This window comes from Triticum aestivum, chromosome 5B (assembly GCF_018294505.1).
Source record: "Triticum aestivum cultivar Chinese Spring chromosome 5B, IWGSC CS RefSeq v2.1, whole genome shotgun sequence".
Lineage (NCBI taxonomy): Eukaryota > Viridiplantae > Streptophyta > Magnoliopsida > Poales > Poaceae > Triticum > Triticum aestivum.
In genome coordinates, this window is record NC_057807.1 from 7,555,848 (window position 1) to 7,627,936 (window position 72,089).

General features: G+C 42.9%; 1 protein-coding gene across 2 annotated transcripts; it reads right to left on the bottom strand.

Annotated features, from left to right (window-relative positions):
• Window positions 1-36,402: 36,402 nt before the first annotated feature.
• LOC123110076 (BEL1-like homeodomain protein 7) lies at window positions 36,403-41,418 on the bottom strand. Of its 2 annotated transcripts, none has more exons than XM_044530510.1 (6): window positions 41,029-41,418; window positions 40,208-40,284; window positions 38,533-39,485; window positions 37,878-38,254; window positions 37,708-37,768; window positions 36,403-37,425 (listed from the first exon to the last, which is right to left on the bottom strand). In XM_044530510.1, the coding sequence occupies exons 3-6, from the start codon at window positions 39,397-39,399 to the stop codon at window positions 36,778-36,780; spliced, it is 1,953 nt and encodes a 650-aa protein (XP_044386445.1). In that variant the 5' UTR covers window positions 39,400-39,485; window positions 40,208-40,284; window positions 41,029-41,418; the 3' UTR covers window positions 36,403-36,777. The 2 variants fall into 2 exon arrangements, with proteins under 2 accessions (XP_044386445.1, XP_044386444.1); XM_044530509.1 differs by having other exon boundaries at window positions 41,129-41,414.
• Between the last annotated feature and the right edge of the window lie 30,671 nt (window positions 41,419-72,089).

A 72,089-nucleotide genomic window follows, 5' to 3' on the forward strand; every position in this document is an offset into this window, starting at 1 on the left:
TTCTCCGATTACTTAATGCTTTGCCTGATCATCCTCTTAAGGAAAATGAAATACTTGATATCTTTTATAATGGACTAACCGATGCTTCCAAGAACCACTTGGATAGTTGTGCTGGTTGTGTTTTCAGGGAAAGAACAGTCGACGAAGCTAAATCACTATTGAATAATATGTTGACTAATGAAAATAATTGGACTCTTCCTGAGCCAGTTCCTGAGTCAATTCTTGAACCAATTGAGCCAACTCCTGAGCCTATTCCTAAACCCACTCCGAAGAAGAGAGGTGTCTTATTTCTCAATCCTGAAGATATGCAAGAGGCAAAGAAATCAATGAAAGAAAAAGGTATTAAAGCTGAAGATGTTAAGAATTTACCTCCTATTGAAGAAATACATGGTCCTAATATAACGCATGTTGAAGAACCACATTGTCTTGATAACCCGACACAGGTAGTAAAGGTAAATTCTCTCTATAGATATGATAAAGTTGAAATCCCCTCTACTAAATTTCATAGCCCTTGCTTAGATGAATTTGATGACTTTATGGCTAGACAACAAAGTTTTAATGCTTATGTTGTTAGAGAGTTCAAGAATAATGCTTTCAAGATAGGACGTGTGAGCGATAATATGGCTAGAGTTAAAGGTGAACTCAGACTCATTAGCAAATATACTTCTATCGTTGCTACTCAAGATGAGCAAGTACTTAAAGCTCAAAATGATTTGCTTGATGAATTAAATAATAAAAATGACTTTGCTATTAGAGTGGCTACTAGAACTGGTAGAATGACTCAGGAACCTTTGTATCCTGAAGGCAACCCTAAGAGAATCGAGCAAGATTCTCAGAGAAATAATTTAGAGGCACCTAGTTCTTCTAAAAAGAAGAAAAAGAAAAATGATAGAACTTTGCATGCTTCTAGTGAACCTACTGTAGACACACCTGAGAATCCCAATGATATTTCTATCTCTGATGCTGAAACACAATCAGGTGATGAACATGAACCTAGTGATAATGTCAATGCTAATGTTCATGTGGATAATCAACCTAGCAAAAATAATGATGTAGAGATTGAACCTGTTGTTGATCTTGATAACCCACAATCAAAGAATCAACGTTATGATAAGAGAGATTTTGTTGCTAGGAAACACGGTAGAGAAAGAGAACCATGGGTTCAGAAACCCATGCCCTTTCCTCCTAAACCATCCAAGACAAGGATGATGAGGATTATTTGAGCGCTTTGCTGAAATGATTAGACCTATCTTCTTACGTATGCGCTTAATTGATATGCTCAAAGTAAATCCTTATGCTAAGTATATGAAGGATATCATTACAAATAAAAGAAAGATGCCGGAAGCTGAAATTTCCACCATGCTTTCTATTTACACTTTTATGGGTGGAATACCAAAGAAACTTGGAGATCTGGGTGTACCAACTATACCATGCTCCATTAAAAGAAATTATGTTAGAACTGCTTTATGTGATCTTGGAGCCGGTGTTAGTGTTATGCCTATCTCTTTATATCGTAGACTTGAATTGAATAAGTTGACACCTACTGAAATATCTTTGCAAATGGCTGATAAATCAACTGCTATACCTGTCGGTATTTGTGAGGACGTGCCTGTTGTGGTTGCAAATGTCACTATCTTAACGGACTTTGTTATTCTTGATATTCCCGAGGACGATAGTATGTCGATTATCCTTGGTAGACCCTTTTTGAATATTGCATGGGCTGTTATGAATGCAACAAAGGCAATGTCACTTTTCATGTTAATGGTAATGAGCATACGGTACACTTTCCAAGGAAACAATCTCAAGTTCATAGCATCAATTCTATTGGAAAAGTTCCAACTATCATTTTTGGAGGTTTTAAATTTCCTCTCCCTACTGTCAAGAAAAAGTATGATATTCTTATTGTTGGGGATTTTCATATCTCCGTTGAGGTAACTTAGTGTTATTCGAAATTTCTTCGGTTCTGTGTTATTTAGAATGACTCTGTTGACAAGACTTGATCAACCTTGTTAGTGGATTCATTTTGATGATCACGAGATGGATGATACTAGTAGGCACAATCTTCTGTACCCTCTTTTTACTTTCTGTTACATAGAATAAATAAAGCAAAAATAGTATTATTTGTTTATTTTCTGAATTATTTGTGCATTAAAAAATATCCCGAAAATAAAAGTGCTCCAAATGCCCTGCAAATTTAGTATGATTTTTTATGAAATATTTGAGGATTTTAGGCACTGAAAACACTGCAGGAGGGGCAAGCACCAGGCCACGAGAGTGGAGGGCGCGCCCACCCCCCTGGGTGCGCCCCCTGTCTCATGGGCCCCTGGTGGCCCCCCTCTACTCATGCCAGCACCCACACACTCCATCTTCTACCCAAAAAATCCCCATCCAGCTCAATCACGAGTTCTAGCTCATTTCGTTGCGATTTTCGATCTCCTTGCTCAAAGCTCCATTCACAAAACTGCTTTGGGAGATTGTTGCTTGGTATGTGACTCCTCCATTGGTCCAATTAGTTTTTGTTCTAGTGCTATATTCATTGCAAATTTTTGCTGCATAGGTGACCATGTTCTTGAGCTTGCATGTTAAATTTATGAGGTCCCAAGCAATTCTAATGCATGATATAGGCTCTAGGCACTTGTAGGAGTAGTTGCTATCAATCTTGTTTAGTTTTATTCACTTTTATTTTGAAGTTACTAAAATTTCAGGAATTTTTCAAAAAAAGAATTATGTCTAGGAGAATGTACCAAGGTGGTTCCTCGGTGAAGAAAGGCCCAGGATTGCTATACGTGAGCAAGATGTTGAATTGCCGAGGGACGCGGACGTACGAGCTTGTGAGTGGACATCCGATGATTTTATGGTCAGAGCAGGCTTAAGGAGGAATTTGACGTGTATGTGCATAATGCTGAGTTGGAGGACTTCTTACAAGATAAGTGTCCTCAATACTATCAATTGATTGATTCCTTTGTTACCGAGGTTTAAATATAACTGTACACGTAATTCTCCTAGTGTCCTATTTGATATCTGTGATACATCTTATACCATGGACTTAGAGGATTTTACAACTGCTTGCAAACTCCCGCAGTGGGGTAATATTAATGATCCTCACAAATCTGAATTTAGAGACTTCCTTGCTAGTATTACTACGGGAGAATCCAGGGATATAGCACAAGCTACCATAGGGAGCATTCATTTTCCTGTTATACATTATTTTGCTCTCTTCATTGGTAGATGCATTAACGGTAAAGATGAAGCATGTCACATGTGTGTCCCTGATCTGTGTGTCCTCCAGAGTGCTGTGTTAGGATATAAATGTTATAACTTGGGGGCAATAGTTGCACGTAGGTTGCAGAATAATAGTAGAAAGGGAAATTTATTTGGAGGAATTTATGTGACCCGTGTGGCTAATTATCTTGGTATAGCCCCACGATAGGGGGATATGATGATACCTCCTGCTTATTTAGATTATGATGCTATGGTCAATCATCAATTTCTTAGGAGGAATGAACAATTCCTCCATTATCGACTAATCTATGACAGACGCACATCGTCCATGTTACTCTTCCTCCTCCCCGCCTTTTTGATTATCAGGCAAAAGGAAGATATGTTGTCACCAGGGAGGAAGCAGCTGAACATGAGGGGAGAGCGGAGGCAGCTCGGCAACACGCCGCAGCTCAGGAGGCGGTTGCCGCTGCATCCCAGTACGACCCCAGTTACAACTATGGATACCAGCCAGGCGGTCCTTGGTATTAGACCAACTTAGGCCAAAAGCCTAAGCTTGGGGGAGTACGTATTTCTCACCGACTTTACATTCATGTTCACACACTAGTCGTCGGTGCTCATACTCTTTCATTGTATTATCCATGTTAGTTTAATTTTCTTTTTCTAGTTTTCTTCTTGTGTGTTTGATAAACCTTGAGAAAAACCAAAAAAAATTAGTTAGTTTAATTTCCATGCTTGTAGTAGTAATTAAAATGAAAACCCAAAAAGATTTCTAGTTCTTCTTCTTACTTGTTGGGAGCTTTCCCGTGTAAATAGTTTTATTTTCTTTTCTTTCCTTTGGGGGTCGAGAAGACCATATTGAAAATGTTTAGTGGCTCTCATATGCATGATTGTTTATTTAACTTAGAGCCCATATTACTTGTCTTCTCTCTTGAGTTGAATGCTTGCAGATACCAGCTTAGTCCAATGCACGTGCACTTATTATTATACACATCGTTCGGTCGTGCAAGTGAAAGGCAATAATGACGATATATGATGGACTTATTGAGATGAGGAAAGCTAGTATGAACTCAACCTCTCTTGCTTTTGTAAATATGATGAGTTCATCATTTCTGATTCAGCTTATTATGAAGTAAACATATTTGAAATGACATTTAGAGATTATAGTTGCTTGTGACATGCTTGATTAGCTATGAGTTATAATGGTTTACCTTGCGTGCCAACATGCTATTAGAATGATTATGATGTGGTATGATGGGATGGTATCCTCCTTTGAATGAATTGAGTGACTCGACTTGGCACATGTCCACACATATAGTTGAAACAAATCAACATAGCCTTCATGATATTTATGTTCATGGAAGATTATATCCTACTCATCCTTGTACTCGGTGTAAATTAATTTTAATGCATATTTACGACTGTTGTCGCTCTCTTAGTTGGTCGCTTCCCAGTCTTTTGCTAGCCTTCACCTGTATTAAGCGGGAATACTGCTTGTGCATCCAAACTCCTTAAACCCCAAAGTTATTCCATATGAGTCCACCATACCTTCCTATATGCGGTATTTACCTGTCGTTCCAAGTAAATTTGTATGTGCCAAACTCCAAACCTTCAAATGAAATTCTATTCTGTATGCTCGAGCAGCTCATGTTTCAATTAGGTCTGCCTATATCTTCCATGCTAGGTGGGTTATTCTGAAGAGTGGACTCCGCTCCTCATTCACGAGAAAGGGCCGGTAACAGGGATGCCCAGTCCCATGATCCAAAAAGATCAAAGCAAATCAAAATAATTAAACAAAACTCCCCCAGGGCTGTTGTTAGTTGGAGGCACTCGTTGTTTCGAGCAAGCCATCGATTGATGCTTGGTTGTGGTTGGGGGTATATAAACCTTTACCATTCTATTTGGGAACTGCCTACAATGCATGTAGTATGGAAGATACAGCCATCTCATAGTTGTTGCATTGATAGTGAAAGTATGTCGCTCAAAATGTTATTCATTCTCTATTTTAAAATCGAGCTCTGGCACCTCTACAAATCCCTGCTTCCCTCTGCGAAGGGCCTATCTATTTACTTTTATGTTGAGTCATCACCCTTCTTATTAAAAAGCACCCGCTGGAGAGCACACTGTCATTTGCATTCATTACTATTGGTTTATATTGGGTATGACTTGACTGGATCTCTTTTACCATGAATTACAATATTTAGTCAGTCCTTGTTCTTTAAAGGTGCTCTGCATTTATGTTTTGCGGTCTTAGAAAGGGCTAGCGAGATACCATTTTGTTATATCATGTTATGATTGTTTTGAGAAAGTGTTGTCATCCGAGTTTTTTTTATTATGGCTCGCTAGCTGATTATGCTATTGATATAAGTAATTGTGAGACCTAAGTGTTACTGTGAGTGTGGTTAGTTCATAGTATTTGCTGAAACCTGAATGCTGGTTTTTCGTGTTTACAACAACAAGAGCAAATAGAGTTTGTAAAAGTTTTTCTTTATCACTTTCAGTTTATCAACTGAATTGCTTAAGGACAAACAAAGGTTTAAGCTTGGGGGAGTTGATACGTCTCCAATGTATCTACTTTTCCAAACACTTTTGCCCTTGTTTTGGACTCTAACTTGCATGATTTGAATGAAACTAACCCGGACTGACGTTGTTTTCAGCAGAACTGCCATGATGTTGTTTTATGTGTAGAAAACAAAAGTTCTCGGAATGTCCTGAAAATCCACGGAGGGACGTTTTGGAAAATATAAAAAATACTGGCGAAAGAATCAAGACCAGGGGGCCCACACCCTGTCCACGAGGGTGGAGGGGCGCGCCCTCTCCCCCTGGGCGCGCCCCCTGTCTCGTGGGCCCCCTGGACCTCCACCGACCTCAACTCCAACTCCATATATTCATGTTCTTGGAGAAAAAATCGGAGAGAAAGTTTCATCGCGTTTTATGATACGGAGCCGCCGCCAAGCCCTAATCTCTCTCAGGGGGGCTGATCCGGAGTCCATTCGGGGCTCCAGAGAGGGGGATTCATCGATGTCGTCATCATCAACCATCCTCCATCACCAATTTCATGATGCTCATTGCTGTGCGTGAGTAATTCCATCGTAGGCTTGCTGGACGGTGATGGGTTGGATGAGATTTACCATGTAATGAAGTTAGTTTTGTTAGGGTTTGATCCCTAGTATCCACTATGTTCTGAGATTGATGTTGCTATGACTTTGCTACGCTTAATGCTTGTCACTAGGGCCCGAGTGCCATGATTTCAGATCTGGACCTATTATGTTTTCATGAATATATGTGTGTTCTTGATCCTATCTTGCAAGTCTATAGTCACCTATTATGTGTTATGATCCGACAACCCCGAAGTGACAATAATCGGGATACTTCTCGGTGATGACCATAGTTTGAGGAGTTCATGTATTCACTATGTGCTAATGCTTTGTTCCGGTTCTCTATTAAAAGGAGGCCTTAATATCCCTTAGTTTCCGCTAGGACCCCGTTGCCACGGGAGGGTAGGACAAAAGATGTCATGCAAGTTCTTTTCCATAAGCACGTATGACTATTTATGGAATACATGCCTACATTACATTGATGAACTGGAGCTAGTTCTGTGTCACCCTATGTTATAGCTATTACATGAGGAATCGCATCCGACATAATTATCCATCACTGATCCATTGCCTATGAGCTTTTCATATATTGTTCTTCGCTTATTTGCTTTTCCGTTGCTACTGTTATAACTACTACAAAACCCACAAACATTACTTTTGCTACCGTTACCTTTATTATCATACCACTTTTGCTACTAAATACTTTGCTGCAGATACTAAGTTATCCAGGTGTAGTTGAATTGACAACTCAACTGCTAATACTCAAGAATATTCTTTGGCTCCCCTTGTGTCGAATCAATAAATTTGGATTGAATGCTTTACCCTCGAAAGCTGTTACGATCCCCTACACTTGTGGGTTATCAACGGGATACTATTCATCTGCACCGTCGACCTCCCTCCAGCCTCCACGGGCTACTTTTCATCCACCGTCGACCTCCTCCAGCCTCCACCTACAACTGTTCATCCACGGTCTCCTGTTCATCCAGCCTCCACCGCGCGCTCCTTGACTGGCTACTATTCAACCAGCCCTCTCCACGGGGTCCTGTTCAACCACTCCTCCACGGGATACTGTTCATCCAGCCCTCCACCGGCTACTGTTCAACCAGCCCTCCACGGGGTCGTCCTGTTCATCCATCCCTCCACGGGGTCCTGTTCATCCACCCCCAAGAGGCTCGATCGTGGTCTTGTTCATCCAGAGGCAACACCATGGGGTCCTGTTCATCCACCAGCACCGGGAACTGTTCATCCAAACCCCCCAACAACGCTCACTGTTCATCAAGGGGAGGAGGCAGCAGGTTTCGATCGGCTTTAGTTAGCAGCAGTAGCGAAGGAATCACTCGGGGTCAGTTAACAGCAAGGGATCGATAGCTCCGGTTTAGTAACGTAGCTAGTGCAATCGCTCAGGTTCAGTTAGATCCCAACACCTCTCGCACCCACACGCGTACATGTACGAGATAAACGCGCATCGCTCGGCCACCAATGACCCACCGTAACAGGGAACTCCCTGATATTTTCCTCGACCTTGCTTCTACCATGGTTTTTTCCATCATGCACGGCCCAAACAATGTCATACATCTACATCTCCGGCCCGCCCAGGACGAAAAGCCCATTTTCTGTCATGATTATTTGTCACAGAAGTAGGAGCCCACCACATCTATGATAATACTGAGTTTTGTCACAATTATCGTCATAGAAGCGTCGTAAGTATGACAGGAAAAAAATTTGTTCGGCCCAAAATGTCACGGATGTGTCTTTTTTTGTAGTGCAAGTCTCTTTGAATTATCGGTTTAGTTTGGCCTACTAGATTGGTTTTTCTTTCAATGGGATAAGTGCTTAGCTTTGGGTTCAATCTTTTTGTGTCCTTTCCCAGTGACAGTAGGGGAAGCAAGGCACGTACTGTATTGTTGCCATCGAGGATAAAAAGATTGGGTTTTCATCATATTGCTTGAGTTAATTCCTCTACATCATGTCATCTTACTTAATGCGTTACTCCGTTCTTTATGAACTTAATACTCTAGATGCATGCTGGATAGTGGTTGATGTGTGGAGTAATAGTAGTAGATGCAGAATCATTTCGGTCTACTTGACACGGACGTGATGCCTATATTCATGATCATTGCTTTAGATGTCGTCATAATTATGCGCTCTTCTATCAATTGCTCGGTAGTAATTTGCTCACCCACCGTAATATTTACTATCTTGAGAGAAGCCACTAGTGAAACCTATGGCCCCCGGGTCTATTCTACATCATATTAGTTCCCCGTCAAATTGTTAATTTTTGTCGCCATTCTTTTATTTTGCAATCTTTACTTTCCATCTATAAACCAAAAATACCAAAAATATTTATTTTACTGTTTATCTATCTCTATCAGATCTCAATTTTGCAAGTAACCATGAAGGGATATACAACCCCTTTATCGCGTTGGGTGCAAGTTTGTTGACTTTTTGTGCAGGTATTCAATGACTTGTGCGTAATCTCCTACTAGATTGATACCTTGGTTCTCAAACTGAGGGAAATACTTACTCTACTTTGTTGTATCACCCTTTCCTCTTCAAGGGAAAAACCAATGCAAGCTCAAGAGGTAGCAGGAAGAATTTCTGGCGCCGTTGCCGAGGAGATCTATGTCAAGTCAAGACATACCAAGTACCCATCATAAACTCTCATCTCTTGCATTATATTATTTTCCATTGGCCTCTCGTTTTCCTCTCCGCCACCTCTAAAACGATTTTCGAAAAGATTTGCCTTTTCTTCACCTCTCTTCCGTTCGACTTCTCTCGCTTGCTTTTGTGTGCTCGTTTATTAGTTTGGTTTGTTGCCACCATGTCTGAAATTGGGGAGATTATTGTCAAAAAAGATAGTAGTAAAGATGGGGGGTACTTTGATGCTTTTGCTAATACTAATCCTCATGAAGAACCTACTATTTTGCACACTAAAAAGTTTCGTATTGGTAGCGGCAATATTATTGGAAGAGGGGTTATTCAATATTTCTTAACTTGTGCTTGTGCTTTAGCCACTATGGGTGGATCTATTCTTCATAAAACTAGTAGTCTTGCAGATGATATATCTTTGCTCGTAGTTCAACTTGAAAGACAATTTATTCACATGCATCCATCCATACAAAGGATTTTTATAGAGTTTTCTAATATTGAGCAATCTTCGGCTAAGCGCGCAGCTACCATCTTTCTAGCACATGAGTTCAGATTTATAATAGAAGAGGCTAGTGAAAATTTTGCGCATTATAGGGTAGATGTTGGTCGTCCTCCCATAGACGCAATTCTCTTTAACCAAGAAGACATAATGCGTTTATGATCCTTAGATCATGTTGCTTATAATGAAAATTTAAGAAAAAAGGGTTCCTATCGATGTTCTAGTTGATAGGATTTCTGAGCTTAATGATGATTTGGCTATTCAGAACAACGGGTTGGCTTTTTCACTTGAACAAAAGCTCGTGACTTTTTGCCAAAAGAATGCTTATAATGATGAGTTGGTTGTACAATATGAAGGGCCAAAGGAGGAACCAATACCTCCCGAGCTTAATCTTGGGGATTTTTGTCCCATTACATTTATCCATTTTGATTACTTTTGCTTGCCACAAAGAAAACTTGCTGCTGAACGTAGAGAGTATGAGATGAGTTTTAAGCTAGATAATTTTGCTCTAGTGCTTCACTTATATCTTTTAGAGAACGACGGTGGCTTTGTTTTGTAGAAATTGTTGATCTCTCATGCTTCACTTATATTATTTTGAGAGTCTTTTAGAACAGCATGGTAATTTGCTTTGGTTATAAATTTAGTCCTAATATGATAGGCATCCAAGATGGATATAATAAAAACTTTCATATAAAGTGCATTGAATACTATGAGAAGTTTGATTCTTTACGATTATTTTGAGATATGAAGATGGTGATATTAGAGTCATGCTAGTGAGTAGTTGTGAATTTGAGAGATACTTGTGTTAAAGTTGTTATTCCCGTAGCATGCACGTAAGGTGAACCGTTATGTGATGAAGTCGGAGCATGATTTATTTCTTGATTGTCTTCCTTATGAGTGGAGGTTGGGGACGAGCGATGGTCTTTTCCTATCAATCTATCCCCCTAGGAGCATGCGTGTAGTTCTTCGTTTCGATAACTAATAGATTTTTGCAATAAGTATGTGAGTTCTTTATGACTAATGTTGAGTCCATGGATTATACATACTCTCACCCTTCCACCATTGCTAGCCTCTCTTATGCCGTGCAAATTTTGCTGGTACCATACACCCACCATATACCTTCCTCAAAACAGCCACCATACCTACCTATTATGGCATTTCCATAGTCATTCCTAGATATATTGCCATGCAACTTTCCAGTGTTCCGTTTATTATGACACACTTCGTCATTGTCATATTGCTTTGCATGATCATGTAGTTGATGTCGTATTTGTGGCAAAGCCACCTTTCATAATTCTTTCATACATGTCACTCTTGATTCATTGCACATCCCGGTACACTGCCGGAGGCATTCATATAGAGTCATATTTTGTTCTAAGCATTGAGTTGTAATTCTTGAGTTGTAAGTAAATAAAAGTGTGATGATCTTCATTATTAGAGCATTGTCCCATGTGAGGAAAGGATGATGGAGGCTCTGATTCCCCCACAAGTAGGGGATGAGAATCCGGACGAAAAAAAGAAAAAAACGAAGAGAAAAAAAGGGAAAAAGAAAAAGAACAGAAAAAAGAAAAAGAAAAAGAAAAAATGAGAGAGAAAGAGAGAAGGGGCAATGTTACTATCCTTTTTCCACACTTGTGCTTCAAAGTAGCACCATGATCTTCATGATAGAGAGTCTCCTATTTTGTCACTTTCATATACTAGTGGGAATTTTTCATTATAGAACTTGGCTTGTGTATTCCAATGATGGGCTTCCTCAAAATTTCCTAGGTCTTCATGAGCAAGCAAGTCGGATGCACACCCACTTAGTTTCTTTTTGAGCTTTCATACACTTATAGCTCTAGTGCATCCATTGCATGGCAATCCCTACTCACTCACATTGATATCTATTGATGGGCATCTCCATTGCCCATTGATATGCCTAGTTGATGTGAGACTATCTTCCTATTTTTGTCTTCGCCACAAGCACCATATTCTCTTCCACCATAGTGCTATGTCCATGGCTCACGCTCATGTATTGCGTGAAGGTTGAAAAAGTTTTAGAACACCAAAAGTATGAAACAATTGCTTGGCTTGTCATCGGGGTTGTGCATGATTTAAATATTTTGTGTGATGAAGATAGAGCATAGCCAGACTATAAGATTTTGTAGGGATAACTTTCTTTGGCCATGTTATTTTGAGAAGACATGATTGTGTTATTAGTATGCTTGAAGTATTATTGTTTTTATGTCAATATTAAACTTTTGTTTTGAATCTTTCGGATCTGAACATTCATGCCACTATAAAGAAAATTACATGGATAAATATGTTAGGTAGCATTCCACATCAAAAAATCTGTTTTTATCATTTATTTACTTGAGGACGAGCAGGAATTAATCTTGGTGATGCTTGATACGTGTCCAACGTATCTATAATTTTTGATTGTTCCATGCTATTATATTGTCTTTTTTGGATGTTTAATATGCATTTATATGCTATTTTATATTATTTTCGGGATTAACCTATTAACCGAGGTCCTAGTGCCTGTTTCTGTTTTTTTTTGCCTATTTTAGAGTTTCGTAGAAAAGGAATACCAAACTGAGTCCAAGCGGAATGAAACTTTTGCGATGATCTTTCTGGGACCAGAAGCAAACCAGGAGACTTGGATATGAAGTCGGAGACGCAACGAGGCGGCCACGAGGGTGGAGGGCGCGCCCAGGGGGTAGGGCGTGCCCCCTACCTCGTCGGCCCCTCGTGGGTCTCCTGGCCTAGTTCTTTCGCCTATGTATTCTCTTATACCCCAAAAACATCAGGGGGAGCCACGAAAATACTTTTCCACCGCCGCAACCTTCTGTACCCGTGAGATCCCATATAGGGGCCTTTTTCGGTGTCTTGCCAAAGGGGGATTCGATCATGGAGGGCTTCTACATCAACACCATTACCCTTCCGATGAAGCGTGAGTAGTTTGCCACAGACCTACGGGTCCATAGCTAGTAGCTAGATGGCTTCTTCTCTCTTTTTGATTCTCAATACCATGTTCTCCTCGATGTTCTTGGATATCTATTCGATGTAATACTCTTTTGCGGTGTGTTTGATGAGATCCAATGAATTGTGGATTGATGATCAGATTATCTATGAATATTATTTGAGTCTTCTCTGAATTCTTATATGCATGATTTGATATCTTTGCAACTCTCTTCGAATTATCGGTTTAGTTTGGCCTACTAGATTGATTTTTCTTGCAATGGAAGAAGTGCTTAGCTTTGGGTTCAATCTTGCGGTGTCCTTTCCCAGTGACAGTAGGGGAAGCAAGTCACGTATTGTATTGTTGCCATCAAGGATAAAAAGATGGGGGTTTCATCATATTGCTTGAGTTAATTCCTCTACATCGTGTCATCTTACTTAATCCATTACTCCATTCTTTATGAACTTAATACTCTAGATACATGCTGGATAGCGGTCGATGTGTGGAGTAATAGTAGTAGATGCAGAATTGTTTCGGTCTACTTGACACGGATGTGATGCCTATATTCATGACCATTTCTTTAGATGTCGTCATAATTATGCGTTGTTCTATCAACTGATCGGCAGTAATTTGTTCATCCACCATAATATTTACTATCTTGAGAGAAGCCACTAGTGAAACATATGGCCCTCGGGTCTATTTTACATCATATTAGTTTCCCCTCAACTTGCCAATTTCTGTCGCTGTTCTTTTATTTTGCAATCTTTACTTTCCAATGTATAAACCAAAAATACCAAAAATATTTATTTTACCGTTTATCTATCTCTATCAGAACTCACTTTTGCAAGTAACCGTCAAGGGATTGACAACCCCTTTATCATGATGGGTGCAAGTTTGTTGATTGTTTGTGCAGGTATTCGGTTACTTGTGTGTATTCTCCTATTGGATTGATACCTTGGTTCTCAAACTGAGGGAAATACTTACTCTACTTTGTTGTATCACCCTTTCTTCTTCAAGGGAAAAACAAACGCAAGCTCAAGAGGTAGCAGCGACCCTATTTCACTACTAGGGAAAAGCCTATACACAGAATCTTAGCAGCAGCACGGCTCAAAAAGAAGCGCTGCTGCTAATTAGTAGTAGCGCGTGTGCGGGAAACTCGCTGCTGATAAGTTTTTAGCAGTAGCGCGCTCGGTGTAAACCGTGCTGCTACAAATATCGACCGACGGTGTCCACCTAACTCCATTTAGCAGTAGTGTGGTGGCGCGAACCACGCTACTGCTACGGATGTAGTAGTAGCGCGCTTTTTCTGAGATCGCTGCTGCTAAATTTCAAATTGGCACACTTTTTTGTCCCTGATAGCAGTAGCGTCGTCGCCCAAAGCGCGATGCTGCTAATTCCTTAGCAGCAACGTGTTTTAGCTCCCGTGCTACTGCTAACCCGCACCAACCCACCACCTTTTCCCCACCTGTCCCTCCCATCCCCCTCCTCTCTTCCCTTTCCCCTACCTCCCCCACATGCTCCCACTCTCACTCTTCTTCTTCCTCAGTACTTCTCCCCCATTACTCTCTCTCTCTTCTATCCACCTTTCTCTCTCTTCATTACTCCTACCTAACTACACCACCTCCATTAATGCATCTCCTTTCTCTTTTTCCTTTCCCCTCCACTAGTTGAAAAGTTGTCTCCTCCCAAATTAGGTAGCTAGGTAGATGTAGGATTTAGTTAAGTGACCTATTTGCCCCTAACTAGATCTATCTTTGTCAAGAAGAGCTTTGTGCACTTTTTATCTCCCTACAACATCATCTCCACCGTGTGCTCGATCTCGAGATAGAGGTGATGAAAATTTCATGCTTTTGCAAAATGGAAATATGTTTATGTGTGTGTGATATGTTTGTGGAAATTGTGTGTGTGGCATGAGTTGACGCCAAATTGTGCTTTTGAGTTGCCTATGTTTTGCCAAAATGTCGATTTATTTCCGTTTCGGTGAATTCCGGGCAAACTCTAGATCCATATATGTCCTATTTTTAGGGAAGGTCATGCCAAATTTTTGTATGACTTTGATGCATGCATGCATTTTTATAATCAATTTGTTTATTATTACCGTGCAGAGTTGATGATGGTCAGTGGAACGATGGTGGACAGGTGGTTGCGGTCGGCGGTGCAGGACATGAAAGAAAATAACCGGACAAAGGTTTTATGTCCGTGTCGAAAATGCAAAGGAATAGTTTGGCTCGACCCCCATGATGATGGTCGTGTCGAAGCGCACCTGCTCATGACTGGTTTCATGGATGGCTATACTCGGTGGATAATTGAAGATGAGGATGACGATGTTGAGGATGCCGACGGGGCAGGCAATGATGACACGGGGCAAGACGAAGAGATGATCGATAATGGCGGCGAGGAAGAGGCCAGACATGGCGGCGGAGAAGGGGCCGGACATGGCGGAGGAGAAGGGGCCGGACATGGCGGCGGAGAGAACGACATGGACTCCACGCAGCAGAGTTCGTCGGTACTAAGTTCAATCGTGCGGGACCCTCATGTTCAAGCATTGCTTCGCAAGGAGACGAGTACTGAGAGAGCTGCTTCTAGAGAGGAGGCTAAGCTGGAGCAACTGGTGGTAGACTCGAACACTCCATTGTATGATGGTTGCAATCCTGAGGTGACCCGCTTGAGTTTCACGCTCCAACTCCTGAAGACGAAGGCTAAAAACAAATGGACCGACACTAGCCTCGATGAGCATCTCAAGTACCTAAAGGATGTTCTTCCCGCGGGTAATCTATGTCCTACTAGTGTTGATGAGGCCAAGAAGATCGTGTGCCCTCTTGATCTGCCACACGTTAGATACCATGCATGCATCAACGATTGCATAATTTATCGGAAGGAGCACGCGGAAAAAACAAGCTGTCCGGTGTGCAATGCTTCTCGATACAAGAAGGCCGGGAAGAAATGTCCCCAGAAAGTTGTATGGTACTTACCGATCACTCCCCGTCTCCAGAGGTATTTTGTAGATCCCAAGGAAGCAAAGCTAATGCGCTGGCACGCGGAGAGGAAGAAGCCCGACGATGGAGATGATCCGAAGCTGAGACACGTGAAGGATGGAAGCCAGTGGAGAGCGTTGAACAGCTTCTATCGGTATTTTGAATGTGATGCAAGGAACATCGTGCTCGGCGCGTGTACCGATGGCATGAATCCGTTTGGCAACCAGAACACCAACCATAGCACATGGCCCGTGTTTGTATGGATGTACAACCTCCCCCCTGGTTGTGCATGAAATCGAAGTACATTCACATGAGCATGCTTATTCAAGGGCCGAAACAACCAGGAAATAATATTAATTTGTATCTGGGGCTACTTCAAGAGGAGTTAGACACGTTATGGAAAACACCGGCCAAGACATGGGACGCCAGCAAAGGTGAGTATTTCAACATGAGAGCCGCGCTGATCACGACAGTGCAGGACTATCTCGGTTACAGATATGTGGCAGGCTAGGTGTGCCATGGATACTGCGGATGCACGCGGTGCATGGATGATACGATGTCTCAGCAGCTAACGTCAAGGAAAGATGGCGGGTCTGGGGAAATCGTGTACATGGGGCATCGAAGATGGCTTGAACAGGACGACCCGTGGAGAAACCGTGGAGATCTATTCAATGGTCACGCTGAGCATCGAGGACCTCCACGTAAGCGGAGCGGTGCCGAAATCGATGAGTTGTTGAAAAACTGGAAGGAGTGCCCCGCGCCGGGAAAGACGATGAGAAAGGTGCCGGAGCCGCTGCTGAAGGTATGGAAGACGAGGTCTGTGTTCTGGGACTTGGAGTACTGGCACAAACTCGATACACCTCATTGCCTTGATCAAATGCATATCTGTAAGAATGTCCTTGAGAGCTTGCTCGCAACACTGATGAACATGCCGGATAAGACCAAGGATGGGCTGAAGGCAAGAAAAGACTTGCAAGATTTGAAAATCAAGGAAGATCTGCACATGCCGCCCCGTAAAATGTCAGACGAGACAGAGACAGAGACAGAGGCACGGGAGAAGAAGGGCAAGAAAATAAAGAAAGAGGATTATTGCCCCCCTTCTTGCTTCACCTTAAGTCAGGCTGAGATCAATCAATTCTTTAAGTGCCTTACCGGAGTCAAAGTTAGTTCCGGTTACTGTGGCAAGATAAGCATATATCTAGACACGGACAAGAAAAGGTTCAGCGGGATGAAGTCTCATGACTGTCATGTGATGATGACGCAGATACTATCTGTTGCCCTTAGAGGGATAATGGACAAGCACGTCCGTGACATGCTTATTGGTCTGTGCAACTTTTTCAACGTCGTCTCTCGAAAGTTGATCAGTGTGAAGCAGCTCCAAAGGCTACAGGAAGAGATCGTTGTGATACTGAATGAGCTTGAGATGTACTTCCCGCCCGCGTTCTTTGACGTGATGGTGCATCTGTGTTTCCATATTGTGGATGACATAATAGACCTGGGGCCATCATTCCTGCACAACATGATGTCGTTTGAGAGGATGAATGGGATCATCAAAGGATTCGTTCGTAACATGTCCCGTCCGGATGGAAGCATCGTCCAGGGCTATTTGGCACAAGAGTGCATCCCTTTCTGTGAGAATTTTCTATATGGCGCAGACCAGCCGCCTGGTGTTAGTGTTGGTTTGCCCGTTGACAAGCACGATGGGAGGCTCGAAGGAGATGATCACTGCAACGGTCACAGGGAACTGCACGTGGCATACTCAGATTGACGCAGCGACTTTGACAGAGCAAACTTGGCAGTGCTACAACACCTAGACGAGGTAGATCCTTTCGTGGCACTGCACAAAGAAATTATCGCAAAGAAGTATCGTGACCGGGGGGTATGCAGGACGGACGCCGAAGTTACTAGAGAGCACAACTCCACTTTCCTGCATTGGTTCAAAGAGCATATTATTGCTAATCCCCCGGAGGAGGGCTCTAAGGACGGATTGCTCATATACGCCTTAGCACATGGCCCCTCGCCCAACCTCGTAACCTATCAGGCATATGATATCAACGGATACACGTTCTACACGGAGGCCAAAGATATGGACAGTGATGATCAGAACTCAGGGGTGACGATGGAATGCATGACCGGCAGCGACAACGGCGCAACTGAACGATTTTAAGGAAGGGTCGAGGAGATCTGGGAGCTTGACTACTCTGGACTGCACAACACGACGATGTTCCGTGTCAAATGGGCTAAGAATGTCGAAAGAGAAAGCCAGATTTTCACTACCATGACTATACCCGATGCCAAGAGCGCTACCGTGAATGCTATCGCAAAAAACGAGCCATGGGTACACGCTAAGCACGTGACACAATGCTTCTTCATAACTGACCCGCGCAATCCCAGCCATGTTGTTGTGAGGAGAGGCAAAAGGAACATCATTGGAATGGATGGAGTCGCCAACGAGGAACACTATGATCAGTACGGCAACCCAATGAGGGAAGATGACGATGATGATGAAGTATACGTCAAAAGAAGAATCAATACTACATTACCTAAGAAAAATCATACTCCATGGAAAAGACAAAGTCACAATGAGGGGCTCAATTATTCTTCGACGAACAAGAAGGGAAAGAAGCTGACTCAAAAATGAAAACGTCAGCACTGAGGAAACATATGTTATCGGTCAAATGATGTAATATATATATATATGTTCCTATTTTGTATACACACTTCGCCATTAATATGCATGGGTCCAATGATGTGTAATATATATGTTCCTATTTTGCATACATATTTAACCGTCAAATGATGCAATATATATCGCCCTCCCTTCGTTCACTGCCCTCGGGAAATAAAAGTGGGATAAAATAAAGGAAAAGAAAAAGGAAAACTGGCAGTAGCGAAGGTAGTAGCAGCGCGTTTTGCCTCAAACCTCGCAAGTTTGAGCCATTAGAGCCAGAAGAACCTTGCAAGTGCTATGGGAACCAAGTAGGATGCATCCTACAGGAATGCGCGAGCATCAACGATGATGACTTAAGGAGTAAAGAACATTTGACGTAGTTGCTCATAACGAAGTTGCACAAGAGATTCAAGTTCCCCGACCGGGATGATAACATATACCGTGGGATGATCTGAAGATGAAAAAGATTAACAATCACGCCATGGGCATGTTCAGCAATGATTTGGCCTCCTGGAAAGGGAGGGTGAAACGAGCTATTGAGGCTGATGAACCCATGTCCAAGATTCTGGAGGAAAATCCGACACTTACGGAAGAGGAGTTCGAAAAGTTCAAGGACACTTGCGCTACCGAGGCAGCCAAGGCTAAGGCTGCGAAATTCAAGAGCCTTCAGCAAAGGAACACGGGGAAGCATCGCCTCGGAAGCCGTGGCTACCTCGGTAAAAGGCCCATATGGGATAAGGAGGACGCGGAACATGAAGCCGCGGGTCTCCCAGACCCCTTCGCGAAGTTCACCAACCCCTTGGAGTGTGACTTCATCAGGGCCCGCTACAAGTGGGACAAGGAGAAAAAGGTTTTTTACAAGGACAAGATCACAAGGAAATTGATTAGACTACTGGGGAAGCAACACCAGCTTGCAGCCAAAAGCCCTACTTCTCCAATGAGGCCCAAGTGGGACACCCCTCTCAACCGGGCCTTGAATGAACTTAAGGGACTCCCTCTGGACCAGCGGCCGCAATATGGTCGTGTGCACGGCGCTGGAGACGGCGCCACGTGGAAGGTGTTTTACAACAAGGGCCCGGAGGCCAAGAAGCAGAAAAGAAGTTTAGTCAGGCGGACATCAACGCGAAGGTGAAGCTTGCGGTCGAGAAAAAAGCAGCTGAGGACGCGAAAAAAGCAGCCGAGGACAAATATGAGTTGCTATAGCAGGCAGTCAATGTAGCTATAAGTGCCTGCAGAAATGATTTCGCTACTAACTTGGTTCCAGTTATCATCAACTAGGCGAAGGACAATCCAGACAAGACGGTACATGATTTCCCGTTGCCCAGTTTCGTCGGGAGCAACTCCATGAACAACAACACCATCGCACCATCACTTTCTCATGCAACCAGGCCTCCTCTCGCAGCCGCTCCCGATCATAGCAGCCCGTCCTCAGTCTCAGGCACGCTAGGTGAGCCTTCGTCTTTGGCTGAGCTCGACGCCGTCACGGTAATTACATGTCGCACCAACATATATATATATAATATTCCATTTTTGTTGCCTTTCGGTTGTTTTACGCCATAGGCATATGTGTTTGCAGGCGAAAGAAACCCCGTGCACCATACTCTACTTGATCAAAGGCCAGAAGGTGGACGTGGGAAAGGGGATGATAATGGACCCCTCTCAACGCATGTTCCACAACCAGCCGATCCCCGCTGGGCACTTTAGGGGTAGCTTGACCAGTATGAAATCGGGGCACGAGGATTTGCCTCCTCCAGTACAGCATGTGGGAGCGGACGACAAGACCCCGCCGCGGATTGGAAGCTGCAAGAATTGGGTGCTGCTATGGCCGAAGAATCTTATTCATCTGGAGCCGGCCGACAGCACACCAATAACTACCACACATCAACAAGCATGTGCGGAGACCACCACCCCGCCTACGCAATTACTAGCTCCTATAGTGTCGGGTGAGAGCGGCGGACGACATGATGAAGGGGGTGCAATAGTACTAGCTGATGTAATTTCTCCTGTAGAACAGAGAATGGATGATGAGACGGAGGTCGACCCTATGGATTTCCTCAATACAAAGACGTATGACTGTGACATAGATATGATGAGTCAACCATATGACGAATCGGGCTATCAGCTTGCTAATGAGGATATGGATGATATGCCCGGGCAGGGTCGTAGTAGGGATTGCAAAAAGTCTCTCTTCATGAAATCCTCACAGGACACGCCTGAAGATGTCGCCTCAACACAGGCTCAACTAGCCGGGCGCGAGGGTCGTACAGTACTTAGCCCGAGAACACTAGGGCAGGGGTTAAGGAAGGGTGTGGAAGGTGTGCCCAAGAAAAAGGAGAGGAAGAGATCGGGGAAGGTAACTGCCTCCAAACAAGCCAGAGCACATAGCAGCCAGACGATGCATTCTGAAGAGCGTGTACCCGTGAAAGGTGCGGTCATGTTCCATCTCACGGGCGAGCCGATGCTACCATCGAAACCGCTGGAGGCACTATCAGGGGATCTGAGGAGACCACACGACCATGTGTTGTCGACTGAGAAAAGCCTACTAGCCTCAAAGGATCCAGGATATCCGACATACGCGGCTCGTGTGCCTGAGGGGAAGTGCTACGTCGACACACGGCCCGCGGAGGTGTTCTTCCTGCGGTTTGACCATATCTTTGATATGTTTCTAACAAGGCGGATTGATTTTACTATCATCCGCCTTTTTGCGCTACATATGAGCTCTGTCGGGAAGAGTGAAGAAGTCTCGCAAATCTGTGTGGCGGATCCGTACTACATGCACGAGTCTTTCTTGAGTCTCGGCGACTTTGAGCGTGAAACTACTAGGGAGTACCTCCAAAACTTCATGGTACAGAATAAGGACCGGGAAATTGTCCTCGTGCCTTATCCTCCAAAGTAAGTCAGTTCTGGACAACCCTTTCGTACATTTCAATCATTCCTTCTCTCTCATATGGGGAATAATTTGAGGTGTCTTTTCCCTGCAGCAACGGGCACGCCGTCCTTATCGTTCTTTACCCGCAAGTCTCCCACGCCATGTATTTTGACCCTTCCGGAGACTACGAGAAAAAAGACTACACCCACATAATGAATATTCTAGATGATGCTCTCCAAGGCTTCAGCTTTAGAGGTGGCCACGTGCAGATCAAGAAACAAAGGAACAAGAAGATGGGTTTCGCGCATAAAACTAACTTCTCCTGCATCCATGTCCCAAAACCAAGCAAGAAGGATGGATTCTACATCGTCCATCTCATGATTCAGTTCAACACGGATCACCAAAAGCTTCGCATTAATAGCAGAAATGATGATCATATCCACAAGTGGCTAGAATCTCATGGAGAAGCGGATTATAAACTTAGAGATGACTTCTTTCGCATCCAAAGTGACATTGCGTCGATCATCATGAAAGAAGTCGTTGATGAGAAGGCGATGTTCCACCACGGCCCTATATCGCGAGCTGACGTCCGAACTCGCATAGGCATGCAACGTCTAGACCTCACGCCGTTCAAGAAGCTAGGGTTCATCCTCGATGATATGGAAGGATGGAACTTCTAGTGATTTATGATGCTGATGATATGTGTCGGTTGAACTTGTATAGTTTTTGTAGCGATGAAACTTTGTGATGTCCATGGTCCCTGCCGAACTTGCGTAACGCTACTTTGTTAGTCTATGTACGATGACCTGCGTACCTCTAGTTAATTAATTTGCATACTGTATGTTGCATCTAGTTACTAACCCTTTCTTTTTCGGTGTTGCTCTAGTATATTTTGTTGCATATATATGATTGTACATCCTCTTCATGAACATGCATCTCTAACAGGTACCTAGTTTCTTCATGGCGAGATGGAATTGCTATGTAGTATACAAAGGGAAGGTTCCGGGGGTGTACAACGAGTGGCATGAGTGTCAGGCGCAAGTGAATGGGTTCACGGGCGCCAGCTATAAAGGCTTCAAAAGCATACAAGAAGGAGAAGCTAGTTACTTGTGGTTCACGCTAGCGCGAGAGAGGACTCGTAACCGCCACCTCATGTACTTCATAGTTCCGCTCTCACTCATAGTGATAGCACTTCTTGCGTATACCTTTGTTTAGATGGATGACGTTGTTGTAGTTGCAAGTATTCGAGACTTGCATGTATCGCTATTTTCGAGATGATGACAAGATATGACTTTGTGTTGGATGATGATTATGATGAGACTATTTGTATGTACATGCTATGATTACATTTGTGGTCTCACAGGCATTTGTATGTGTATCATGATGACATTTCTATGTGCTAAAGATTCTTCTATAGAGACTATTCAAATACAAAACAAATATGCCAAAAAAAACAAAAAACTACTTAAATTAGCAGTAGCAAGTGTATAAAAGTTAGCAGCAGCGCCGCAGTAGCAGTAGCGCGTCCAGGCAAAGCGCGCTAGAGCTACTAGCAGTAGCGAGCTTCCGCTAATAGCGCTGCTGCTACACTTGTGTAGCAGTAGGGCCGGTGAGCACGCGCTACTGCTATGTGTTAGCTGTAGCACCTATCCTCGCGCTACTGATACATCTAAAACCCGCGCTGCTGCTAGCCTTTTCCCTAGTAGTGTTTGTTCATGAGGAACAAAATCACTATTACTATATTCTACACTGTAATAGAAATTGCACGCTGCAGCTGTTGCTGAATCGATTTCCCGGCATGGTAGAATTACACTTGTGCCTGCTAATAACACCAAAGTGATTGCAAGGTACTGTATTTCCCGCAGAAATGGAACCATTCAAATTAACAAGTTCTCGCTTGTCGTGGCAATGCATCCACATTGGAAAATTGGAGACACTATTCTACTCATGCTCTACCAAGGCACACGAGGGTTCTTCCTTTTCATTGACAAGATGCCTAGTCAGCGTGATCAAGCTGCTTCCAGTGGATAGTTGTGGTTGTTGACCCTATGCCTCTTAAAATGTGTTATGTTAAGTATGTAGATATCGACCATATGGTTATCAGAATTGTTAAGTTTGGAATTGTTAAGTACCGTGTTACCTTGATCTGCCTTTGTCAAATAGTGTCACCACTATATATATATATATATATATATATATATATATATATATATATATATATATTAATCAAATGTTATATATATGTTACTCAAATGTTGTTCGCCAAGTACTTCAATTTTCATGGAAAGTATTAGTATCATACACAATTCATTTAGTTTAAGCGTGTGTCCGGTAGAGTAGAGAATGTCCACGTTTTCAACGTGACGAACAACACGAATATTTAGAAGGCATTTTCACATTAATTGTGCATATTGCAAATTCAGATAATATACAGATAGGCCAGCCCAGACAATTGACATATTTAACATGCATTAACAAATCGATCGAGCATATATGCTCAAACTATTGGTCTATTGCCTAGTTCGATGTGTAATTTAAAAACCAATAGCTCACTAATTTACAAGAATATAACGAACCTTGCATGCACACAAGAGCTACTATGCACCTGACGCTGACCCGGCATACACAACTGCCATCGTCCATCAGCGTATCGATCCTGGGCTTAGGAGGACCAGAGGCCTCCAAGTCAATAACCTACACACCTTGATCGATTGAGGCTGGGGGAGCCTCGACATTGGCGGTCGCCGGTACTGCCTCCGGCGCAACACTCACCGGGGCTACCGTGACCGTTAGGCCTGCCCGAGCGACGTCCGGCCAGACGACATTGGCTCTCGCCAGGGATGCCATCACGGACCCCAGGCATGCCCCGGTGCTACCTCTTGAGCACTGCGTTGGTTTTCCCTTGAAGAGGAAAGGGTGATGCAACAAAGTAGCATAAGTATTTCCAAAGTTTTTGAGAACCAAGGTATCAATCCAGTAGGATGCTCCTCAAAAATCCCTCGTACCTACACAGACAAACAAGAACCTCGCAACCAACGCGATAAAGGGGTTGTCAATCCCTTCACGGAAACTTGCAAAAGTGAGATCTGATAGAGATAATAAGATAAGATAAATATTTTTGGTATTTTTATGATATAGATTGGAAAATAAAGATGCAAATAAAAGTAGATCGGAAACTTGTATGATAAAACATAGACCCGGGGGCCATAGGTTTCACTAGTGGCTTCTCTCAAGATATAGCATAAGTATTACGGTGGGTGAACAAATACTGTCGAGTAATTGATAGAGAAGTGCATAATTATGAGAATATCTAGGCATGATCATATATATAGGCATCACGTCCGCAACAAGTAGACCGAAATGATTCTGCATCTAATACTATTACTCCACACATCGACCTACTCCTGCCTGTATCTAGAGTATTAAGTTCATAAGAACAGAGTAACGCATTATGAAAGATGACATGATGTAGAGGGATAAAATCAAGCAATATGATATAAACCCCATCTTTTTATCCTCGATGGCAACAATACACTACGTGCCTTGCTGCTCCTACTGTCACTGGGAAAGGACACCGCAAGATTGAACCCAAAGCTAAGCACTTCTCCTATTGCAAGAAAGATCAATCTAGTAGGCCAAACCAAACTGATAATTCAAAGAGACTTGCAAAGATAACCAAACACACATAAAAGAATTTAGAGGAGATTCAATTACTTCCCATAGATAAACTTGATCATAAACCCACAATTCATCGGATCTCGACAAACACCCCGCAAAAAGAGTTACATCCAATAGATCACCAAGAAGATCGAGGAGAACTTTGTATTGAGATTCAAAGAGAGAGAAGAAGCCATCTAGCTAATAACTATGGACCCGAAGGTCTGTGGTAAACTACTCACAACTCATTGGAGAGGCCTTGGAGATGATGTAGAGGCCCTCCATGGTCGATTCCCCCTCCGACGGAGCGCCGGCGAAGACTCCAAGATGGGATCTCGCGGATACAGAAGGTTGCGGCGGTGGAAATAGTTTTTCGTGGTGCTCCTGGATTTTCTCGGGGTACGTGTATATATATAGGAGGAAGAAGTAGGTCGGTTGCGCCACGAGGGGCCCACGAGGGTGGGGGAGCGTCGGGCACCCTCGTGGCCGCCTAGTTTGCTGCTTGACGTCCACTCCAAGTCTCCTGGATTGTGTTTGTTCCAAAAAGATCGCTCCCGAAGGTTTCATTCCATTTGGACTCCGTTTGATATTCCTTTTCTTCGAAACACTGAAATAGGCAAAAAACAACAATTTGAGTTGGGCCTCCGGTTAGTAGGTTAGTCCCAAAAATGATATAAAAGTGTAAAGTAAAGCCCATAAACATCCAAAACGGGTAATATAATAGCATGGAACAACAAAAAATTATAGATACATTGGAGACGTATCAAGCATCCCCAATCTTAATTCCTGCTCATCCTCGAGTAGGTAAATGATAAAAACAGATTTTTTGATGTGGAATGCTACCTAGCATAATTCTCAATGTAATTTTCTTTATTGTGGCATGAATGTTCAGATCCAAATGATTCAAAATAAAAGTTTATATTGACATAAGAAATAGTAATACTTCAAGCATACTAATAAAGCAATCATGTCTTCTCAAATTAACATGGCATTAGAAGGTTCATCCCTATAGAATCATACAGTTAGGCTATGCTTCATTTTCATCACACAAAATACTCCTTTCAAGAACAACCCCGGTTTCAGCCAAGCAACTGGTTCATACTTTTTAACGCGCTTCAGCTTTTTTCAACTCTCACGTAATACATGAGCGTGAGCCATGGATATAGCACTATGGGTGGAATAGAATATGATGATGGAGGTTGTGTGGAGAAGACAAAAAAGGAGAAAGTCTCACATTGATGAGGCTAATCAATGGGCTATGGAGATGCCCATCAATTGATGTCAACATGAGTAGTAGGGATTGCCATGCAACGGATGCACTAGAGCTATAAATGTATGAAAGCTCAACAAAAAAACTAAGTTGGTGTGCATCCAACTTGCTTGCTCATGAAGACCTAGGGCATTTTGAGGAAGCCCATTATTGGAATATACAAGCCAAGTTCTATAATGAAAAATTCCCACTAGTATATGAAAGTGACAACATAAGAGACTCTCTATATGAAGAACATGGTGCTACTTTGAAGCACAAGTGTGGAAAAAGATAGTAACATTGTCCCCCTTTTTTATTTTCCTTTTTTCTTTTCCTCTTTTTTTGGGCCTTTCTTTTTTTGGCCTTTCTTTTATTCTTTTTTTTCTTTGGCCTTTCCTTTTTTTTGTTTTTGGCCTTTCTTTTTTTATAAGGGACAATGCTCTAATAATGCTGATCATCACACTTCTATTTATTTACAACTCATGAATTACAACTCAAAACTAGAACAAGATATGACTCTATATGAATGCCTTCGGCGGTGTACCGGGATGGGCAATGAATCAAGAGTGACATGTATGAAAAATATGCATGGTGGCATTGCCACAAATACGATATCAACTACATGATCATGCAAGGCAATATGACAATGATGATGCGTGTCATGATAAACGGAATGGTGGAAAGTTGCATGGCAATATATCTCGGAATGGCTATGGAAATGCCATAATAGGTAGGTATGGTGGCTGTTTTGAGGAAGATATAAAGAGGTTTATGTGTGATAGAGCGTATCGTTTCACGGGTTTGGATGCACCGGCGAAGTTTGCACCAACTCTCAAGGTGAGAAAGGGCAATGCACGGTACCGAAGAGGCTAGCAATGATGGAAAGGTAAGAGTGCGTATAACCCATGGAATCACATTAGTCATAAAGAACTCATATACTTATTATAAAAGTTTTATTAGCCCTCAAAGCAAAGTACTACTACGCATGCTCCTAGGGGAAGGGTTGGTAGGAGTTAACCATCACGCGATCCCGACCTCCACACATAAGGAAGGCAATCAAAAGAGCACCCTATGCAACAAATTTGTTACACAACTTTTACCATACGTGCATGCTATGGGACTTGCCAACTTCAACACAAGTATTATTTAAATTCACAATTACCCAACTAGCATGACTCTAATATCACCACCTCTATATCTCCAAACAATTATCAAGCATCAAATTGATCATAGCATCCAATTCACTTCCTATGATAGTTCTTATTATACCCAACTTGGATGCCGATCATTCTAGGACCAATTTTATAACCATAGAAAATACCATGCTGTTCTAAAAGACTCTCGAAATAATATAAGTGAAGCATGAGAGATCAACAATTTCTACAAAACAAAGCCACCGTCGTGCTCTAAAAGATATAAGTGAAGCACTAGAGCAAAATTATCTAGCTCAAAAGATATAAGTGATGCACATAGAGTATTCTAATAAATTCCAAATCAAGTGTGTCTCTCCCAAAAGGTGTGTACAGCAAGGATGATTTTGGTAAACTAAAAATAAAGACTAATATCATACAAGACGCTCCAAGCAAAACACATATCATGTGGCGAATAAAAATATAGCTCCAATAAAGTTACCGATAGACGAAGACGAAAGAGGGGATGCCTTCCGGGGCATCCCCAAGCTTAGGCCTTTGGTTGTCCTTGCATTATCTTGGGGTGCCATGGGAATCCCCAATCTTAGGCTCTTGCCTCTCCTCATTCCATATTCCATCAAATCTTCACCCAAAACTTGAAAACTTCACAACACAAAACTCAACAGGAAATCTCATAAGCTCCGTTAGTGCAAGAAAGAAAAACCACCACATAAGGTACTGTAATGAACTCATACTGTATTTATATTTGTGTTAAACCTACTGTATTCCAACTTCTCTATGGTTCATACCCCCCGATATTAGCCATAGATGCATCAAAATAAGAAAACAACACACGAAAAACAGAATCTGTCAAAAACAGAACAGTCTGTAGCAATCTGTAACTTTCAAATACTTATGGAACTCTAACAATCCTACCAAAATAGGAAGTCCTGGGAAATTTGTCTATTGATCTAATGCAAAAATAATCAACGCAGAATCACGTTTCTGTGATTTACTAAAATTATTCTCGTGCGTGCAAAAGTTTCTGTTTTTCAGCAGAATCAAATTAACTATCACCGTAGGTTATCCTATAGGTTCTACTTCGCACAAACACTAATTAAAACTTAAAAACACAACTAAACAGAAGCTAGATGATTTATTTATTACTAAACAGAAGCAAAAAGCAAGGAACAAAAATAAAATTGGGTTGCCTCCCAACAAGCGCTATCGTTTAACGCCCCTAGCTAGGCATAAAAGCGAGAATAGATCTAAGTATTGCCATCTTTGGCATTCAATTCATAAGTGGCTCGCATGATAGATTCATAAGGTAATTTGACTTTCTTTCTAGGGAAGTGTTTCATGCCTTTCCTTAATGGAAATTGGAATCTAATATTCCCTTCCTTCATATCAATAATTGCACCAATCGTTCTAAGGAAAGGTCTACCAAGAATAATAGGACATGAAAGATTGCAGTCTATATCAAGAACGATAAAATCTACGGGCACATAATTCCTATTTGCAACAATAAGAACATCATTGATCCTTCCCATAGGTTTCTTAATGGTGGAATCCGCAAGGTGCAAGTTTAAAGAGCAATCATCAAAATCATGGAAACCTAGCACATCACATAAAGTTTTCAGAATCGTGGAAACACTAGCACCCAAATCACACAAAGCTTAGCATTCCTGATCTTTAATTTTAATTTTTATTGTAGGTTCCCACTCATCATAAAGTTTTCTAGGTATAGAAACTTCCAACTCAAGTTTTTCGTCATAAGATTGTATCAAGGCATCAACAATATGTTTGGTAAAAATTTTATTTTGACTATAAGCATGAGGAGAATTCAAAACGGATGTAACAAGGAAATACAATCTATTAAAGAACAATTATCATAATTAAATTCCTTGAAATCCATAATAGTGGGTTCATTGCTATGTAAAGTTTTGACCTCTCCAATCCCACTTTTACCAAATTTAGCATCAAGATCTAAAAACTCTGAATCATTGGGACGCCTTTTAACTAAAGTTGACTCATCTCCAGTCCCATCATTATCAAGATTCATATTGCAAAACAAATATTTAATAGGGGACACATCAATAACTTTTAGATCTTCATCATTATTTTCATGGAAACTAGAAGAACACGCTTTTACAAAGCAATCTTTCTTAGCACGCATGCTAGCGGTTCTTTCTTTGCACTCATCAATGGAAATTATCATGGCTTTGAGAGACTCATTGATATCATGCTTAGGTGGAATAGATCTAAGTTTCAAAGAATCAACATCAAAAGAAAGTCTATCAACATTCCTAGCCAATTCATCAACTTTAAGCAGTTTTTTTCAAGCAAAGCATTGAAATTCTTTTGAGAGATCATAAATTCTTTAACACTATTCTCAAAATCAGAGGGCATCTTATTAAAATTTCCATAAGAGTTGTTGTAGGAATTACCATAATTATTAGAGGAATTACTAGGAAACGACCTAGAATTAAAGTTTCCTCTATAAGCATTGTTACCAAAATTATTCCTACCAACAAGATTCACATCCATAGATTCATTATTATTCTCAATCAAAGTAGACAAAGGTATATCATTGGGATCAATAGGATCACTCTTAGTAGCAAACAATTTCATAAGTTCATCCATCTTTCCACTCAAAACATTAATCTCTTCTATCGCATGAACTTTTCTACTAGTAGATCTTTCGGTGTGCCATTGAGAATAATTAACCATAATGTTATCAAGGAGTTTAGTAGCTTCTCCTAAAGTGATTTCCATAAAAGTGCCTCCCGCGGCCGAATCTAAGAGATTTCTAGAAGCAAAATTCAATCTGTCATAAAAAATTTGTATGATCATCCATAAATACAAACCATGTGTAGGGCAATTGCGAATCATTAATTTCATTCTTTCCCAACATTGGGCAACATGCTCATGATCAAGTTGTTTAAAATTCATAATATCATTTCTAAGAGAGATGATCTTAGCGGGAGGAAAATACTTAGAGATAAAAGCATCTTTGCACTTATTCCAAGAATCAGTACTATTTTTTAGGCAAAGACGAAAACCAAGTTTTAGCACGATCTCTAAGTGAAAACATAAATAACTTCAATTTAACAATATCATTATCCATATCTTTCTTCTTTTGCATATCACGCAAATCAACAAAGTTGTTTAGATGAGTAGCGGCATCTTCACTAGGAAGGCCGGAGAATTGATCTTTCATAACAAGATTCAACAAACCAGCATTGATTTCACAAGATTCAGCATCATTAAAAGGAGCAATCGGAGTGCTAAGGAAATCATTATTATTGGTATTGGAAAAATCACACAATTTGGTATTACGCCATCGTGACAAGCAACCCAACACACAAGCACACAAAAAGGCAAGTGAAAGAGATGGGAACGGAAAAGACAGGGCGAATAAAATGGCAAGGGTGAAGTGGGGGAGAGGAAAACGAGAGGCAAATGGCAAATAATGTAATGCGAGGGAGATGAGTTTGTGATGGGTCCTTGGTATGTCTTGACTTGAGCGAAGACCTCCCTGGCAACGGCGCCAGAAATCCTTCTTACTACCTCTTGAGCACTGCGTTGGTTTTTCCTTGAAGAGGAAAGGGTGATGCAGCAAAGTAGCGTAAGTATTTCCCTCAGTTTTTGGGAACCAAAGTATCAATCTAGTAGGAGGCTCCTCAAAAGTCCCTCGTACCTACACAAACAAACAAGAACCTCGCAACCAACGCGATAAAGGGGTTGTCAATCCCTTCATGGAAACTTGCAAAAGTGAGATCTGATAGAGATAATAAGATAAGATAAATATTTTTTGGTATTTTTATGATATAGATTGGAAAGTAAAAGATGCAAATAAAAGTAGATCGGAAACTTATATAATAAAACATAGACCCGGGGGTCATAGGTTTCGCTAGTGGCTTCTCTCAAGATAGCATAAGTATTACGGTGGGTGAACAAATTACTGTCGAGCAATTGATAGAAAAGTGCATAATTATGAGAATATCTAGGCATGATCATGTATATAGGCATCACGTCCGCAACAAGTAGACCGAAACGATTCTGCATCTACTACTATTACTCCACACATCGACCGACTCCTACCTGCATCTAGAGTATTAAGTTCATAAGAACAGAGTAACGCATTAAGAAAGATGACATGATGTAGAGGGATAAACTCAAGCAATATGATATAAACCCCATCTTTTTATCCTCAATGGCAACAATACAATACGTGCCTTGCTTCCCCTACTGTCACTGGGAAAGGACACCGCAAGATTGAACCCAAAGCTAAGCACTTCTCCTATTGCAAGAAAGATCAATCTAGTAGGCCAAACCAAACTGATAATTCAAAGAGACTTGCAAAGATAACCAATCACACATAAAAGAATTCAGAGGAGATTCAATTACTTCTCATAGATAAACTTGATCATAAACCCACAATTCATCGAATCTCGACAAATACACCGCAAAAAGAGTTATATCGAATAGATCTCCAAGAAGATCGAGGAGAACTTTGTATTGAGATTCAAAGAGACAGAAGAAGCCATCTAGCTAATAACTATGGACTCGAAGGTCTGTGGTAAACTACTAAAAACTCATCGGAGAGGCCTTGGAGATGATGTAGAGGCCCTCCATGGTCGATTCCCCCTCCGGTGGAGCGCCAACAAAGGCTCCAAGATGGGATCTCGCGGATACAGAAGGTTGCGGCGGTGGAAATAGCTTTTCGTGGTGCTCCTGGATGTTCTCGGGGTACGTGGATATATATATAGGAGGAAGAAGTAGGTCGGCTAAGCCACGAGGGGCCCACAAGGGTGGGGGGCGCGCCCACCCCCCTAGGGCGCGCCGGGCACCCTCGTGGCCGCCTCATTTGCTGCTTGACGTCCACTACAAGTCTCCTGGATTGCGTTTGTTCCAAAAAGATCGCTCCCAAAGGTTTCATTCAGTTTGGACTCCGTTTGATATTCCTTTTCTTGGAAACACTGAAATAGGCAAAAAAAACAATTCGGGCTGGGCCTCCGGTTAGTAGGTTAGTCCCAAAAATGATATAACAGTGTAAAGTAAAGCCCATAAACATCCAAAACGGGTAATATAATAGCATGGAACAATCAAAAATTATAGATATGTTGGAGACATATCACTCGGCAATGTCCGGCACTGTGCCCACCTCCATCTGGGACATAAGCATGCGCCTTATGGGGCGGCCGCCACTACCACAGTTGTCCTTGCGTCGTCGCGGTTCCTGCTCTGCCGCCTGCACCATCCGCCGCACTTTGCGCCAAGCCAGCAGCACCACCCGCTAGCGATCCGTGTCTGCTTTCAGGATGACCCTGGCTAACCTGGAACCTTGCTCGTACTGCGGTTCCTTCTTCCTCTAGCCGCCGTCAGGAGAGGCGGCGGCATGATCATCGACCGCCAAGCCAATGATCGCGCCGACAACCTTGATTTGGCTGTGGCCCAACTTCATCTTGTCGTCGGCGCCGTTGGGGGTATGCATGTATGTGTGGCTAACTAGCTAGCAAGGGGATCAGTAGTTCGTCGACATCGTCGGCCATTGTTGTGGTTATTTATAGCTAGCAGCTGGCTAGGGGATTGAGGGTTTTACAATTTACCCCTGCGACTGCATAGGAAGTCTTCACTGGAGCACGGGAAGACTAAGTGGAGCACACAATCCCAACACACAATCGTATGCTGTGTCACGTGCTATCACACACATGTTAACATAAGGACACGTATGTGTAACTTACAAATCATCATACACGAGTACTCGCATCACGCATCGTGTGTGATGCTCCTAGAGCCACCGCAAACAACCCGTTTGCATTTCAAAGTTTCTTCTACACACATAATCGCACACGAAACAATTGTAGCAACTGTCTGTAAGGGTTTGGGACACCATCAATATCATCTCTTTGCTAACTATCGTCTCTTTCCTCTAGCAGCCCCCAAACCTGGCCTTCTTCTCCCCTCTGTCATCGCCTCCACAAAATCCTCCACATCACACATGTTCTCAGAAACTCGGACCACCCTCTCCATCATGGAAGGCACGAGGGAGACGCAGCTCATACGCATGTTGGAGCCCGCGGCGGCGGCGCCGACGGCGGTACACGCTAATGAGGGTGTGGCGGCCTTGGCGGCAGGCGCGGAAGAGTTGGCAGCTGCAGCAGATCTGTAGGGGGCACACGCAGTTCTGTATGGGGAATGAGCGGTTGAGGCCGCGCCCTGGGCGGCATGCGATGATGAGCTCGCTGTTGCCTTAGAGTTGGAGGCATGTGCCGATTTTCCCTGAGCCTGGAGCTACTGTGATGGAGAAGGAGTAGACGAATGGCCGGGCCTATGAAATGTTCAAGGACACGGTCTTCACTGACCCGAATCTCGACCCTTCCTTCTCAGAGAGGATTTTGCATCAGTGCAGAGAATATTTCAACATTGTCGCACCAACAGGCCAGTCCTGCAACAACGCCGACATGTAGCTGTTTATGTTTTTTTGTTTTCTGAACCTTGCTGATATGTAACGTCGCTATTATTTTGTTTGGTTGACTATGTATGAGTACGAACAATAATTTGTGCAATCATTTTCTTAAACAGGTGCTTATTAATTAGCACAAATCATATGTGTTATTGTCGGTCTGTGTTACTACACAACTCTCATTACTAAGTTGTTTGTCGGGTATCACACACATCTTATTACGTCGAATCATTTGTGTTGTTTTTTATCATCACAAACAGTTCACCCAAGTAACCTGTTTGCCCGGTATCATGCACATATTGTCACTTCTAAAGGTTTGTTTTTTATCATCGCAAACAGTTCATCAAAGTTGCCCATTTGCCGCGTATCACACACATCTTGTGAAGTTGAATCGTTTCTGTTGTTTTGGCTCATGGCAAACAGTTCATCCGAGTGAACTGTATGCCCTGTGCCGCACACACCTTGATCAGCCCAACCGTTCTATTGTGCTCCCTAATCTTTGTAGCAAACAGTTCACCTGACTAAACTATGTGTCGTATAGGGCACACACTTTGATATGGCTTCCTGTTTTTGTTGTTCTGACTCATCACAAATAGTTCCTATGGATCAACCATATGCCACGCATCGCACATGCAACTATAATTTGAATCGTGTTTGATGTCTCCGCCATCGCAAACATTTCGTATCATTTTTGACAGTTTTATTATATCATCGTTTGCGATTAATGCATGGCACACAATTTTGTCGAAGGGTCTCTGATTGGGCTACTTCTGCACTACAAGAACATCACCTGAGCAGATATCCAACCAATCCTGGACAAGCTGGCCTCCGTGCTCCAAAAATGCATGGCAAGCTCATGTCCTCTGATGCTCGTCTGGGGCTGATCCATTTGGTTTTATCAGCAATTCCAACCTACCTGATTACCATCTTCAAGCTCGGTGCATGCATGGGACATCAAACAAATCGACAAACCTACGAAAAAAAATCCTTTGGAGATCAAGGACGGACGCAGACCGTGGAATTGCTTTAGTGAACTGGTCCACCTTCTGCCGGCCCAAATGCCTTGGTGGACTTGGCATCATCGACCTCAAACACTTCGGATGGCCCCTACGGTTACGATAAAAGTGGCTGGAAAGGCACACGCAGGACAAGCCCTGGAGTGGCTCTCCCATCCCCTACTACAAAGACGACCTCACCCTCTTCGTGGCTGCCACCAACATCACCGTCAGCGGTGGCACGCACGCCAGGTTCTGGCAGGGCCGCTGGCTGGGCATGGATCCACCTGCAGAGCTGGCCCCTGACCTCTTCCGCCTTTGCTACACTCGATAGACAACAATGGCTTTCAGATTTGCACCGCATTTCCTTAGAGTCAGAAATGAGGCAATTCACTATCCTCTGGGCAAGATTGCACCACATCGTTCTTGTTCCAGCAAGACACGATGTGATCACTTGGAACCGCAATGGCTGCATCCTATACTACTAGCCCCGCCTACCGTTGTGACTTCTTTGGCTCCATTGCCAATGGAAACTATGGGATGCTGTGGAAGTCCAAGGTGGAGGATTCTTCTTTTGGCTGTTCCTAAAAGGCAAGATGGGGTGGCGCATGCTGGTGGGCGGCGAGTTGGCTGGTTGGCTCCGGTACGGTTGGGCGGTGGGGTTTGGAGTTGGGAGAAATCCTTGTCGGGTCTTCCGGCTCCGATACGGTGACGCCTGCGGGTGCCACCATTCCTCCCTGGAGGGTGTCGGTGGTCTTCATTCCCCACTACCTTCCGCGTGCTGAGGGAAATCCTAGGACACGTCCGGGCAGCAGCGTCATCGGCGTCCCATTCCTTCCTGGAGGTGCTACTTGGTTCACGGAGGATCGGAGCCTTGGATCGTGGTGGGTCGATTTTGGAGGGCACAGCGGTAGTGGGTCATCCGCGCTTTGTCGAGCTACAGGTGTTGGCATTGTTTCCTCTTCTTTTTCTTTGGCTTGTTGTGCTGCTCGCCCCAGCGTTTGCTCTGTGATCAGTGTTGGTGCTTTGGAATACAAAACGGGGGGAAACCCTTTTTCGGTAAAAGGCAAGATCCTCACCAATGACAACCTGGCTAGGCGAGGTATCCCACATAGCCCCAAATGCAACCTTTGCGACCAGCTCGGAGAATCTGCCCTACACCTCATCATCCAATGCCCTTTTGCTTGCTCTATCTGGCGGCGCATAGGAGATTGGCAGGACCTACCTACACTTCCCCTTGCGGCACAACATGTGACTTCAATCTCCTCCTGGTGGAAGGACCACATATGTCCTCACGGGTCACGGCGCCATGGCGGTCTCTACAACCATCTACACGGGTTGGAACATCCAGAAATAGCGGAAGAGAAGAGTTTTTGAGAAGAAAGTGCTTAAAGAAGACGAGGTGCTACACATATGATCAAGCAAGACACTATGCAACCAATGCTATCGATTCATTGGCTTAGTGACACTCAGAATTCTCCAGAACTTGTACCTGATTAATTATTCTCATTTCCTTTGTAAGGATGTTTGTATTTGTTTTCTCCTGCTTAATATATAGGCAGCTCAATCAGCCAATTCCTCAAACAAAAATAAGGTGAACTCACGGTCTTCCAAAAGTCTCCTGGTTAAGGTACTAATATCAGCCCCAAAAGCTTTATTGCAATGAAGAGTAGGTGACATGAAGCAAAGATTATCTCACCAGCGTGATATAACACAACACAATAGTTGATTTTGATTGAGTTATCACATTTCCCTATTGTTTAGATTCAGTATGTTTTAATTCAAATTTGAAGGTAATAGAGGAGACACTTTCATGTGCAGTAAATAGCTTCACAAAGAAATCATTTGTTTTTCTTCCATCTCATTTTGTTTGTAACAGATTATTCGCTGAAGGAATTTAGTTTTGTTCTGGCTTGCCCTCTCGTTGCATCTTGAATGGAAAAGCGCAGTATTTCGGTCACCTTTAGCTGAGCACAAGATATGCAGGGTAGAGGAGACCAAGAATAGCCATCATTTAGCAATGTCTACTATCACCCTGAAGTGGCCTTCACTTTACAATACTGAGCACAAAGCTTTTACACGTATATATAGTAAATTGCATTTTATCTTTACAACAAAAGATTTTCCATCTTTACCCACCCCCTATCACCCCCACCACCTACGCTTTATATTACATTTCCTGCTATACCCCATGCTCTCCTGTATCAAATGGCAACTACAAGCTACAGCCCCATGCTCTTGCAGGCATGTTATTATTCTGCCACTAGGAGTTTCTTTTACAAATGCTGTCACCCCCCCCCCCCCCCCCCCCCCCAATCTTTGTGTCAATGGTCCTGATCTGATGTATCATCATCATTCAGGCCACAAAATCATGCAAAAGAGGCGATTGCTCGAAGCGTTGCCGCTGATCCATCTGGTTCAAAGATTCATAGTCCGAAGATGCAATGCTGACACCGAGAGGAGCACCGGCATTGTAGATGTCGTCGTCACCGACGCCGGCGAAGTTTGCTTGGGCATTCGGAACCGAGAGGCCGCTGCCAGAGTGCTGTAGGCCGAGCGTGAGCGATACGTTGCCGTTTCCGTACCTCCCAAGCTCTGCCAAGTGGTAGGCCATGAACCGCGCGCTCTCGTCCGAGTGCTGCGCGACGGCGTTGTGGAGGAGGAGGCCTCCGTCCGCCTCACCGGATCGCTGGTCCTTCATCATCAGGTTCATGAAACTGTCGTCGGGGTTGGGCTCGTTCTGGAAGCTAACAGGTGCCCCGCCAACATTCATAGTTCCCATGCTGGCTCTCGACTCGCTTAGCTGGCTGGTCTCGCAAACCCGAGCCCTGGCGTTCTTCAGATCTTCATTCTCTTCTGAAGATGCCACTTTGCTCTTGCTTCTCGGCACATTGTCGGAGGAAGAGTTGGAGTCTTGCTCCAGATCACCGGTCTCTTCTTTGTACATGTCTTCAATCATTGGTTTCCAAAGGCGGACACGAGCGTTTATGAACCAATTCGAAATCTGGAAAAGCATGGAACAATAAAATAAATATCCTTGAAGAAACACATATAGCTGTTAGAAGGAGAAAATACTAAGTTGCAGGTTTTATGCTGTGGTTGGACACAAATAAATAATGAGAAATAAAATACAAGCAAGTACACTGTGCAATGGTAGAAACTTCAAAGACAAGTAAATAAGTATTCTGATGCTTCTACATTTATGCGAATTGCAAGATTTTTTCAGAAATAAAATCAAGTGTAGATCAATGATTTCAGCACAGGAAAAAACAAGAGTAAGTATTACCTGACTCCTTGTCAAGCCAGTCTGCCTTGCAAGCATTAACTTTTCAGAATCTTTTGGATACCTGCAAAATTGTTATGAAGAATGATAAGACACGAGAACAAAAGAAAAAGAAACAATATATAAGAAATTGTTTACTGGAAAGAACTTGATGAAGAAAGAAAGATGCTTACGGGTGAAGGAAGTGTTCAAAGAGCCAAGCGCGAAGAACTGTAACCGAGTTTTCAGGCAATCCCCTCTGCGGTCTCCAGGCATTCTGAGGAATCATACCGTACTGTTGGAAAGCACGCTGCTGCCTTAGCTGCTGATCAATGTACCGAAGACGGGTCAATTTGCCTTCCTTGCTAGACGGATTTTCTTCCTCGCCGAGCTTCTTCCTGATAGCATTGATCTGATCATTGATAGCGTCCTTCAAGCACCGGAAGTGTCGCGAGATTGTCTGCAGAGCAACTGCGGTGTAAGGCTTGGCAGATCCGGGCCCAGCCACCATGTCGAAAGATGCAACCACATTTTGCATTTGGTGGTAATAGTGCTTGTATTTCCGGTCCACCTGAAATATAAATTTTTATCTTAATGTTAGAATAATTTACTACCTTAAAAAAACATTGCAAAATACAAAGCAACATTCATTCTTAATGGATAGAAGCTATTTATGTTAGTCTCATCCAGAATCTACCAATCAATTGGCTAACCTCAACGTGTTAAAAGTCAAACTAATCGATTAGACATAGTGACAGTAAGTGTCAGTAACAGAAATCTGCATTTAGTTGTTCATATTTCAGAAGAAAGAAAGGTACAAGCAGCAATTGAACATAGTCACCAACCCACCTCATCCAACATTGCCATCAGTTTGGCCATCTTGTTCTGAAGCTCTTGCTTCTCAGCAGTGGACAGCTCAGGTGCTGCATTTGCGCCGGATTCTTGCGACGCGCCCTCGCTTTTTGGCCCTCCATCGGTCTCTTTGCCATCTGCTTTACCTGGTTCAGCTTGCTCTTTCTGAGCTTTCTGCTTGATGTTCTTCCAAACATTCACAACTTCATCTAGCACTTCTTGAGCTGCCTTGAGATACCTCGAGTGCCGGATCGCACGAGAGGCCTCAGACTGCATGTTCTTCATCCGGATGTCGTCTATTCTAAGGCTTTCCTGGTAAGAGTTTGGCGTCAACATGTCTGGTTTGATGGACCAGTATGGCAAGGACGGCGCGAGGATTTGTGTGTTGAGGCTCAGAGACAGCCCTTGCCCTTGCCCTTGCCCTTGCCCAACCGGAACATCCGACGAGTCATGGTTGTTCAGGACACCAAACTCGAACTGTGCACCATTGTGGGGATCATCATGGATGAGTTCAGCACCACCACTCTGTGCTCCATCCATCATATGCATCAACATCTCATTCTTCATATCTTTCACATGACCGAAGGAGCGTTGCCCATGGTGGGAAGCAAGCATGTCCTGCGACTCCCTTGCCGATGAGTCCTGGGACATTGCAGAATGATGGCCATGGGCAGGCATCTCCATGAAGTTCTGCTGAGTCTGCAGAATGCCGCTGAACTCAGTGTATGGCCCAGAAGATGGATTGTTCAGATAGAGCAAGTTGCCCAGAGCAGACGACATCGGATAGGATGCACCGCCCGGGTCTCTCGAGTACATGTCTTGCGACTCTCTTTCGCTGCCAGGGCTCGAGTAGTAAGTAGCCATCTCTCTTTTACTGACCCAGATCACCGTGAAGCATAGATATTATGAACAACCAGTAGCAAGTTTCAGTACAAGATCAATCCAACCTCCTGCAATGGACAGAAATGAAATGGGCTGATAAGAATATGCAACCAAGTTTTAAAATCTGAGCAAGTAACTATTATTTTTACTGACGTAAAAAAAAAGGGACTGCAAGTGTTTGTAAAGCAGTTGAATGAAAGATCTCCACAACACTCTGAACGTGAAATGTTTGACAACAGAAAAACAGCTTGCTCTGCAGTGGCAGCAGTAGCAAAACAGAGGTCAGTCTTCACAAGTTGGAAACCAAAACTGAGGTTCAGGCCCGGTTTTGGCAGGATTTTAGGTAAGTCTGTTTGAAATGCAGTCCTCTGCAAAAAACTTGCTCGAGAAGTGGGATTTTTGCAAGGTTCTGGCAGGAACTGACAAGGTGACGTGCGAATTTGCAGGCTAAAGGTACAAGTGGTCCTTCAAACTTTCAGATTGGATCAAGAAAGTTTTGGGCTCTGTGCTCCTCCTCCTCCTTTGTTATCAGGATAACAGGAATATATGCTTGTGAATTCCTACTGTTATACCAACCCAAGTAGCCGGATAACACAAGTAACCAGAATCAAATCATTGCACCAGTGTATTCCTTTTTTTTTTTTCATTCATTCAAGAATCATATGGACAACGCCACGGTCTTACTGCGGAAAAACCGCGGCCATACGCAAAAAAAGAAAATTGCGTAGATAACTAGAGTTTCAGCGAATGATTATCGAGTGATTAGTTACTGATCGTTTGCCAGGAGTACCTTGTTAAACCAACATGAAACCCCTCGAAGACGCTCCGCTAGCGCGTTACCGATGCGAGGATGGCTTCCTGATCAATCTGCAAGAAGAGATGAACCTGCTCAGCTCAGTTGCTCGGCGGAATTCTGTTCGAAAACTCGATTTTACGATGCGAAAGAGGCGGCAGAGCCAGGAGGAAACTCCAAGGCAGCAAGTCCGCAGTTTACAAGCTAGTACTGCATGATAAAGCTAAAGTAAGCACCACTTAGTTTCGATAAAACAAAAGAGGTAAGGTAGGATTTGATTAGCACCAAGAATCTTTTATAGAGCAGTGACTCAACACAATAACAGCTTCAAAAAGGCAAGGGTAACAGGAAACAGAGCTTTTGAAGAGCTGGACTCGATGAAAGGAGGAAATCAAGGAGAAAGAAAAAAAAGAGTTTTGCAATTCGGCCATCAATCAGATAATAAGCTCAAATTACAGGCCAATAATCGAACATGCTGCTGTAGATATCACATAATTCAGAGGGGAAAACACTGAACTCAAGAAGAGAAGAACATGCTACGCAGCAAGAAAGGCAGGAGCTATAATAAATAAAGGTAATAAAAAGGATTAAAAGGGGGCCATATTTTTCTCCTGAACTTTCAATTCCTCAAGAAAATCCAACCACCTCAGAATCGACTGGCACCCCGTGCAAAATCCCCGGACACCGAAAAAACGAGCAGCTCGAAATTCAGAAGGCGTAGCAGAGGCCTACTTCTGCAAATCCAGGAAACCGGAAGAGCATAATTCAGCGAAACCCTGTCATCGGACTGAAAGCGGAGAAGAGGCAAGCAGCCATACATGCAAGAAGAAGAAGAAGAGAAGGTGCAGCCGCAGGGAGACGGAGGTGCAGAGCAGGGGAGGGGAGGGGAGGTCATAAGAAAATGGAAGGGAGGGGGACCTGGGGGCGAGGGTGTGCTCCTCGTGGGGGGCAGGCGGAAGAAGAAGGAGGAGAAGAAGAAGATTGCATCCAGAGCTGATCTCCTCCTCCTCCACCAGGCTATGGAGAGAGTAAGATAGAGGGAGAGAGAGGGAGGGGAGGGGGTGGGGAGAAAGATAATGGATCCTCCCAATATGGGGACAAAATCAGATCCCAGGACTAAAATACCCAAAAAACCAGAGCTCAAAAGGAGAAAAAGCTCCTCCCTTTCCCTCTCCCTCTCTCTCTCTCTTGCTCTGTTTCTTCCCTCAGAGTTGAGAGTGCAGACCCCTCCTCCCTCTCTCTGTCTAACTGTGCAGCAGCTGCCTAAATAAAAATAAATAAATAAAAAGTAGGGGGGTGAGCTCAGAGAGAGAGACCACCCACTAACAGCACCAAATATGGAATAATTTGGTTTCCTGATTTATTATTATTATTATTATTATTAGTTGGTGTGGACTGGGCAAGAAGATTATTAGTAGTATGTTGGGAGTATGTATGTATGTCTGTCTACTCTTCTCTTCCCTTCCCTTCCCTTGCCCTTTAACTAACCTTCTCCTCCCCAACTGCTGCCGCTTGGAGCCATTTGCTGGTGCAACCACCGCAAGCTCCGGCTACTTGTCGTCGCCCCGTCGGCTTGTTTCTCCCTTCACGATAAAGTCTAAGCAAAAAAAAATTCACACGTAGAAAAACACAAACAAGCAAATAAAATTCAGAGAGAGCAAAAAAAATTCAAAGTTTTTATCCTGCAGCCGTAGCAGAACCACCAGCAAATGGAGATATGCAGGCAGGATGGCCAAATCATTTGGGGTTGAGGGGATTCATCACGTGTGACATCGACGCCCCAATGGGAGGGAGGGGGAAAACAATTAGTGGTGGGGTTCTTGGCCTGGCCTGGCCTTGGGTGGTTCATGTGGCCCACCAGCCCAAGTTCATCCTCTCCCTCTCTCTCTATAACTCTCTCTTGCTTGTTTGGAGAGCTGTCTTAGAACCCAATTCAAGGCCCTTGAATGGGTTCAAAGGAGATGGCATCCCCAGTTGAGGCGGCGACAACGGCCCCGCGGCGGATCCCTTCTCGGCGCGGCGCGGCGTGGAGAACATGGACGGATTGGGGCTAAATTTTGCATGAGCAGAGTAGAATGGATGTCACCACACAGCATATATGGAACTAACTAAAGTCCTGGGGGCAGAATGTCCCAGCATGCTGCCCAAAATATCAATCTGTTTCAAAAAAACACTGTACTTTACTTGCCTCTGCAGTAAAAACAGCACTAATGTTGTCATGAGGACCCAATTATCTTTACTGTCTACCTCGCGGCGAAGTTACGTTGCCACTCGCTCTTTTTCATCGTGGTTACTGCGCCATCTATATATGTATTCAATGACCTTAGCGCACACGTGATCCGTGATTTAGACACGATCCGGCCAACCAGGAGAGCTGCAGCGCTAATTAAGTGCGGTCGCCAATGGTGGTTAACCCGGTAACCTCTCTTCAAATCAAAGGCAGGGGGAGGGAGGGGGTCTTGCTGCGCACACATTGAGGTTGGGAGTGGGTATTGTGGTCAGATGGATGGATGGATGCCCTCCTCCATCTCCTAACAACCAGTGGGTGGACCTAAATCCCAATCCAACACTTGTCTTGGACTTTAAATTAGAAATGCCATCCCCTACCTGCTGCTGCTGCCTTCCCTTTTTATCCTACTACTACTAGTACTAGTACTGCTATAGCCTCTTCTTCTACCATCTTCCTTTTTTACTTTCTGGTAACCACCCACTAATCACCCTTTTTTCACCACCTTTTTCTAGCTGGTCACCAGGATAGCATATTTTAAGCATGATGCAGTTCCATCAAAATGTGAAGATGGCAAGAAAAAGAACCATTTCATGATTATTGCAGCAACAATCAAAACCCATATTTGCATCCTTAATTCCTTATATCAAGATGAGGACATAAAGCACAACAGAGCACAATAAACAAGTAAATGATTGAGCAATATGTAACTAATTAATCGGCGTGAGAAACGCTATGGTGCCTTGTTAGTGAAGATACACGCTCGGATTGGCTGTTAATTTGTTTTTCAGGGCATGCCAGACCAAGAGGAGTTTCCTTGCAAGTTGTGGCCTGTTCTAGCAAGCATCGACTGCCGATATCTTAATTAAATGTGCGGGTTTACGATAAAATAATTGGCATGATTAGTTTGACGGATAATTAATTTGTTGTTTGGCCGCCTTGGTAAGCCCTCCTCCTAGGGTCCAACTAATAGCCGTTTACGGATTATAAATATTTCTTTCATGCAAAACAAACAGAGCATCCATGAAACTGCCATCTAACTCCCAACCACAGTAAATAAATTACCCTATAAATAAAACAAACATATGGTGCAAAAAAACAAGAGGAAACTGAATTATGCCCGGTTCTGTTCGCACGAATATTCGGTTAGCACGGATATTAAAGCCCACTGTTTAGCTAAGCTGTTGCTGAGGCAGGCGTGACGCGTGCGATTAATTAGCACTACTATATGAGCCACAGAAAATGTGGTAGGGGGGGTAGGGGTTGCTGTCATGGTCCTTGATTTTTAGTGTGGGTTGCTGTTTCTGCTTGCTTACTCAGCTTTCCTACATTAACTACTGGTATCTGTTTTCCAGGCCATTTGTCGCCATTATACGCGTGTTCCTACTTGATTGCTTTCAATCACGGAGAAGCTTCTCTTTGAATTTGGTGGCCGCGGCGCGCCACGTGGCGGCTGCGGATTGGACGGGCTAATCCTGGCTGTCAAACCCTGTGAGCTTATACTAGTGCTAGTCTTGAGTATGAAAATCATCAGCTTTTACCTTACCTGCTCAGGGCCTTTGTTTGATTTGGTTTCCATGCGCGAAGCAAATCTGGTTCCATGCTTCAGACAAGATCTGCAGAAAGACCACAAGACCTAATTAAGCATATATGCAATAAGTGATATGTTTTTCTTACATGTCTAGGCTGCTTTAGAACCATTTTTAACTTGTCGCGGAGGTGTGAATGTTTGATGTTACCGAAAACTTGACGTGTGAAAAGGAAATCGGCATTTACATGGTTTGTTTCATGCCGTGTCAGTTTGTCGATGACTCTAGCGATGTGTAATACACGGCATAGACAATGCGGATTAAAGAAGTCTCGGGATAAAAGCCAAAGTCCACATATGATTAACTTAACTTGACTTAAACCAACCGGATCACCATCAAGGTGCTAGTCTATATTATTCTTGTCTCAACCATGTCATCACCCAAGCTACCAAACAGTAGTATATTAATTCTGAGTAGAATATAATGGCTTGCAGCCAGAGGGATTAGAAGGCTCTAAACAAGGCACTGATTGTGCCATTGTTTTAGCAACACCTGGACAAACACGTCTTGTCAAATGCTGACTAAACAAATACTAAAGTTTTTGTGCCACAGAAGCGAGATCTGGTTTTATATTGTTTTGCTCCTTCTTGTTTAATATGAGATAGATTTCACAAGAAAATTATTGTGTTGTTTAATTCAGCTTGGCAGCTCTAGGTGAGGGCATGTCCATCTTTGAATATTCAGAGGGCTGTTGTGGATCTTAGACCTTGTCAAATCCTAAAGTATGTCCAAACAAGATCATGAGATGGATTAAAAGAAGAGAGGAACATCAAAAGGCAATTCAGTTTTCAGCTTTTTGTCCATGCCAATGATACCCATCACAAATTATTTTGATTCCTCCTGCCTTCATAATTTACCTACTGGCAAACAGATGATCAAGTCTTAAACTGAACTTGTGCAGGCAATCAATTTGACTTGGTTCATTATTTTTACAAGTCATCCATTCCACTAATTAAATTTTAGCATCTATGGGAATTAGTCCCCAAAATTTCTATACTGAAATTTTACAGCTAATCAGTTTGATTTAGTTCAAGATTTTGACAAGTCATCCATCCATTGCACTAGTTAACTTTTGGCATCTACAAATGGATGCTGAGCATCTGATAAAACAATAATTTTGTTTGTTTAGCTTTGCCGGAAAGCAAAATTTCCATACTTAGACATAGTCACCATCTACTTTCTGTGTATCCCTGGAAATACCTGTGAGAACAGAGGAGCATCAGAAGACTTGTTATGAAGAGTCAAGAACATTCGGTCTGTCCATAACTTGGTTTTCAGACGTAAAAACAGCTAGCCGCAGTACATATCACGGTGCGCGTATATGTCAGTAATCATAACCGAAACCGACCTAACAATTCGGCGTCCCTGTCGATCCCAGGATACATTTTGGGCGCAAAAAATGCACCGGAAAGTTGCCTATGGAAAGAGACTAACACGACAAGTTCTTCGGCAACCCTTGGGCATCAACGACGGTGATGGACCGATCCGTGCAAACTACGCAATCAACTGAGACATCACAGGGATGATTGTGGGCAGAGCTATCCTTGTTCATATCAGTCATATGTCCATGATCCCCAAGAAACAATGACCCATGACTAAGCATCTCTCTCTCTCTCTCTGTCTCCCCTTTCTTTCTTTTTTGGAGCAAACACATCACTTTAGCTGGGCTATAAATATATGCACTCTCATGTTGGTACCACTGTAGCATCATACCATTATTTAACAAGGGAATTTCACCATCACAACAGTACTAATGGTAGCTGTGCATGTCAAGGACAAGCAGCAGAGCAGAGGCCGTCTGCACTTTTACAATGGTCAAAGGCTTCCCTCCTCTGGAACCCTAGCTAGATGCTACTAGGACCCCTGGCCTTTTTTCCAGTGACAAGTACACTGTGGGCATATACACCAAGGAGGAGAGGGGTGGCACTATTGTTCTGCCCTGTCAACATTTACTTCTCAACAAATTTGCACATTGGTCCTGCCCTCTGTCTGTGCCCTAGTGCCATGAGTAACCCCCATAGCCTTTTTGGAGGGGAAATTATCTGCTGGTTATTGCATACATTTGGGGCCTACCACAGGATATATACAACTCTGGAGAAGATTGGTTGAGTTCTATGTGTATGTGCATTTTTTAGGATTGGACAAGGACATTCAACAAGACAAAAACCGGGGGAACAGGGCACCGGAATGCAGGCTTGATCAACTCCACTTGGTATTTAAACGCCTCTATTTCAGTTGACAACTTTGAATGGCCTCCAGTTCCACTGAATTTCTCAATTTGTTTTATTCAGAATAACAAAGAAAATGATTGATGCCTTTGACAGACTAGTATTTATCTCTTATGACTAATGAATGTGCATTGAGTCCAGAAGCAAAGCCTTTACAGGGAAACAGAAAAAAACCTGGAAATATATTTATGATAACTCTGAATGGATCAGAAGGTGCAGTAGATGCACTTGTAAAAAAAAGGCATGCATTTGCAGCAGCTTTGTTCTGATGATGGCACCATTCTGTTAAGAAGGCAAGGTACAGATACATAGAGGTAGGAGCTGCAGCTATCAACTGCAATCTGACCACCATTACAACATGTGCCTCCAAAACCTAGTACTGAAAGGTGGAAGCAGGGCAGGAAAAAAGTGCTGCTGATGATGCAGAGATGGCTTGGCTAGCTCCATTGACACACACACACAATCAATGGGCCTCCCAGATTAAACTGGCCACCCAGCCAGCTAGCTAGAACCCTAGAGGATGGCCACACTGGCAGGCATAGGGTTGAGCAAGAACAGTGCAAGGATAGGTTCAGTGCATCAACAGTGGCACTCTAGCACCTAGTTGTGGAGGGACAAATGGACAGGGCATCCCTGTAGCTGCACTGCACAGCAAACTATTAGTCTTAGGATGAGAGGATTTTAAAAATGGAATTTCATCTATCTAGCAATGATTAATGGATTTAGACTTCACTGGGTTATCTTACTGCCAAACACTCAAATACCAAACTGAGGCCGGCCCTGGATTAGATTTATGTGAATGATGTCTTGTATTTTTGCAGGGGCTGTCCAGTTCTGCAAGCATCTAATATTGGACATGCTCATGCTCATATACATGCTGCTCCTCTCTCATTGGTTTTGGATGCTAGCTAGGTTTTTTTTTTTGAAATGAATGCTAGCTAGGTTCATTAGGGTCCATTTGTCCATGATGGGTGCAGGCTTCTTCTTGCATCTATGCTACCATATATATTACATTATATATATAGTGCCTAGCTAGGTGCTGGATTTTGAAACTTCTCGCCAAATTAAAGTATGTCTCAGTGGAGGCTAAACTCTAGACTAATATCACCACTTGCCAGAAGCATGACTCATCTTTCTAATTAACTTGTAAAAACTATTCTACATATTATTGATTTCTATGTCCATATACATACATATAAACATACATGACACATACATCCTTCAAATTCAAAAGGTGTAGACTTTTCTGGTCTCAAACCATGAGCCGATCTGCAGACGTAGATGTATGATTCTTCTTCATAGGAATAATTAATTAATACACCTTCAAACCAACACTTGCAAGCAACTAACTGGATAAACCTCATATTTTGTAGCGTTGCACACCCTACCTGCTAACCTACGCATCATCACTCAAACAAACAACCCTAATCATTTCATATTTGATCCAGCAGGGATAATCAAGCTGCTGGTACTATGCAATCGTCAGGCTCCGTGACCACACAAGCAAGGATTAATATATCCGTATATTTAATTAATTAATTAAACGCGGGCGTACGCATTGTATTGTAGCAGCGTGGACTGAGGGAGGGAGGGAGGGATAATGACCCCTCAACCGTACTTGGTAGCGTTTTAATTTCAGGCCGTTAGGGGTTGGAGAGGCTGCCATGCCATGCCATTTCCCCTCGTGACAAAGATGCTTGCCTTGCTTGCATAGTTGCATTGCATAGCCTTTTGGTCACCGCACCCTCTCTTTTTTTCTATCATTATTGACTTTGCAACAGTAGTTTCAGGTCAAGTTGTTGATCGCGCAATTTATTATGACGCACGAGCTCGATCGACCGATCGGTCGTACGTACACGAATGGATATGCACATGATCACAGATGAGATGATTTGTCCACTCATTTTGGGCCATAGAAAGATGATCTCCTCTTTTTTTTTTTGCCTTTATCTTCATTTCTTTTCAACAAGGACTAATTGAGGACGGTCTCTAGTTACTACTATTTGTGAGGATAGATTTGTCTTCGCACAAACCCTATCACAAGTACAGCAAGTATAATGACTGGTACACTGCTTAAATGTGGATTTTGTTGAGGTGCAAGTATCAGGGTACAGTGAAGTCGGCATGCATCCCCGTATTCGAACAAAAAGGGTCACAAATACATATGAATTAACGCTGTCCACAAATCCCTACAGCTTGTATATGCGTCGATTTTCTCATCAGGATATATATATATATATATATATATATATATATATATATATATATATATATATATATATATATATATATATATATATATATATATATATGCTTATACCCCCCAAAACAAAACGAAATAGTTTTGATTTTGTCGTGGCCCTTAATTATGATGCCTGGCTAAGCAAAGCAGTAAGAAGGGGGCTAGGCATGGTGGGAACATTATTGCGGGCAGCCATGGACCATGGCATCCGGCGACGGGCGGGCGGGAAGCGATAAGCGCGTGGAGAAAGCCTGTGTGGTCCGTGATTGCCTTCCGATCCCCCAATAATTGGCTTGCAATCTTGCTGCATCTTCCTTCTCTTTCGATCACAGGGAAAAGGGAAAAGGAAATGAGATGGGTGCAGATTGTGATGATGGTGCATGAGAGAGAGAGAGAGGCAGGCATGGGCCAGGATTTTAGCTAGCCTTGCAGCCCACTAAACCTAGAACGCCCACACCTCACTGTTCTTCTTTAGTTTATTTTTGTTATTATCAATATATTTGTTGTTCTTCTGTTCCTTTTCAAGGCAAAATACTAGAATGTTAAAACAAGATCATGCTGCACTGCAGCATTCAAGATGCAGCATGGAGGCAAAAAAAAAAAAAACATGGAGTATACATAATCTGATCAGGAGGAGTGACTTACATCGCACTGGTCATAGTAGCTAGATTTCTGCTGAACTTCTCTTGATCATGATCTGCGGTTCAGAGTTTATCAGAGCGCATTTGGATTGCTCCATCCATCTATCCGGATCCAGATGCATGGAACCAACCACGAACGACCCTATTACAGTATGAATCATCAGCCTTTCCCCCCTATCAACAGAGACATATTTCTGCTCATCATCAGCCAGGTCACCTAATAATAAAGTACTGTACTACTGTTGACTGGCGTCGTCAGTCTTGAGAGAAACCTCGCAGTGGGAACAGTCAGGAGGAGGCACGAGAAAGAAGCCTAACCTCGATCAACTCGCCGCGCCGCCGCGGATGAGATGCCCTCCGGCGCTCCCGAGAGAAAGTGCCTCTCGATCCTGCGTAAGTCTCCGTGGACGATCGCTGCGTAATCCCGCCGCCGCCACCGCCGCCTGCCCTGCCCATCGCCGGCGCCCAGGCCGCCGCCGACCTCTCTGCCCATCACCTCTCTGCTCTGCCAAGGTGAGTGGGCCTCCACGACATACCCTCGGACTGGGCCTCGCAAGCTCGAATGGCTAGCCCATCGCTCAGTGCGTCTGGCCCGTGTACCCTTGGAACGCACAGAACGCTAATAATTCTTCTTAGCTTTCCTTTCCTTTTTCCTCTCCCGTTTCCGTTTACATTTCTGTCGTCGTTTCCCTGTTATTTTTGGTAAAATACACCAATATAACGTGTTTTGAAAAAAAAATACTTACTATATCAAAGAAATGTATGTGGACATAAGGTGTATTCTTCTTTTTGCACGATTGTTGATGTGTATTACAAAAAATGGTTATCGTATCCAAAAAAGTTCTTATACGTATATTGGTCATCACGCATTAAAAAAATTCATTGGGTGCTCCAAAAAAATATTTTGTGTTTTTTCTAGAGTAAAAAAAAACATTGTGTATTAAAAAGTATTATTGTGCATTTTAGGGGAAAATGGTGTGCATTAAAATTATTATTGCGCATGGGGAACTTTTGAGAATTTTTCCAGAGAGAATGTGCTTGAAAAACACCATGTTCCTGCAGAGGGGCAAAATCACTCGTTTCGTAGGGAGCTATTTTTTGGTGGATCCCGTTATGGGGGCAGTCCACAATTGGTGGAAGCTTGCTGGGGCCTCCACGATGGAGGGAAACCCCCACAAAGTGGAGAAATATGGGGCTCCATGGACGAGGGGGGCCCAAATTAGAAAATTATTCATTCTGTATTCTAAACGTTGTTCATCATGCATTTAGAAAAAAACATTGCTTAATTGAAAAATGTTCATCTTCTCTATTAAAAACATTCATGTAATTAATAAATTGTTTACACATTAAAAAAATTGATGTAGTTTTGTTAAAGTGTCCACACATTCAAATAAGAATTTTGATGTATTTTCAAAAACTGTATTTTTGAAATTGTTGTGTGTTTTTTGGAAAATAAATAAAAACAAAAAAATGAAAGAGAGAAACAATAATAAAGTTCTGTCAGTCCCAAACAAATTGGCGTAGACTACAGTTGAAACCAATAAAATCTCAAAACTAAGTCATGGTTCTGGCACGTGGATAGCTAACTTTCATGTACCCCTGTCCATGGCTATTTTTTGGTGATATTCAGTCCTTAAATCTCTTTATGGGCTCCTCTCATGTCAAGTTTTGTCTGCCCCTGACCTCTCTTGCATTATCGGCACGCTTTAACCGTCTGTTATGCACTGGCGCTTTTTCGGGTCCTATGTTGCATATGTCCAAACCATCTCAGGGGATATTGGATAAAGCTTCTCTTAAGTCAGTGCTACCCAACTCTATCACGTATATCATCAATCTAGACCTGATTCTTTCTTGTGTGGCAACACATTCAATATGGAAAACTAGATGATACCCCGCGCGTTGCTGCGGGAATTGGTTGCAAAATATTTAAGTGAGATTTTTTTTATTTTGTAGGAATATGAACATTGGTAATGAAATGACAAACTGGAATTGAAAATAATATAATTTATTGTACTTAAGTATGTTGTATAGTTTCAAAATATCCATTACATATAAGTAGCATAATAGAATGCATGGTGGGTCTATACCCATGCATGAATATGCCAGACTCATTTCAGAGAAACCAAAGTGTATAGTTGGATTATCATAGTAAACAGTAAGGATGAATTGAGGGAGCATCTCCCATCTGTGCAGTTTTGTATATTATGGTTGCACTTAGTTTTTCTGGCGCTGTTATTCCCTGAATGTAGCAGTGTCAGTGGAATTAAAGGCTGGCAACGGACTCTGAATAGAAATATATAATCCATGGAATTACTATGCTGGATAAGTTAAGTGTCATCCTAAAAGTGACTGAAGTTTTGCAATGATAAACATTAGGTCGATTGAGGAGTCGAGAAAATAAATCTTAACCTATCGGTCATATGTGCGATCCTAATCAAAGGGGTGTGAGATCATATTGATATGGGAATATTATAAGAGAATGGAATATTATAAGAGAATGCCCAGACAGCAATGTATACCTTGATGTTTCATGTTCTCTTTATATAACTGGGCCACTCATGTAACGTCTCAGTTCCCTTTTCATTAGGAGTCAGTTTGTCTATCTCACTAGGATGCATGGATAACTTATCGTAGCTTAAAAAGTATTGAAGGCTGAATCATTTCTATACGATTTTTAGCACGTACTTACAAATTCAATGAAAAAATGACAGGAACGGAAATTTGTCAGAAACACACACAACATATGCTAACTTTTATGCCATCCATATTTAAGCCGCCCACTTCTTATGTCTTCTCTCAGGCTTGTGACTATATTCTATGTTAATATAACCAAAGGGATGTTAAATGCACTATATATTTGGAAATTAAAATGTTCATCATTCACACTAATTCAAAAGCAGCGAAGGTTGTTGGCCATCGTGTGAGATCATAATGATTTGGGTAAAATATAAAAAAATGCCTAGAATCTTTTGTATACATGTGGGCATAAAGGAGCAAACCATGTTATTGCTAGAACATGTAGATTACAGAACGTCACGTACCCCTGTCCATGGCTATTTTTGGTGATATTCAGTCCTTAAATCTCTTTATGGACTCCTCTCATGTCAAGTTTTGTCTACCCCTGACCTCTCTTGCATTATCGGCACGCTTCAACCGTCTGTTATGCACTGGCGCTTTTTCGGTTCCTATGTTGCATATGTCCAAACCATCTCAGGGGATATTGGATAAAGCTTCTCTTAAGTCAGTGCTACCCAATTCTATCACGTATATCATCAATCCAGACCCGATTCTTTCTTGTGTGGCAACACATTCATTATGGAAAATATGCTCTAGAGGCAATAATAAATGTTGTTATTATTATTATTATTATTATTATTATTATTTATTTTCATGTTCATATTATGTTTATATTCCATGTTATAACTAGTATGGTTCTCGAGTCTGCAATAACCACGAGGCTCGTAGGAAAACTCATATGCACATGTGAAATAATAAACAGTAAAATGTATTCCTAGTCTGGCCTCTAAGACTAGCTCAACTGTTGCATGATGGTTCTATTTTTCCTGGTCATGAGCATGAGTATGCCTGGAACTTTGAGGACGCAATGTTAGAAGAAAAAATGTGTTGAACTGACCCAATTATTGTTATGCTATGAGATCCATTCGTCACGAGTTAATGGTTTATAACACAGAGAAAGTTAAACGTTTGTATAATTTCTTAGACCTGAGAGTATCGAGTTTCTTCGTATTTGTTTCGTAAACTTTGGGAATCACTACGGGTGATACATAGCTGTCGCACAGACAAAGCAATGATCCATTGTGTAGACACGCAAATTGGTAAGCCCACTTGAGAGCAGGGCCATCGCTTACATGGGAAGACCGTATTTTTGCCGCTCCTTGTGCCAAATCCTATTTACCGCTGAAGCCGTCAGTTCATTCATTATCGGCAACTGGCGCCCACGCAAGCAAGCTCCTTTGGCAACATAATTGGGCCGGCCCAATCAAGGTCTCTCACATCACCAGTTTTAGGAACCTCAAGTTTTTTGGGACTAGTCTCTTTTTCTTACTAATATTAGTTTTCATGTTTTTTAAATTTGGCAGCTTTTTAAAACATCACAAATAATAATCGAGGTTAATTTCATGAACATTTCCCAAATCCATGATTATAATTTCAAATACATGAACAGATTCAACTTCATGAACTATTTTGAAATTCATGAACTGTTGACGAACGAGCTTGTCCCATTGATGGGCCAACCCACACTAGCTTGTGCGTGAGGCCAGTTCGCTTATCAAGCGTGTGATGGCGATGCGAGAAACCAGACAGGCGCTGGACAACCGTTCCTTTTTCCTGCGTATTTGTCTTTCGGTTTTTTATTTTTCCTTTTCCTTTTCTCATTAGTTTTTTTTCTTATTTTTCTATTTCCCTTTTTCTTCAAGTTTATTTTATTTTTCAAAAATGTTCGTAGTTGCAAATTTTAGTTTTTCCCCCATTTTCAAATTTTGTTCAGAGATTTGTAAAAATGATCGTAAATTCGAAAAAATGGGAATTCAGAAAAAGTTTAGAATTAGAATTTTTTGTCAAAATTTCTAAAAAAGTTTAACGAGCAGTTTTGGGAAGTTTTTATGGACTGGTTTATGGAACCTTCCATCACTTTAGGAGAAGTTCCACCTAGTTTCTTCTTTGTACTAGAGCAGTTGGGTGTGCTTTGCTGCTCCGTTGATGTTGTTGGATTTCTTAAAAATAATTACTCGCTTTGTTTCAAAATATAAGGTGTATGAAAGGCAAACCTTTAAAGTTTGATTAAATTTGTAGAGACATATATCAAATCCATAATATCAAATTGATATGATTAGATTCATCAAGAAATGATTTTCCATATTTTTTTAGTTAATATTGTGGATGTCGATATTTTTGCTCTGAATTTGGCCAAAGTTATAGAAATTTGACTTTTCAAAAAACTAATACCCCTTATGTTTTGGAATTGATAGAATATTTATTTTGGCGGGCGGGAGAGATGATAGAGCGTATTTTATTCTATTTATAATGCGGTTATTTAGTGCGATTCTGTGTTATCCGCTGCGAACTTATATTTATGTGGGGAAATTTTGCATCGGTGGTTGCATGTAATATATTGGTGCTATCCTATCACCTGGCGGCACTTCTTTTTTCTAGGTGGTGGGAGGGCGCGTGGGATTGATAGATTTTTACAGGCTGGCTGCTACTGATTGATTTGTAAAATTGTTGGCTGGTCATGGTGAAAATCGTAAACCAAATTCAAAGCTGAAAGAGTTTTCAAATTAGGAAACATAGTGAATTAAAAGAATTAAATGGGAGTGCTGATTGAGAAATTGTTGGCCCGGTCAAAATCGAGTGACCCAATTCTAAATTGTAGATTTCAATGAATTTTGAAGCTTTAAAAATTAGGAAGCATAGTGTATGTTATAAAAGAATTGAATGAGAAATATTTAAGAAATTTTTGACCTGGTCAAAATCGGGTGACCCCAGTTGAATATGGGCTCTTTAAAACTGGGGAGCATAGTGTTATAGAGGGTGTGTTTTCCCTTTACCGGTTTTTATTTGGTTTTTCTGCTTTCTGTTTTCTTTTTAGAATTTTATTCTTCTTTTTCTGTTCAAGTACCTGTCAACTTTTTTTATATGTGTTGAATGTCTTTTTGTATATGTTGAACATTTTTAAGATACACATTAAACAATTTTTAAATACATGATTAAACTTGATAAAATTACAAGTTGAACATTTGTCAAATGACCATTAAACATTTGTTCAATACATGCTGCACAATTTTAAACACAGGTTGAACATTTTTTGAAATTCCCATGATCAGATTTTTAAAACGTACTAACATTTTCTTAGTATTAGGAACTTCTTTAATGCCATGGGCATCTTTTATATGTTATCATATGTTCTGCAAATTCCGCAAAATAAATAAATTTAACATTGCATGGAAAGTTCGTAAAATGCCGTATACATATTATTAAACACGTGAAATGTTTTTGGTTCATGAATACTTTTTTGACTGGTACAAAAAATATTTACAAATTACGTGAACATAATTTAAATTTTATGGACAAGTTAAAAAATGTCATGAGCACAGTTTTAAACATATTAACATTTTAGAAAATGGTAGGGACATTAAATTAGTTGCACATTTTTTTACATCTCATTGATATTTTATTATAAAAATTATGAACATCTTTTTAAATGTGTGAACATTTTTCTAAATGTCACAGGCATTTTGTTGCATGGTGCGATTTTTTTATTAAATTGAGAAGACACTTATTACTTTTCAAGAACATTTTTAATCTACAGAAAACATTTTCAAAAAAGAGTGGCAAACTTTCATAATTATATAAATATTTATAATATTTGGAAATATAAATAAAAGTAAAAAAAGAAACAACCTCACAAAAAAGTAAAAAAACAGAAAAAACTGAACGAACCAACATCCGTACAGAAACAACACTCAAAGAACTTCCTATTATGCCAGCCCGTGTATAGGCTTCCCTCATGTGACACCAGGTTTTGGTCGCGCTATGCTGGAATTGGAAATTTCTTACACGCGCCCGCTCTCGGGCCACAACCCAAAATAAGTAGTTTATTTTTGCCTCTTTCTCAGCTACTCTCAGGTCAGAGAGTTCCTTGAAATTACTAATTGAGAAGTACTTCTTTTAGGCATGTACAATGGTGCTATTTTAGAACTGCCACGTAGGATAAATGGTGAGGTGGGGGAGAGAGAACTCATAAGAAAAGGCTTGTCTTCTCTTAAATACGAGAAGACGAGAGATGATCTCTTAGCACAATATGTCTCATCATATTTTTAGGAATAACTAGTTATTAAAGATAAGGCTAAGAGATGATCCATTATAGACATCTTTTTTTAATTTCTAAATTACATGCAAGACTTAAGATAAAACTATCTTATCAACCATTGTACATGCCCTTAATGATTACATGCTAAAAAATGGTCTTTACACGACATTTCATATTTGACCAAAGACATAGAGGTTGGTTATTCAGAAAAATGACATAAAGGTTCATTTATTTAGACATACATGATAGTTTCTATATTCCCGTGGAGATAAAAAACAAAATATTTTTCCAACTTCCTCCAAAACTTCTAGCGCTGATTGAGGAAGACATCAACCAACCAGGTGCTACTGTTTGGATGCATATAGACGAATTGCTCGTAATTTATCTCTAAATTACACTTGTTATCTGCAAAATTGGGATGTAAAGATCAAATGAGCAATCAACTATAAGCCACACCGGGCACCTTTCTTTGATGTAGACCAGTGGAAAAGTAGAGAAAAACAATACTTCAAACTGTGTGTGTGTGTTCTTAGGCAAAAACTTAATGATGGTGCGTATGGATCGTAAAAGCAGCTTATCTTAGAGAATAACCTATATTTTAGAGCAGAACAGAACATGTCCTTGGTTACTACTCCCTCCCTATCAAAATATAAGACGTTTTGACACCATGAGAATGTAAAAAATGTCTTATATTTTGATACATAGGGATTACTTATTTATATAATGACAAAGATGGGTAATTTTCATAAAGTTTTATGTGGAAAGGCTATTGTCAAGATCAAACAGCTGTAATTTTGTGAAGTATCAAATTAATTGGCTTCAAGGAGAGCAACTATTGCGCATTGGTGCGACCACTTTGACATCGCATTGGCTCAGTTTTACTATTTAGTAATATGTGCAACATATATCCTCATGCCCTTTTATTAGCACTAGGTTGACATGGGCGCCTCGATTTCACCCTTTCTTCGACCAATCACAGTGGCCTGAGTATCATGGCCCCCATATTAAGATAGACCCTCTCCTGAAGGTGGAGACCAAGGGTAGAAGGAGAACTAAGAGGTTCAGGGGTGATATGGATGACCTGTCTGGATACACTAGCATGACGCAATTTGGTAGCGGTCATTTCATGGAGGCTCCTGAGACTATCAATTGTGGGGGTTGCGATGCTAGAGGACTCAATGCGCCGACATGCAAGAAAATGAAAACATCGAAGGGGGGCATTCCTAGCACAAGTGCTAGACGAAGGACTAGTTGTGGAGGATGTTGCGGTGGTGAACAAGGGGAAGAAGTGATGGTGGTGGCCGTAGAGGAAGGACTAGCCGTGGAGGAGGTTCGGGTGGTGAACGAGGTGGAAGAAGTGATGATGGTGGCCGTAGAGGAACAACAAGTGCTAGAGGTGGTGTTGGTGGCCGTAGAGGAAGCACAAATGTTAGAGGTGGTGGTGGTCATAGAGGACGAGTTGATAATGGATCGTCATTCGGTCATTTGCTTAATCTAGATGGTTGATAGAATAAGAATGGTACACTATGTCTTCATACAATTCCTAGCATTTCTTGTTTTATTGTATTTACAGATTTACTTTGTTCGTGTCTTTTGCTAACAATTGTTCCTCTTGTAGTACGCAGGGCTTCACCCGGTTCCATGACGAGGCCACCGTGCGCCAGCCGAGAGGACATACCAAAGACGTGGAGGGAGGCCAGGTTGGACAAGAAGAAGGAGAAGGATGTGCCCACACAAGCATGTTCATGTGGTGATGTTTGCAAGGTGAAGGTGTCCACTAACCGAAAAGTCATGGGCATAAGGTAGAAGATTTTGTGTGTGTCTCAACTATGCACATGATCGTGCAAGGCCAACTAACGCATATGACCTACCATCGGTATGCTAGATGTGACATCCAATAATTTCAATTTGTTTCAACTCATATTACTAATACAAACATGACCTTGATGTAGTCGCCTCCTCCACTCTGCAAGTACTTCACTTGGATAGATCATGAAGTACCAAAAGATGTCCAAGAGGACTAATATCGAGATTGAATATGGAGGCAACACATGTTCAAGGAAGCCTTCGCACGGGAGGAGGACAGGGAGCGTCGTGAGAAGGAGAAGGAGCGCAAGAAGCGTGATGAGGAGAGGGCATGCAAAGAGAAGGAGGCTCGTGAAGAAGAGACGGTAAGAAAGCTTGCAAGGGCTCGCGATGCACAAGAGGAGGACAAGGCACATGACAAAAAGGGGAAATGGCCACGTACTAGTCAGTAGACAAAGGGTTAATGGTATCGACATGAATGATGGACTGGCCTGGCTTATTTCGCCGATAGGTGGGGTTGGGGCCCACCTGTTGGGTCCCTATCTCTCCTCCCTCCTCCTCTCCTCTTCCCCGACACCACGGCTGGGTGTTAGGCTATGCCGGGATTCTGGCACTCCGGTGGGCTTCTCGGGCAGGCGAGTGGGTATAGCGGCTGCGTATTTGATGTGTATCCGATCTCGCAGTAGGCGAGATATAGCAGCCGCGCATTTGGTGTGTGTATCCGATCCGATGTTGGGCTAGACCGGACTAAGGGCTAGTTTGGTTGAAGTCCTCGCCTCCCTGCCTGGTGAAAAACGATGCCTGGCCTCGGCCTGGAGAATTGAAAAAATGTGCCTGGTCAGGCTTGCCTGCATAGGTGTGTTTGGCTAGTGTCCTGGGGTTCCCAGCGATCATTTACTTTTGTCAGTCTATAGAAAAGTACTGACCCGTGACTTCATCCATCAGCAGCAAATAAAAAATGCAGTTAGCATCCCCAGGCTAGCACCAGGCTACCCTTTCTATACGCCTGGGTCAGGCTAACTACTTGTCTGGCTCTCTAGCCAGGCTAATGACTTTCCAGGCTCCTACATACCAGGCAAGTTCAGGCTTTTCCAGGCAGCAACCAAACGAATCTCAGGCAACTTTCAGGCATGCTCCAGGCCAGGCTAAAAATAGTGAGGACGCATACCAAACTAGCCCTAAATCTTACCCGCAAAAAAAAAAAAAAACTAGCCCTAAATCTTCCCTAGAGAACACGACCTAAAGGGGGTGCTGTCGTCAAGGTACTTGTAACTAAAAGGGAGGATCCACATCTAGATCCAGACAAAATCGACATTCCAACATTGGCAAACGCTTCCTCTCAAATGTCTGATGGGTTCTTTCCATCAGACTATTGCATCGCCATTCATTTGCCTTTTCATCCAACGGGTGCATGTGTTATCCATCTCCAACTAATCCCATAAATCATGCCGTTTCTCATTTATTGCGAGCCGAGACCATATATATATATATATATATATATATATATATATATATATATATATATATATAGAGAGAGAGAGAGAGAGAGAGAGAGAGAGAGAGAGACACACACCGCTTAATCAAATTGAAACCGAGTCCTCCATCTATTTGGCCGACAAAAGGTAAAAGCTTGATGTCTGCTAGACTATGTCGATATTTTTCCAAAGAGGAAGGGATGATGCAGCACAACGATGGTAGATATTTCACTCAGTGATGAGACCAAGGTTATCGAACCAGTAGGAGAACCAAGCAACACTACGTAAACAACACCTGCACACAAATAACAAATACTCGCAACCCGACGTGTTAAAGGAGTTGTCAATCCCTTTCGGGTAACGGCGCCAGGAATTGGCATGAGGATGGGAGAAAGTTGTAATAATTGATAGATCGAACGCCAAATAAAATAAAGTGCACCAAGGTATTTTTGTATTTTTGGTTTAATAGATCTGAAAATAAAAGCAAAGGAAAATAGACCGCAAAGGCAAATATATTTAAGAAGAGACCCGGGGGCCGTAGATTTCACTAGTGGCTTCTCTCGAAAAAAATAGCAAACGGTGGGTGAACAAATTACTGTTGAGCAATTGATAGAACTTTAAATAATCATGATGATATCCAGGCAATGATCATTATATAGGCATCACATCTACTACTATTACTCCACACATCGACCGCTATCCAGCATGCATCTACTGTATTAAGTTCATGGAAAAACGGAGTAATGCAATAAGAATGATGACATTATGTAGACAAAATGTATTTATGTAGAAATAGACCCCATCTTGTTATCCTTAATGGCAACGATACATACGTGTCGGTTTCCCTTCTGTCACTGGGATCAAGCACCGTAAGATCGAACCCATCACAAAGCACCTCTTCCCATTGCAAGATAAATAGATCAAGTTGGCAAACAAAACCCAAATATCGGAGAAGAAATACAAGGCTATAAGTAATCATGCATATAAGAGATCAAAGAAGACTCAAATAACTTTCATGGATAAAAAGATAGATCTGATCATAAACTCAAAATTCATTGGATTCCAACAAACACATCGTACAAAGAGTTACATCATATGGATCTCCAAGAGACCATTGTATTGAGAATCAAACGCGAGAGAGGAAGCCATCTAGCTATTAACTACGGACTCGTAGGTCTACAAAGAACTACTCACGCATCATCGGAGAGGCACCAATGGGCATGATGAACCCCTTCGTGATGGTGTCTAGATTGGATCTGGTGGTTCTGGACTCTGCGGCGACTGGAATTGATTTTCATCGACTCCCCTAGGGTTTCTGGAATATTGGAGTATCTATAGAGCAAATAGGCAGTTCAGGGGGCACCCGAGGTGGGCACAACCCACCTGGGCGCTCCTGGGCCCCCAGGCGTGCCCTGGTGGGTTGTGCTCCCCTCGGAGCACCCCCAGGTGCTTCTCCGGCCCACTGGATGTCTACTGGTCCAAAAAAAACCAGAAAAAGTTTTGCTGCGTTTGGTATTGATTTCCTACGATGTAAAAAACATGCAGAAAACAACAACCGACACTTGGCACTATGTCAATAGGTCAGTACCAAAAAAGATATAAAATGATTATAAAACATCCAAAAATGAAATATAACATCATGGAACAATCAAAAATTATAGATACATTGGAGACGTATCAACATCACCAAGCTTAATTCCTGCTCATCCTCGAGTAGGTAAATGATAAAAATAGAACTTTTGATGTGGAATGCTGCCTAACATATTCATCTCATATTCATTTCTTTGTAGCATGGACATTTGGACTTTTATATGGTTCAAAGCAACAATCTAGTTTTGACATGAGACTTAAATACTCAAGCATATCAACAAGCAACCATGTCTTTCAAAATACCAATGCTAAAGTAAGTTATCCCTAGCCCATCATGCTCAATCATTGGTCTATTCATGAAACGCACTCACATATTAGCTACACCCAATGCTCAAGTACGATCATAGTGAAGGAAATATGCCCTAGAGGCAATAATAAATTTGTTATTTTATATTTCCTTATATCATGATAAATGTTTATTATTCATGCTAGAATTGTATTAACCGGAAACTTTATACATGTGTGGATACATAGACAAAACATCGTGTGCCTAGTAAGCCTCTACTAGACTAGCTCGTTAGTCAAAGATGGTTAAGTTTCCTAACCATAGAATGTGTTGTCATTTAATGAACGGATCACATCATTAGGAGAATGATGTGATGGACATGACCCATCCGTTAGCTTAGCATATTGATCGTTCAGTTTTATTGATGTTGCTTTCTTCATGTCAAATACATATTCCTTCGACTATGAGATTATGCAACTCCCGGATACCAGAGGAATACCTTGTGTGCTATCAAATGTCACAATGTAACTGGGTGATTATAAAGATTCTCTACAGGTATCTCCAAAGGTGTTTGTTGGGTTGGCATAGATCGAGATAGGATTTGTCACACCGAGTATCGGAGAGGTATCTCTGGGCCCTCTTAGTAATACACATCATAAGAAGCCTTGCAAGAAAAGTGACTAATGAGTTAGTTGCAAGATGATGTACTACAAAACGAGTAAAGATACTTGCCGATAACGAGATTGAACTAGGTATGAAGATACCAATGATCGAATCTCGGGAAAGTAACATACCGATGACAAAGGTAATAAGTATGTTGTCATAACAGTTCGACCGATAAAGATCTTCGTAGAATATGTAGAAACCAATATGAGCATCCAGGTTCCGCTATTGGTTATTGACCGGAGAGGTGTCTCAGTCATGTCTACATAGTTCTCGAACCCGTAGGGTCCGCACGCTTAATGTTCGATGACGATTTTGTATTATATGAGTTATGTGATTTGGTGACCGAATGTTGTTTGGAGTCCTGGATGAGATCACGGACATGATGAGGAGTCTCAAAATGGTCGAGACGTAAAGATTGATATATAGGACAATGGTATTCGGACACCGGAAGTGTTTCATGATGCATCGGGTACTTATCGGGTCATCGGAAGGGGTTCCGGGCACATCTCGCAAAAGATGTGGGCCTTATGGGCCAAGAGGGAAAACACACCAGCCGCAAAGGGGCTGGTGCACCCCCTGAGGGATCCTGGATTAGGGGGTCCCCTATGAAGATACAAGCAGAAGACTTTCCCCCGTGTCCGGTAGGACTCCCATATGCGTGGATGGCAATATTGGTGTCCGGATAAGTTATTTCCTTCCTCTATGAACTGACTCTGTACAACCCTAGACCCCTCCGGTGTGTATATAAACTGGAGGGTTTAGTCTGTAGAGGCTATTAGAATTCTCATAGGCTAGAGAGCTAGGGTTTAGCCATTACGATCTCGAGGTAGATCAACTCTTGTAACCCTAATACTCATCGAATACAATCAAGCAGGACATATGGTTTTACCTCCATTAAGAGGGCCCGAACCTGGGTAAACATTGTGTCCCACTTGTCCCTTGTTACCCTCGATCCTCAGACGCATAGTTCGGGACCCCCTACCCGAGATCTACCAGTTTTGACAGCGACATTGGTGCTTTCACTGAGAGTTCCACTGTGTCGTCGATAGAAAGATCGATGGCTCGCCTTGTCATCAATAATGATATCACTTCCGGAGGGAACCTAACTTTACGAAAAGTCCTCCGGCTCGGCATTTTTACCGTGGGCACCCACACGGCCGTCGAGTCGACGGCGCCCCTCCGCATGGGCCTCGAACACTCCAAAAAGATGGATCTGGCAGATGTCTCATCCTTGAACGAGTTGTTAGATCGCATCGCCGCCCTGGGACTTGCAATGGATTGTGATCAGATTGGGCTCAAACCCAATCAGAGGGAAATCAACTCCCTGCCGGTCACCCATCTGGTAGCGGTCGTCGAGGAACGAGCCGAAAGCTCTTCTTCCCCCCAAGTTAAAAACCAGCTATGTTCGGATCTCCGAGCTCCTCGAGCCAGACACCCTCCCTCGGGATGAAACTTCACGTCCTCCGAACTCAGGCCGGACATAGGGCCCGGAAAGGACTTGGATCTTCCTGGACCCGAACTGGTAACCTCAGAGGTTTTACAAGCTCCGGGTTCAATCTTGGGTCAGGATTCGGGTTTCAGCCCACCCGCCCACCACAATCCATATTGTCCAAGTATTTCAGACCCTCCAGACATATGTGATCTAATGTATGTATGGCAGGAACCTCAGGAAACGGTCCATCACTTCTGGGCCAGATTCCTCCTTGTTAAAAACAAGATTAAAGATTGCTGTGATGACGATGTTGTTTTGGTTTTTTATCGTAACTGCACAGACAAGGGAATTCTTAACGCCCTCAACCGCCGTCGCATACAAAGCTTTACGGAATTATCACACTTGGTGCAGAAGTACTGCACGATGGAAAGCACATGGAAGGCCCAGGAAACAGGGTTGGAACCCACTACCCTTAAGCAGTCCACCACACGGGCAAAACAGACACACCCTTATGAGGCATCCGATCATAAGCCCGTCGGCAAGAAAAACAAACCCTTCATGTGATATAGAACAATTGTTGACAAACTCCTTGACAAACCCTGTCACATACATGCGACACCGAGCACCGAACCAACTCACAGCCTTCAGACATGTTGGGTACTCCGACAAGTGGCTAAAAGCAGTGAGGCTATCCTCACCAGCGCTACTCCAGAGAAGCATTCTCTGGGGGATGACGACATTAACGTCTTTATGGTCTTCGAGACCTTCTCTTCAAATAACCAGCGCAAAAAGGCGCTCCACGACCTCACCGAAATCAACCAAGTAACCACAGTGAGACCTTGGAACAACGCAACAGTAACTTTCACCGCGGACGATGAACCAAGGGACCGATCAGTCCGAGCACTAGCCGCCTTGGTTTTAAACCCAATTGTGGATGGATTTCGACTTACCAAAGTGCTGATGGACGGCGGCAGCGGACTTAACCTCGTCTACAAGGACACGCTTGACAAAATGCAAATTGACAAGGTCCGCATTGAGTAAAGTAGTACCACCTTTCGAGGCATAATCCCCAGTCGAGAAGCATGATGTTCAAGGAAAATCAAACTTGATGTAGTATTTGGCACACCTGAGAATTACATGTCCGAAGAGTTGCTCTTCCACGTGCCCCCCTTCAACAGCAGATACCACACCCTTTTGGGGCGGGACGCCTTCTCACGCTTCCAACCAATACCCCATTACGGGTACATGAAGCTTAAAATGCCGGGGCCCAATGGAACAATCACAGTTACAAGTGATCTGGACAAAGCACTCCATGCGGAAAATAAAACTGCATCCTTAGTCCTCGAGGCACTATCCGAAGCCCTTGCGGCCGAAGAACTAACTACCTTGCGGTCCATGGTGGATAAAGATGATGTGATCCTCGATAAGAGGCCCAAATCTACCTCTTTCAAACAAGTAGATGGAATAGTTAAATTTCAAGTGCACCCGATGGATCTGAACAAAACAACGTCCATTGGAGCACAACTAGATCCGACGGTCGATGCCGCCCTATGAGCGTTCCTGCGCAAAAGTTGGGACATCTTTGCCTGGCACCCTTCGGACATGCCTGGGATCCCACGTAGACTAGCCGAACATAGCCTCAACATAATCAAGGGATTCAAACCAGTCAAGCAAACGTTGCGGCAATTTTCCGAACCCAAACGACAAGCTATGGGGGAGGAGCTAGCCAAACTACTCGAGGCCGGGTTCATTAGAGAAATCAAGCACCCGGATTTGCTAGCCAACTTGGTCATGGTGCCGAAGAAGGATAAATCCTGGTGCCTTTGTGTCCATTTCAAAGACCTCAATAAGGCTTGCCCTAAGAACCCTTTCCCGGTGACCGCATTGACCAGATCACTACTAGGGAAAACCTTATACACAGAATCTTAGCAACAGCGCAACACAAAAAGCAGCGCTACCGCTAATTAGCAGTAGCACGGGTGCAATACACACACTATGGATTCCGATTTAGCAGTAGCGCGTGGTGGAAAAACCGCGCTGCTACAAAAATCCACCGACAGTACCCACTACCCTAACTTTAGCAGCAACGCTGTGCCATGAAGCGCGCTACTGCTAATAGAATAGTAGTAGCGCTATTTTGCTACGGTCGCTGCTGCTAAGTTTGAAATTGGGCACATGGTTTACCCCGCTTAGCAGTAGCGCGTGTGAGAAAAGAGCGATGCTGCTATGCTCTTACCAGCAGCGCATTTTTCCTCACGCGCTACTGCTAAGACATACCCCACCACCACCTTTTTCCCGTCCTCCCCTCCCCATCTCTTCTCTTCCCTTTCCCCTACCTCCCACATCCTCTCTCTCTCACTCTTCTTCTTCCTCAATACTTCTCCCCCCATTACTCTCCCTCTTCTACCTACCTTTCTCTCTCTTCATTACTCCTAGCTAACTACACCACCTCCATTAATGCATCTCCTTTCTCTTTTTCCTTCCCCCTCCAGTAGTTGAAGTTGTCTCCTCCCAAATAAGCTAGCTAGGTACATGTAGCATTTAGTTAAGTGACCTATTTGCCCCCTAACTAGATCTATCTTTGTCAAGAAGAGATTTGTGCACTTTTGATCTCCCTACATCATCATCTTCACCGTGTGCTCGATCTCGAGATAGAGGTGATTAAAATTTCATGCTTTTGCAAAATGGAAATATGTGTATGTGTGTGTGTGATATGATAATTGGGCCATATGATGGAAATTGTGTGTGTGGCATGAGTTGACGCCGAATTGTGCTTTTGAGTTGCCTATGTTTTGCCAAATTTCGATTAACTTCCGTTTTGGCGAATTCCAGGCAAAATCTATACCTATATATATGTCCTATTTTTAGGGAAGGTCATGCTGAATTTTTGTATGACTTTGATGCCTTCACGCATTTTTATAATCTATTACCGTGCAAACGTTCATGATGGTCAGTTGAACGATGGTGGCCAGGTGGTTGCGGTGGGCGGTGCAGGACATGAAAGAAAATAACATGACATAGGTTTTATGTCCGTGTCGAAAATGCAAAGGAATAGTTTGGCTCGACCCCTATGACGATGGTCATGTCGAAGTGCACCTGCTCATGACTGGTTTCAAGGATGGCTATACTCGGTGGATAATTGAAGATGAGGATTACGATGTTGAGGACACCGACGGGCAGGCAATGACGACATGGGGCAAGACGAAGAGATGATCGATAATGGCGGCGGGGAAGAGGCCGGACATGGCGGCGGAGAAGGGGCCGGACATGGCGGAGGAGAAGGGGCCGGACATGGCGGCGGAGAGAACATGGACTCCATGCAACAGAGTTCGTTGGTACTAAGTTCAATCGTGTGGGACCCTCATGTTCAAGCACTGCTTCGCAAGGAGACGAGTACTAAGAGAGCTGCTTCTAGATAGGAGGCTAACCCGCAGCAACTGGTGGTAGACTCGAACACTCCATTGTATGATGGCTGCAATCCCGAGGTGACCCGCTTGAGTTTCACGCTCCAACTCCTGAAGACGAAGGCTAAAAACAAATGGACCGACACTAGCCTCGATGAGCATATCAAGTACCTAAAGGATGTTCTTCCCGTGGGGAATCTATGTCCTACTAGTGTTGATGTGGCCAAAAAGATTGTGTGCCCTCTTGATCTGCCGCACATTAGATAGCATGCATGCATCAATGATTGCATAATTTATCGGAAGGAGCACACGGAAAAAACAAGCTATCCGGTGTGCAATGCTTCTCGATACAAGAAGGCCGGGAAGAAATGTCCCCAGAAAGTTGTATGGTACTTACCGATCACTCCCCGACTCCAGCAGCATTTCATAGATCCCAATGAAGCAAAGCTAATGCACTGGCACGCGGAGAGGAAGAAGCCCGACGATGGAGATGATCCAAAGCTGAGACACGTCAAGGATGGAAGCCAGTGGAGAGCATTGAACAACTTCTATCGGTATTTCAAATGTGATGCAAGGAACATCGTGCTAAGCACGTGTACCGATGGCATGAACCCGTTTGGCAACCAGAACACCAACCACAGCACATGGCCCGTGTTTGTATGGATGTAAAACCTCCCCCTGGTTGTGCATGAAGTTGAAGTACATTCACATGAGCATGCTGATTCAAGGGCCGAAACAACCAGGAAATAATATTAATATGTATCTGGGGCTACTTCAAGAGGAGTTATACACGTTATGGAAAACACCGGCTAAGACATGGGACGCTAGCAAAGGAGAGTATTTCTACATGAGAGCCACACTGATCACGACGGTGCATGACTATCTTGGTTAAGGATATGTCGCAGGCCAGGTGTGCCATGGATATTGTGGATGCACGCGGTGCATGGATGATACGACGTCTCAACAGGTAACATCAAGGAAAGATGGCGGGTCTGGAAAAATCGTGTACATGGGGCATCAAAGATGGCTCGAATCGGACGACCCATGGAGGAACCGTGGAGATCTATTCAATGGTCACGCTGAGCATCGAGGACCTCCATGTAAGCGGAGCGGCGCCAAAATCGATGAGCTGTTAAAAAACTGGGAGCAGTGCCCCGCGCCGGGAAAGATGATGAAACAGGCGTCGGAGCCGCTGCTGAAGGCATGGAAGACGAGGTCTGTGTCCTGAGACTTGGAGTACTGGCACAAACTCGATACACCTCATTGCCTTAATCAAATGCATATCTGTAAGAATGTCCTTGAGAGCTTGCTCGCGACACTGATGAACATGCCGGATAAGACCAAGGATGAGCCGAAGGCAAGAAAAGACTTGCAAGATTTGAATATCAGGGAAGATCTGCACGGGACAGAGACGGAGACAGAGGCGCGAGAGAAGAAGGGCACGAAAATAAAGGAAGAGAAATATTGCCCCCCTTCTTGCTTCACCTTAAGTCAGGCTGAGATCGATCAATTCTTTAAGTGCCTTACCGGAGTTGTAAGTGCATCTTGTTGGAAATATGCCCTTGATGCAATAATAAAATGGTTATTATTGTATTTCCTTGTTCATGATAATTGTCTATTATTCATGCTATAATTGTATTGACCGGAAACCGCAATACATGTGTGAATACATAGACCACAACATGTCCCTAGTGAGCCTCTAGTTGACTAGCTCGTTGATCAATAGATGGTCATGGTTTCCTGACCATGGACATTGGATGTCATTGATAACGGGATCACATCATTAGGAGAATGATGTTATGGACAAGACCCAATCCTAAGCCTAGCACAAGATCATGTAGTTCGTTTGCTAAAAGCTTTTCTAATGTCAATTATCATTTCCTTAGACCATGAGATTGTGCAACTCCCGGATACCGTAGGAATGCTTTGGGTGTGCCAAACGTCACAACGTAACAGGGTGGCTATAAAGGTGCACTACGGGTATCTCCGAAAGTGTCTATTGGGTTGGCACGAATCGAGACTGGGATTTGTCACTCCGTGTGACGGAGAGGTATCTTTGGGCCCACTCGGTAATGCATCATCATAATGAGCTCAATGTGACTAAGTAGTTAGTCATGGGATCATGCATTACGGAACGAGTAAAGGGACTTGCTGGTAACGAGATTGAACGGGGTATTGGGATACCGACGATCGAATCTCGGGCAAGTAATGTACCGATTGACAAAGGGAATTGTTTACGGGATTGCTTGAATCCTTGACATCGTGGTTCATCCGATGAGATCATCGTGGAACATGTGGGAGCCAACATGGGTATCCAGATCCCGCTGTTGTTTATTGGCCAGAGAGCTATCTCGGTCATGTCTGCATGATTCCCGAACCCGTAGGGTCTACACACTTAAGGTTCAGTGACGCTAGAGTTGTTATGGGAATTAGTGTGCAGTTATCGAATGTTGTTAGGAGTCCCGGATGAGATCCCGGACGTCACGAGGAGTTCCGGAATGGTCCGGAGGTAAAGACTTATATATGGGAAGTCCTATTTTGGCCACGGGAAAATGTTCGAGATTTTTCGGTATTGTACCGGGAAGGTTCTAGAAGGTTCCGGAGTGGGGCCCACCTGCATGGGGGGACCCACATGAACGTGGGTAGTGGGGGTAAGGTCCCACGCCCCTGGTCAAGGCGCACCAAGATCCCCCCTTAGATGGAATAAGATCATATCCCGAAGGGATAAGATCAAGATCCCAAAAAGGGGGGATAACAATCGGTGGGGAAGGAAATGATGGGATTTCTTTCCTCCCACCTTTGCCAACGCCCCAATGGACATGAAGGGCAAGAAACCAGCCCCCTCCACCCCTATATATAGTGGGGAGGCGCATGTGAGCTTCACCCTTCCCCTGGCGCAGCCCTCTCCCTCCCCAACACCTCCTCCTCCTCCGTAGTGCTTGGCGAAGCTCTGCCAGAGAACTGCAAGCTCCACCACCACGCCGTCATGCTGCCGGAGCTCTCCCTCAACTTCTCCTCTCCCCTTGATGGATCAAGAAGGAGGAGACGTCCCCGGGCTGTACGTGTATTGAACGCGGAGGCACCGTTGTTCGGTGCTTAGATCGGATTCGGCCGCGATCTGAATCGCTTAGTGAACGACTCCACCGACCGCGTTCTTGCAACACTTCCGCATCGCGATCTTCAAGGGTATGAAGATGCACTCCCCTCTCTCTCGTTGCTAGTTACTCCATAGATTGATCTTGGTGATGCGTAGAAAATTTTGAATTTCTGCTACGTTCTCCAACAGTGGCATCATGAGCTAGGTCTATTGCGTAGATTCTATGCACGAGTAGAACACAAGTTGTTGTGGGCGTTGATTTTGTTCAATATGCTTACCGTTACTAGTCCTATCTTGTTTCTACGGTATTGTGGGATGAAGCGGCCCGGACCGACCTTACACGTACACTTACGTGAGACAGGTTCCACCGACTGACATGCACTTGTTGCATAAGGTGGCTAGCGGGTGCCAGTCTCTCCCACTTTAGTCGGATCGGATTCGATGAAAAGGGTCCTTATGAAGGGTAAATAGCAATTGACATATCACATTGTGGTTTTTGCGTAGGTAAGAAACATTCTTGCTAGAAACCCATAGCAGCCACGTAAAACATTCAAATAACAATTAGAGGATGTCTAACTTGTTTTTGCAGGGTATGCTATGTGATGTGATATGGCCAAAAGAATGTGATGAATGATATGTGATGTATGAGATTGATCATGTTCTTGTAATAGGAATCACGACTTGCATGTCGATGAGTATGACAACCGGCCGGAGCCATAGGAGTTGTCTTAATTTATTGTATGACCTGCGTGTCATTGAACAACGCCATGTAATTACTTTACTTTATTGCTAAACCGTTAGCCATAGTAGTAGAAGTAATAGTTGGTGAGACAACTTCATGGAGACACGATGGTGGAGATCATGATGATGGAGATCATGGTGTCATGCCGGTGACGATGATGATCATGGAGCCCCGAAGATGGAGATCAAAAGGAGTAAAATGATATTGCCCATATCATGTCACTTTTTGATTGCATGTGATGTTTATCATGTTTATGCATCTTATTTGCTTAGAACGACGGTAGTAAATAAGATGATCCCTCATAATAATTTCAAGAAAGTGTTCCCCCTAACTGTGCACCATTGCGAAAGTTCGTTGTTTCAAAGCCAGATTTACACACGCGAAACACTTAGGTTGACTTGACGAGCCTAGCATGTACAGACATGGCCTGGAACACAAGAGACTGAAAGGTCAAACATGAGCCGTATAGTGGATACGATCAACATGAAGATGTTCACTGATGATGACTAGTCCGTCTCACGTGATGATCGGACACATCCTAGTTGACTCGGATCATGTATCACTTAGATGACTAGAGGGATGTCTACCTGAGTGGGAGTTCATAAGATGAACTTAATTATCCTGAACATAGTCAAAAGGTTTTTGCAAATTATGTCGTATGTCGCGCTTTAGTTCTACTATTTTAGATATGTTCCTAGAGAAAATTTAGTTGAAAGTCGATAGTAGCAATTATGCGGTCTGGGTCCGTAAACTGAGGATTGTCCTCATTGCTGCGTAAAAGGCTTATGTCCTTAATGCACCACTCGGTGTGCTGAACCTCGAACGTCGTCTGTGGATGTTGCGAACATCTGACATACACATTTTGATAACTACGTGATAGTTCAGTAATGTTAAACGGTTTAGAATTGAGGCACAAAAGATGATTTCGAAATGTCTCGGAACATATGAGATGTTTCGGGGGCTGAAATTGGGATTTCAGGCTCGTGCCCACGTCAAGAGGTATAAGACCTCCGACGAGTTTCTTAGCCTACAAACTAAGGGAGAAAAGCTCAATCGTTGAGCTTGTACTCAGATTTTCTGGGTACAACAATCACTTTAATCGAGTGGGAGTTAATCTTCCAGATGATATAGTGATGTTTCTCCAAAGACATTGCCACCAAGCTACTAGATCTTCGTGATGAACTATAACATATCAGGGATAGATATGATGATCCTTGAAATATTCACGATGTTTGACACCGCGAAAGTAGAAATCAAGAAGGAGCATCAATTCTTGATGGTTAGTGAAACCACTAGTTTCAAGAAGGGCAAGGGCAAGAAGGGGTACTTCATAAAACAACAAATCAGTTGCTGCTCCAGTGAAGAAACCCGGGGTTGAACCCAAACCCGAGACTAAGTGCTTCTGTAATGAGGGAACGGTCACTGAAGCAGAACTATCCTAGATACTTGGTAGATGAGAAGGCTGGCAAGGTTGACAGAAGTATATTGGATATACATTGTATTAAATGTGTACTTTACTAGTACTCCTAGTACCACCAGGGTATTAAGATACTGGTTCGGTTGCTAAGTGTTAGTAACTCGAAATAAAAGAGCTACGGAATAAACGGAGACTAGCTAAAGGT

Excerpts from the sequence above, each read along its gene's own strand:
- LOC123110076 (XM_044530510.1), bottom strand. The coding sequence starts at position 39,399 with ATGGCTACTTACTACTCGAGCCCTGGCAGCGAAAGAGAGTCGCAAGAC. Across the intron at positions 37,769-37,877 it reads TTTGAACACTTCCTTCACCC|GTATCCAAAAGATTCTGAAA; the intron begins GTAAGCATCTTT and ends ACAATTTTGCAG. Across the intron at positions 37,426-37,707 it reads CTGGCTTGACAAGGAGTCAG|ATTTCGAATTGGTTCATAAA; the intron begins GTAATACTTACT and ends ATGCTTTTCCAG.